Source organism: Epinephelus fuscoguttatus, linkage group LG22 (genome assembly GCF_011397635.1).
Source record: "Epinephelus fuscoguttatus linkage group LG22, E.fuscoguttatus.final_Chr_v1".
In the NCBI taxonomy this organism is placed as follows: domain Eukaryota; kingdom Metazoa; phylum Chordata; class Actinopteri; order Perciformes; family Serranidae; genus Epinephelus; species Epinephelus fuscoguttatus.
This window is the reverse complement of record NC_064773.1, coordinates 18,145,026-18,200,634: the sequence shown is the minus strand read 5'-3', so window position 1 is coordinate 18,200,634 and position 55,609 is coordinate 18,145,026. Positions and strand designations below refer to the sequence as shown.

At 41.4% G+C, this 55,609-nt stretch overlaps 2 long non-coding RNA genes across 2 annotated transcripts in view; one reads left to right on the top strand and one right to left on the bottom strand.

The window, feature by feature from the left end:
• The window catches only part of LOC125882584 (uncharacterized), a 4,577-nt gene extending 4,298 nt beyond the window's left edge, over positions 1–279 (bottom strand). The window contains exon 1 of the long non-coding RNA XR_007448348.1: positions 8–279. This is a non-coding gene — a long non-coding RNA (uncharacterized LOC125882584). The remainder of the gene's footprint in view (positions 1–7) is intronic.
• Positions 280–37,537: 37,258 nt separating this feature from the next.
• Positions 37,538–46,059, top strand: LOC125882586 (uncharacterized). Its single transcript, XR_007448349.1, has 3 exons — positions 37,538–37,662; positions 37,870–37,963; positions 45,997–46,059. It is a non-coding gene; the product is annotated as an uncharacterized LOC125882586 (long non-coding RNA).
• Positions 46,060–55,609: the final 9,550 nt, after the last annotated feature.

Genomic DNA, 55,609 nt, shown 5'->3' with positions numbered 1-55,609 from the left:
CACCCACCTGATCTCCTGCATGATGCAAGGCTCCGTCTGAAGCGCCAGCCTGGTGCGGGACTATCCAGTGCAGGTGATATGGAGATCAAATAGCCTGCCAGCCAGCCAAGGCGACCTGTGGCAGCCAGCGCCACCCCCAGCCGCCTGTTGAAAGGAGACACAATCCCGATAAATGTATTCCTGTCAACATTGCTGCGATGCCTTTTTAATACAGCCCCTGGAGGATTCAGGGCAAGAACAGCCTGAGTCAAACTCCATTTCACCGGGCTGAAAGAGAGATGTGACAAGAGCCCTGTGCAGGTCAGGGACAGTCTGGTAACAAGCAGCCGTGGAGGATGGATAAAGGCTGTTAAAGCTTTTTGTTTCTATTTCTTATTTTTCTTAACACGGCTGAGTAAACCCAAACCAGCCTGAGCGGAGTGGAGCGGCACCTTTCAAGCTCAAACTCCATCAGTTAAGAGAAGAATAAAGTGAGCCAGTGGTTTTTCAGGAACAAGCCAGCACAAGTGTGGAAAGAGCAATTTGGGCTGCAGTCACACTTCCAGCACAGTTGGGCAACTTCAGTGTGAGTCAGAGTGGAAAAGTTGGCTTTGTTGCATTCTGGGTCGGTTTGCAAATGTCACAGACACAGCTTGGAAGTTGTGTAAAATCCTCAGAGTCCAGCCTGCGGACATTGATCACAAGCAGTGGCGGTGACTCTTCAATCCTGCTGGGTAAAGATTAAAAAACAAAATTGTTGTTCTGCATGGGTCTTACAGGAGTAAATGCATTTGAATTCTCTTGTTTTATGGCCTTGTTTCCAGTGGTTGGTTGGTAATTCCCTCTTTGCAGACACTCATGGTTGAAACACTAATTACAACTCATTTAAAAAGAATACAAAACCACAGCTTTGCCTTGTGAGGCTAAGCAGCTTTAGCATGGTTTGAAATACAAGTTGGAGCCCTCTTACCTGTAACTGTAAATATTACAATATATCTCCCCAGGAAGAACCGTACCGTCCCCATTTTTGGTCCCCCCTCTGTTGGGGTACCTAGCACACAGATCTGGTACTAAAAGGTTGAGCTGTGAACACTGCAGTCTGTTGATTGGTCAATAGGGGACGGTCACTCTGCTCAGGGCTGAGTTGTGGCTGGTTTTGAGGCTCATGTAACCACTGTTCATACCGTGGAGAGTTGCAGAAATACAGTGAGTGCTGGATGGAGCAGTGAGTGACAACAACCCCGCCCACATTTAAGAGCATCCTAGTGGTGGAAACACAAGGGTCTAGGTACCATGTCTGAAGGGTTACTTTTGGTTCCAAAGGTACCATACTGAAAGTGTTTGGTGGAAACGGGACTTAAGTAGCTTGCTATCTAGCTACTTTAATACACTTTACTTTCACCTCTCAAAAATCAAACACAGTATCTACACTCTGGAGTGTTGATTTATTCTTTTTCTATTACTGTAGATTAAGAAGGAAAACAGCTGACAGCTTTGGGCAGTCAGGCACAGGCCTAAATGCTATATGGTAGTTATACATCTATCTCCCTCTTTGGCATGTTGATAGTGTCTTTGTTTATGTGTGTGTGGGTCTGTGTTTGAGCAGAAATGATGGTCTGCTGTAGTTTTGTGTGTGTGTGGGTCTGACTTGCTGCCAGTTTTGCTTTAGAATACTTTGTTGCTGACCCCTGACTGCAGAAGTTGTTATTGGTATGTGCCCCATGAGCTGCGGTGATGTATTTGGTTTGTCATCTACAGACTGCAGACGTTACACTGTAAGGATTTCAAGACTTGAGGTTACTGAGGCACGTACCTGCGCTGTACTGGGTTCCCTTTATGCCCTGGAGAAAACGGTGACCCTTCCAACTGTCGCTGTGTAATGCACACTCTGGCTTTTAGTTTTGTTGCTTGCAGCTGGGCAACTGTGTCGTGTGGCAGCAATGTGGTTAGACAGTCACAGCCCCTCCTGAACAAAACATTGGGTCTGTTGGTTCAAAAAGACAGATTTTCATACTCAGCCCGTTTAGTAAAGGTCAGTATTTTGACTTATAATTTGGATTTAGTATTTTGTAATTTCGATTTACCATGAGTATTTTTATTTTGAGAATGCCAGCTTGGTCATACTCCAAAGTTGTCGAATACCAGCACTTGGGCTGTGATTTCTGGCATCAGACACCAACGACAAAAAAGCTGTCCTTTAACGTCGGCATGATAAGCAGCCAGTCACTGTTATTGTGAAACAGCACCTGGTGGCGTCAGGGGGAAATGCAGCCAGATAACAACTTAAGGGTGTGAAAGTCTGAGTAGGGAAGGTGGGAGGGGTGTTGGATGGGTCCAACACCCACCAACTTTTACCTGGGAGGTGTTCGCTTCCCATGTCATTGTGAAGCCAAACCCTGTTCTTTTATCCTAAACCCAACCACGTGCGTATGTTGGCTAAACATAACCACCAACTATCAATATGTAACATGGTAGGTCAGAATGAGAATGTGTTGAACATGCTTTTACTGTATTTCTTTTTCTCTTGGGCTTCCACATTTAGTGGTATCTAGTTTAAATATTATCTGGTTTGAGATTTCTGCCAAAACCCTCATACAATACAAATGAGTTTGTTTCTGGTGCTCACAGCATTGAGAAAATACAGTGTAGTCTATAATATGAGTAATATGGAGTACCTAAAGCAACATGAGCTTTAGCATAATCTCAGAAACAACCTGCCTTGGATGGGAAAATGATTAAGTGTTTGTCCCCTTAGAGGACAAACCACAGAACTGTGGCAGTTTTCCACTGGACATTTTCTTCAGTCAAAGGCAAATGACAACTGTGATGTCTTTAAATAATCTTGAGAAACGAGGACACTCATTTTAAAAGGACACACTGGGCACAGCACAGCAAAACCTGAAATTTCTACTTTTTGGAGTATCAGTGTAGTTTTTTTATAGAATATAAATTGTCAAGTTCTCACCTGGACAAGTAAACTGTATTTAAATTGTTGCTGCTTTTTCCCACAGAAAAGCAGGAAATTCGATCCTCTAGATCTAAAATATCAAGCTGTTTTCATTCTCTCTTCATGTTAAAATGCCCAAGTTTATAGCAGAAATGTTTATATTTATATATAATTTATATGTTTATAACTCACCTGTTTACATTGTATTAAGGCTAAAGTTCTGCATCATTAAGGGCAGGGTTAGAGAGAGAGAGAGAGAGAGAGAGAGAGAGAGAGAGAGAGAGAGAGAAGGAGAGAAGGTGCTCGTGTATTATAGGAGGTCCCCGTGGCAGACTAGGCCTAAGTCAGCCTAACTAGGGGCTGGTACAAGGCAAGCCTGAGCCAGCCCTAACTATAAGCTTTATCAAAGAGGAAAGTCTTAAGTCTAGTCTTAAATGTGGAGACGGTGTCTACCTCCCGGACCGAAACAGGAACATGATTCCACAGGAGAGGAGCCTGATAGCTGAAGGGTCTGGCTCCTGATCTACTTTTGGAGACTTTAGGGACCACGAGTAACCCTGCATTCTCTTACAGGAAGCCAGTGCTAGAGAAGCTAAAACAGGAGAAATACGATCTTGTTTCTTAGTTCCTGTTAATACACATACCATGGAGCCGAATTCTGTAACGTTATTTTTGTTAAATGTTGCTGTTGTCCCTGGCTTCATATGAGTAGAGGAAAAGTTCGCTAGCCACTAGGCTAATTTATATAATGTAAAATGCCATAGACTTGTGCTAATAACGTTAGCATGTTGTATTTGTGGGGAAAATGTGTCCAGATAAAGACAAGTGTTTGTCTGTGAATGCTGCGAGTTATAGTGAAGCTGATTTGTGTACTTGTGTTTAAAACTGTTGCTATTCAGCCATGTTTAATGTGTGTTTAATGTGTGTTTTACAGCACTGCACAGAAACCCCACCATTGACTAGTGTTTTGGAGGTGTAACTGTAGAGTGACACAGACACAAACCACGGTAACTGTGTGCATTATTTTTACAGTCTATGAGTTCAGCATGAATCACATTGCCCCAGACCTGAACAGTATATCTTTATCCATACAATAAAACACTCTGGATTTAAATACATCTTTTTAAATACATAAAGGAGGTATGTTCAAGCTACAATAAGACCTTAAACTGTTCTTCAATTAAACCTCTTAGATCATGCTGACAGTGAACGCAGCCTTACTGCATGCTCCATGTTCTGAGCTGCTTCATCATCCCTTCATGCTTTAGTTTAAAAACACCTCCATCCTTCAGGAATCCTTCGAAGGTCCTTCACCTGGTGGCCGATAATCGAGTGTTCTTGGTGTCGTGCCCCGACATTACAGTAGCCCGGCTTTCATGATGGGCCATCCATCGATTTTATGTCAGGGAGGAGACAATGAGGAATTGATTATGAAAGCCCCTTAGACTTTTTTAAGTTCAGCTCATCGTATAAGTTGCTTCATAGGGCTTCAAGCTAGTTTATAGTGACCGCCCGGCTGTAGCATGTGAAGTTAAAGGTGCGCTAAGTTTTGTGAGGGTGCAAGCTGCTGACAGGTGGCTCACAACTTTTGGGTCAAGAGCAGGTCAGCGGTTTCCTTCTCTGCTTTCTGTTGTGATCTGGCAGCCCTCAACATTTATCGACATCTAAAAGGTTACATTTGAGCGCTGAATATTGAGCCCTGCAGACACTGTAAAAAAACAGGACAACAAAGTTGAAAGAAGAAAGGAAAGAAGCCTGCCGGCGGGCAAGACTTCCCTTCATGTTTACATGTCTGGGTGAGAATGTCACGCCTTTCTATTATAAATATAAATAAATATAATGCATGTGTGCCAAATATTGTGCACTATGACTTCAGTGATTGAGGAGACTCCTGACTGATTACAGCTAAATTAGAGCAGACTGAAAAACCTGCAGTAGTGTGTTATTGTACTGTTGAATAATAATTTAGTGTGTAAATGTATGAAAGTATGGTGATTGAATAGGTTTGGTGGACCCCTCATCATGAAAGAGATCCCAAGTTGGGGGACTGTAAAGGGTTGAGCCGAAAATGTCCCCTACACACACACATTCTCACTAACTAGCTAACTGGTGCTGCTTTCTGTGATATTACTGTAGCATATTTATTATGAATACAGTCCGTCTGATGCTCATGTTATGTTTTCTGCTGTTTCATCACTACAAATGTAGCTGTAGCCAGTATCTCACTATCACTATCCTCACTCATATCAGAACAGAAATACGGAGAGTTGTTGCATAGAGATGATACACCATCTGATCTAGTTGCATTGGTGTGAACCAGCAGACTTCAAGAACATTACAGAATCGTGCATTGCAAGTAGCTGCCTGTTTCATCTCATCTCTTTGCAAATCTTTGGTCTGCACTGGGCTTAAGTCCAAAAAATGCTACACTGGACTGAAAGCCCATTTCTTGGACATCTTGTCATCACAAAAACAGACATGTATTGCTCCAAAGTCCTGAACGAAAATACACCCCATGCAATTAGACAACCTATTTGCCAGAAAATAAGGTTGCATTATACATTTCTGTCAACCACAGATATGTGACATTTGTCAGTGACAAGGCTGGGTTTAAGAACAAGAACCACTTGGTTATGGCTAGAAAAAGATCACTTTTGGTCTGAAACGCCTATGTTTGGTGACACAGAATACACTGGAAAAGCATGGACGGTCCTATGGAGGTTTTTTTGGACTTCCCAATAAAGCCCAACACAAGCTTTACAATGACTATAGTTATACGACTATGCAAATGGCAAAGAAGTCACAAGTATCACATGACCCACAAGAAGCGATCCACAAATGCAAAAAAAAACAGTCTCACATGTAAAAATAGATCCACAAATGCGTAAATATGACTTCATGTGTACTTGCTGTGGTGAAACTCTTTACATCTGTAAAACCTGTTGTAACATTTTCATGTGAAATTAAAGTACGTGTTTACAGAGTAAATCTGTATTTTTGTGGATATGGCTTAACACAACACAAATGTAAAAAGTCATGTTTGAGGATCATAGTACACATTTGCAGGTTGTCTTGTGTGGTATACCAATAACACAGTCCGATAAAAACTTCCATATGGTTTAAAAACCACCTGTGTTTGATACTTCAAATGCAGCTACCAAACACCATCAAGGGTCTGTAAAAACAGGTAGGATCGGTGGCTCAAACGCTGCTGAGAAACTAATGGCAGGGAGTGTGTATTTTTGGAGAAATAGGACTTCTGAGCAATGGGTGTTTGTTTCTGGGATAACAGGCTGTTGGAGAAATGGGCTTTCAGTTCAGTGGGACATTTTTCAAATAACTAAGGTTTTGGAATTTTGGGCCGTCAGAACAATGGCATGACACTATAAAAATAATAATAATTTCACTGAGTATTGATGGAGAGTTTCGGTGTACCATGATGATTTCAGTTTGATAGATTCTGTGTCTTCTGCAGAGGCTTATTATTTTAAATTTTAGGCATAAACTGGCCCAGTGTAAAGATATTGGATTTTTTGTCTTACATACTTTTATTGGCCCTGATTTATTTCATTTAATTGAGCAACTTTTATCTGTTTTTAATGCTTTGTATTTTTCACATCAATTGGTTGTTTCCTCAATAGTCTTCTTGATTTGATTTCCATCTTTTATTTTATGTAATTAAAATTCCTTTAAGCCTCTGTCTGTCTGACGGTGCTGTGAGGGATTATTATGGTGACAGTCAGTTATAAAATATGAGCTGTTGTGCACAGTTTTTCTGAATATGTCTGTAAGAAAACACATTAGATGCACACATGAGATCCACATTAGATGCTCTGCGGAGTGTTTGCTGTGTCTGAGATCAAAGAGGGCTGGAGGTGCAGCTGCAGAGTCAGTGCAGATTACAGCCGACTGCCAGGGTTGGGTCACTGCCAGCGGGCTACTTTGCAGCGGCAGTTTGCTGTTGGAGGGTTTTTCTTTATTGTAAATCACTGACAGTCCGTATCAATAATCACACCCATCAGATTTCTGGGGAAAGAAACTTCATTGTAGCCCTTCAATTATTCCATGCGTACACACTTCACTGCACATCTGCACATGCTGCCACAGCAGAGAATTCCACTGTGAATTACAAGACCATTTAAAAGGGAAAAATCATCCATCACGTAGTGTTTGATTCAGAGTGTTGGGAGAGTCACTTGGCTTTGAACACTCCAAGAGCATATAGCTGTAACATTAGTTTTTTAAAACTCTATTTCCGTTATCCATTGTGCTTTTAGAATTAGTGCCACCAAAAGTGGCTAAAAAAAAAAGCGCATAAATTCACATTTTCTCTTGCCAAATTTCTGAAAATTTGGTAATAATTTGAGTTACATTTGTTTGGACACCCGACTCAAGTCCTCAGCTTTGTCAAGTGTGCTTTTAAACTCCAAAATCTCCACACCCACATGTTAAATGGGGAGCTGAATTTCTGCTCTTTTGGCAGAAGCTCACATCCTGATACCTCGAGCATCATCAAATGTACATTGAAGGTGGGCCCCGTTCATTCATACGAAAGTTGCTCAGTGACGCATGAAGCCAAAAAAGACGGCAGTTCTTATTCCCACTCGGCAAATGCGGCCACTCTGTCAGTGATTTCGGTGCCAGACACCGCCACAAAAAGGGACCTTTCGCAGCCTGAGTTCATAACGCCAGCCAGCAGTGTATCAAACCACTGTGACAGGTGTGCCATTTTATAATGCTGCCAGACTGCGTCAGTTTATAATACTGCCAGTAACAACATAATGGTATAAGGAGCTGGAAGGTCCCTCGTGGGCATGCGGAAGCGAAGGTGGATGAGTCCAATAAACCCTGGACTTTCACCCAGGAGGCCACTGATTGCTTTCTGTGTTAAAGTAGAGCCAAACCATGACTTTTTTTTCCTAATCAGATCCAGGTTGACATCATCTATTGCATTCAGTCATGCAGCACTGGCCTGGCTCTCAACGAAAACAGGGAAGACGGGGCTTTTCTCTCGTAGTGCTATATGTAGGGTGACCATATTTTGATTTCCAAAAAAGAGGACACTCGGCTGGCCATGACATAGCCTACTTAAATGATACTCGCAGTTTACTCAAAGATGCCTTATAATTTTAATATATTTAAAATGTATATGTATGGATAGAAAATTCAGTTATATTACAAAATAATATCTCTCAAAGACAGAAATTCAGATAGGCCCCAATAGGGGACACATACACACACTAGAGTGTGGCGATCCGAGCCCGACGGTACCCGACTGGTCGGGCGGGTTTGGTCAAAAATGTAGCTATAAATTGTATTCGGGCTCGGGTCGGATTCGGTCAGCTTTCAGTGAAAATGTAGTGTAAAAATAAATAAAATCCTATTGTCTGTCCTGTTTATTGCTTGGGCTCTGTTATTTACGTGACAACACCTGAACATTACACACAGACAAACACTGGCTGTTTGTTTCTACCTCTCCCCTCTCTGGAAGTCTCGGACCTCCAGCCACCCGCCTCTACCTTGATTAAATGCTGAAAATAAAACAAAAGAGGGAGACAGGTTTTTCCTATTTTATCTTATTTTGTTTTTTTTCCTCCCTCACCTCTCGCTAGAAGCTTCGGACCTCCCGCCTCCCGCTCCCGCTCCCGTCTCAAACACGGAGGTCTCCCTCTCCGCAGCTGAGCACCCACGGCGCACGCCCGGCCTGTTAAATAGCCTGTAACCACTGTGTGACACAAACTCAGTGCTTTGGTCATTAAATAATGTCGGGCTCGGTTCGGGTTCAGACAGAAATATGTGGCCCGTGCCACACTCTAACACACACTCACACAAACACACGGAAAACCAGACATTATCATCAGTTTATAAAAATCCCCCGGACGCCCCGGACGGGATGTGAAAAGTGGACATGTCCAGGCAAAAGAGGACGTTTGGTAAGCCTACCTATATGTCCCTTGCTGGCGGATGTATTTTCAAGATGGTGAAATGTTATGGAACCCCCCAAACGACTTATCCACCCAATGTACAAACAAATCTGAAATTCTTCTTTTACGAGAATAAGTCAGATTGTTTGTGGAGGTAATAATACACTAATGATGACATATTTATGAATGCAGACATCGATTTTTTAACACGTACCCACTGGTATTTAACACATACCCACTGGTATTTAACACGTACCCGCTGGTATTTAACACATACCCACTGGTATTTAACACGTACCCGCTGGTATTTAACACATACCCACTGGTATTTAACACGTACCCGCTGGTATTTAACACGTACCCACTGGTATTTAACACATACCCACTGGTATTTAACACATACCCACTGGTATTTAACACGTACCCGCTGGTATTTAACACATACCCACTGGTATTTAACACTTACCCGCTAGTATTTAACACTTACCCACTGGTATTTAACCCATTTTGGAACTTATTGTTAAAGTGGTTGAATTATATTTTTTGTAAAACCACCTCCACCTGCATGTTCACCTTTCATTTCACTTCAGACTCTTTCACACAATAACAAGCACACGCTCAGCCAGCTTTTGACTATTCATACCAGACTCTGAGTCATGGACAAACACTCGGCACTGCCTGTTCACACAAGAGCAGAGTCCACAACTGTCACTCCTAAACCATAGAATTATACAAGCCCCTGTACTGTGCACTCCCAGAGAAGAACTCTTTAAAAATGAGGCTTATTGTATCTGAATTACTCCTGCAATTTTCACATGACAGCTGGAACTGTGTTATTTTTATAGAATTTCTTACCTGGACTTTGTCACATTATGGAATGTGCTCAACAGTTACATTTAAGCACCTTTGTGATTGACAACGGCCAGAGTTAATCCTGAGATGGCACCAAGTCAGCCAAGTCACTGCTGAGTTTGACGAGAGCAATTCTACCAACTAACAACTAGAAATGTTGGTGCTTTATGTACTATATGCTATATATAAGGGTATCAGAGAGTTCGGATACCTAAAGTAGTCTATATTGTCTTTTAATTCCCCTGGTGCAGTTCCTGTTCAAACACAAGCCTGTTCAGAACGAGATGATTTCTTGACTTGTGGCTTTCTTTGAAACGGCTCAAACAAAAACCATCAGATTCGTCACTGCGCTTCCTTTGGTCCTGAGCAACACACCTGAACACCAGCTTTAAATTTATTTTGATCTGTCCACATATAAAACATGGAATTATGTTGCTGTTCTAACTCATTGTACCTTGAATTAACCAACAAAAGGCCCCCAAAGCACTTAAAAACTATGCAGCTCAACAGTATACTACTTACTTACTATTACTTCTACTTTAAAAGGGAAACACTGATGTTGAGATTTAAGTATAATGTGTTGTTAATGCTGCTCTTTTCCTTGTCACTTTAAGACAAAAGTTGAATGCAGGACTTTTTCTGTGCAGTACTTTTGTTGTGGCTGTTCAACCTGTGACCTAATTGCAAACACAACCAAGAAACCGAATGGTTTGAAGCAGTTTATTGTAGTTTGAAGACGTGGAGCTGAAGGCTTGAATGAAATGATGGTTGAAGTGGGCAGGGAATGGCAAAGCAGAGCAGGCAGATTAAAAGACGACAACTGGACTGGACGTGGAGGGTTATGGTTGAGGCTGATGTGGGGAACCTGAGATAAAGAACAGGGTGTGAATTGATGTCCAAAAAAGTGTCAAAAACTAGAGGTTGGGGCGTCGGTAGGTTAGTGGATAGTGCTGGCGCCTCGCTGCAGCAGTCGCGATTTCCCCTCCGGCTTGCGACCCTTTGCTACATGTCGTCCCCATAACTCTCTCTCTCTCTCTGCCTGTTTCACACTATCCTGTCCTATCCTATCCTGTAAAGGCAAAAAGCCCCAAAAATAATAATCTTAAAAAAAAAAAATAGAGGTTGGCCTTCATGTCTGAACCACAGAGGAGACTGAATGATCTGGCAGAGCCTGGATGTTTGAGCCAAGGCTTAGAGGCCGTTTACACGTACACGGTGATTTTGATAAACGGAGACATCTTCCTTCGTTTGTGCCCTTGAATTACCAACAAAAGGCCCTCTGAAAAGCACTTTCTAAAAACTCAGCCAGAGTAGATTTTGGAAAACTCGATTACTTCTACTTTGCATGTAAACTGAGATAAACGGAGATAAACGGAGTTATAGGCAGCCGACGTCACAGTATGCGCCAGAACTTGCGCCTGTGTCAAAAGTGCGACCTATGTTGCTATGGCGACAGTGGATACACGGAAGGCTTGAGTCTCTCGTTACACTGCCACCTACAGGTTTGGCATGCTCTTGTGTATATATACACGGGTAAGTGTAAACGAAGATCTTTTTGAAAACGGAGACGGTGAAATGTTCGTTTATGAAAATAGCCGGCAACGTGTAAATGGCCTCTTATACTGCAGTGGCTTGATTGTAGATGTGGTTCAGGAGGATTGGCAGGAGGAGGGAACCAGAGGGCCAGGCCCAGCACACCCACAAAGACAGACTGAAAACAAACATGAGACACTAGGAAGGGGAAACATGAAATAAAAGGCAAAGCTGAAATCCTAACAACTTCTTCTCCTACTACTAATACCAACATTTCCAGTTAGAGTGAACAGTAAAGCAAGAAGTTGTTTAACTGGGGCCCCCAGATCACAAAATCCACCAAAGTCGCGGCTGCTGGCGATCAGAAACACACACACTTCCAAATTAGTCACTTGCATTAACCCAACGCCTGTGATTATAAAGAGCATGGTCTCACTCCGAAGTTGTCGAAATCCGGCGCTTGGGCAGTGACTTGTTGCATCAGAAACCAACGAAAAAAAGGCGTCATTGGCATGACACTCGGCAAGTTGCTGTTATAGTTAAATGGTGCACGGCGGTGTCATGGGAAAACGTGTTGGGACAAGAACAAAAGTTAAGGCGGTGAAAGTCCAAGTGGGGCGGATGGGTCCAACAAACAACGAATTTCATCCGAAAGAGCAGTGTTCGCATCCTGTAAGATTCTAAAGCCAAATCCTGTTCTTTTTTCCTAAACCCTAACCCAACCACTTACATACAGACAGACTGACAGACAGACAGACAGGCAGGCAGACAGACAGACAGACAGACAGGCAGATTCCTTGCATCATAGTCAGATTTAACTCCCAAAAGACAGCAGAGCATTGTAATAATCTGAATCTGATAACTCAAGTTTGATTAAAGGTCACAGAGAACATCATAATTCACTCTGTACTTGTGCTTAATCAGAAATTATATTTTCATTTGCAGGTGGGTTTTTGAGAATTTAATAACCAAATAAGTCGAGGTGAAGACTCGGCTGCCCATGACCTTCAGTTGTTTTTATCTTTTATGGAGCTGGTGCAGCTTTGACAGCTTTGTTTTCTTTGTTTTGAAATTCTAAACCCACTTCTGAGGAACTCCCTTTCTCTCAAAAATCCTTAATTGCCTACAGCAACAGGGCTGTCACAAGTTATATTTGAGACTGCTAATGATTAGCTGGGTGTAATCACGGCCTCCTGGGACTCTTTATGTTGCAAACCAGGAATAATGCCATACAAGATTGCTTAATTAGGATAAGATTGAGTGTTCAAACTGTAAAGAAATATTTGTTTCACACCCTTACAGCTGGAAAATAATGTGTTATTATTATGTACAAATGTATGTCCATGTAGCTACTGACTTGTTCTATACATTTATTATTATATAGGGGAGAGTGGGGTGGCTTGAGCCTGTGGGGAAGCTGAGCCAGCCCTTGTTTCTAGGCAACCATAGACAAAACTGGTCATGTGGCCGTGAAAATTCAAAGTACACATCAAATAAAATTTCTCCAAACACGTTTCTTGTTATTTTAGGTAGTTATTATCACGCTAATGTATGTTCAAGTGTCCATTTCCCCCGATAAGTTGGTTTTAATTCGTTATTTGATTCTATAAACAGTCTGACCATCTCGAGCTTTTATTTTGGTACTTCCGGTGACCGGCAGTGTGAATTTGCATATTAGCTAAATATTTAGTTTCACCCAAAACATTTAGATTTAACATTTAGATTTAGATTTAGATTTAATATTTACATTTAACATTTATATTTATATTTATATTTAGCATTTAGATTTAACATTTAGATTTAGATTTAGATTTAATATTTAGATTTAGATTTAATATTTAGATTTAACATTTAGATTTAGATTTAGATTTAGCATTTAGATTTAGATTTAATATTTAGATTTAACATTTAACATTTAGGTGCCACATTTAATATTTAGATTTAACTATTTAATATATTTCTAAGTTAACAAATATTGCTGTAAATGTGGTAAAAGGTGACGTTAAAAAAAATCACAATACTTTTTTAAACATTGTTTGAAGCTAAATGTGGCAAAATGTTGATGTTATTTTCAGCGTGAGACACTTTACAAATGGCACCCCATATCATGGCGTGTCACTGTGAGCCACTTATCCAGATGTGGAAATCAACTTACCAGTCTGAAAATTCCTTCGACTCCAGCTAGCTAGCTACCATCCAGCCAGGTTGAGGATTTCAAATGTAAACATCAGTAAAGATCAAGGAAAGATGGAGAAGATCGCAACAGCTGACCTAGCATCTTGCTAGCCATTGTATAGGAGCTGGAAATAAAGTGGACGACCTCCGTGTCACATCACTTTCCAAAGGGATTACAGGAACTGTAATATCCTTTGATTTGCCGAAACTTGGCTAAATCCTTGATTGCGCCATTCAACCAGGTGCTTTCACACCTGCCCTGTTTGGTTCAGTTCAGTCAAACTTAAGTTCATTTGCCCCTTAAGTGCGGTTCGTTTGGGCAGGTGTGAACACAGCAGTCACACTCGGGTGTGCACCAAAACAACCGGACAGAGACCCTCTTGAAGAGGTGGTCTAGGTCCAGTTACAAACAAACTCTGGTGCCAGTCATTTGCGGTGAGAATGTGTTTCGACCTCAATTTGAACGAACTGCAGTCACATGATACATTGTTTGGGTTAAACATGAGCATTTTACAGTCCTGGAGGATTATTATTGTGCGCCTCCTCCTGTACTGCCTTAATACGCACATTCATCACATCCAATGCATCAAAACATTGTTTTCTAGTTGGAGCCGCGCCTCGTTTTCAAACTGTATGGTTTGACTAAAATGAACAATGACAGCAATATAGTCCACGATGACCAGCGCTAAAATCAACCTGCGTAGTTGTCCCTCCATTGTGACATTAGAAAGTGTCACATTTATCTTGCAAGTGTACTCTTCTTCAACGTTTGGTTTACTTCCTGGATTTTTTCTGCATGAAAATTCTGACCAATCAAGAGCTGCTTTCTCAAATGCTGCTGTGAGAACACGAACCAACTTCTATAATGTCAAACAAAATATATGTATATATTTTAGTTGGAGACATTACTGTCCTGCCCTCATTTTAAGGACACCACAAGTAAAAACTGGCTCTACTCCATGCGCTCTCTGCTTCCATGTCTGGAACCGTTCTTACATTTGTCATTCTGTTGCTCCTGTCAAAGCATTTTCCTATTACCAGGCTGTCTCTGCAGGTTAACACTGTGAGAATAAATATAATATAAACTCATTTTGTTTCAAGTCAAAGAAGAAATCAGCAAAGAAATCTTACTTTTATTCCACAGAAAAACCGCATTCCAACTTAAAGAAAATTGAACTTATTCTCTGGAGTTCAACCATCTGAGCTGTAATCAACATCCCTCCAAACCAAACATCCCACATCTCATTTCAGCAAATGATGTGCTGACAAATAATACACAGGGTACAAATGCATTTACATATAAATTAAACCCTAAACCCAGAGATGGCTGCGCAGAAATGCTGCGTTATGAGTCAATAATTTAGACTAATGACTGCAATAATGGCAGGGTTACTGTAAAACAATGTAAGTGGGATATCATTTGCCTATAGCATGTGTTCCCACCATCCTGACAGACACCAGCATCAGTCTTGTGTGTTTATTTTTATAACAGCTTACAGAACAATGTGCGACAGACAAGATGAGAGCTGACGTCGGAGCTCCTCTCATTCTTAAGCGTATTATTGATCCAACTTTTGAAAGCTTAATATGTAAAAGAAATAAAATAAAAAAGGCTTAATGTTACATCTTTATTTATATCTCATCAGGAAGTGTAAAACGTGGCCTTGTTGACTCATGTTCACACATCCCTAAAAGGCTTGGTTAACAGCTTTGAGGGTGTCTTTCGCTAATACGAGAACAGTTGTTTTTAATTACAGGGTTTTGTCTTAATGAGTTGACATTTATAAATCAGCCCGAATTATATTTAATACTTAAATATCAGGTTACGCATTGATAAGTGAGGTTTTAACACACTGGGAGGTAAAAGAATAATGAGTTGGTGATGATGGGTCTAAACATCACGAAAGGAGGAAGAAAAAAAGACTTTTAACAAAGACTTCATCAAAGTGACATCCAGTGTTGAGAGGGACAGCTCATCTCCAATTAAAAAATACATCTGCAGCTGTGTATTAATCTAGATTGTTTTGGTTTGTATTGCAGAGTGTTGGAGATATTGGCTGTAGAGATGTCTGCCTTCTCTTGAATATAATAGAACTAGATGGCACTTGGCTTGTGGTGCTCAAAGTGCAAAACACAATACATAGGAATAACTCAGCAGCAATGTCTCTTTCCAGAAATCATGACCCAGTTACTTAAGATAATCCACAGACCTTGTTGTGAGCAGTTTAATGTGGGAAAACTTTCAATTGAACTACAATCACCAACATGATTTTGGGGTGCTCTGTCCCTTTAAGAAATACTAATGACATAATGTATCCTAAAATATCTATCCCTTTGTCCCAGTATGTGAATACAGCTCTCACTAACACACCAACACAAGCTGATACAACATCAGCATTTTCTTTAGAGCTTAATTCAATGCCTTCAAGTGGCCAAAAAAAGATGAATTCATTTTCCATAACTGCTTATCCTGTTACAGGTCACGGGGGGCTGGAGCCTATCACAGCTGACAGAGGCACGATAAACCCTGGACAGTTAGCCAGACTATCACAGGGCTGACACATAGAGACAGACAACCATTCATGCTTACATTCACAGCTACGGACAATTTAGGGTGTTTTCACATTTAGTCCTTTTAAACAAACTGAACTCAGTTCTCTTAAAGTGAACCAAAAAGTGGACCAACTGAAAAGGACTCAGCTCTGATGGGGCCTCAGTCCTCTTTCTGTTCACACTATATATAATATATATTAACATAGTTTTCTTTTACTTTGCGTGGCACTGCAGTGTGGTTATGAAGCCCCTCGCTTTCAGATGAACTTAAAATTGGAGGAGAACCTGTCTGTGTGCTGTAGACTGTTGCTGTTAGATGTATTCTACATTCCACATCTGGAGACGTGCAGTATCTTCCACGGATCAAACCGCTCTTCATCCTGCGTCCTTGTAAGCGTTACAGGCAGACTAGGTTTAGTCTGTTTTTTTTAAGTGTCCCAGTGCAATGACATGTGATCTAGAGGGCTAAACACAATGGCAAAGAGCAAAATGACCCTGGAGTGGTTTGTGTTCACCAAGCACAGGTTAAGTGAACTGCAACGCAGACTTGCAAGTTCAGTTTGCTTTCGAGGGATCTGAGTTCTCATACGACCAAAAAATGTGTTTGAAGGATATATCCAGGATGTCAAACTGACTCGGCAGCAACAACAGGTTAAAAAGACAAAGATAGTTAGAAGCTAAAGCCGAACTATAGGCTACAGATCACAGTGTAAAAGTGAACCATGACGTCAACAACATGGCGACAATTAAGTGATGAGGTCGGTCTGTCACATGTGTAGCCACTTTTGTTAGAAGACATAACATTATGATCCACTATGCAGTAGTTGGAGGTTCTCATAGGAATGACTGGACTTCAGGTTGACTGGCATTTGTACACAGAGCAGTGGTGTAGTGGAGGGTATACTCAGGTATACGGGGTATACCCACTTCTTTTTCTATCCAGTTATAGTACACCCACCTATCAGCTAAAAAGCCATTGTAATATATAGGAGAATATACCCACTTCCTCATCAGTAACCTACCTATCTACCTAGTGGTACAACCAACTCATCACCTACCACTACAGTACTGACACAGAGCTATGTGGAAACGAGGCATTAAGGGGGTAAACCATGAGTTGTCTGTCAGTGGTGTGCATATTAACAGCTTGACATCACACAGAGCAGTGAGTGGCTGTCCTCACTGCTCTGACACCAGACCGTATTTGAAGCTCAGCCCAGTAAGTGAGAGGCGAAACTATGTTTTGTCAGCTAAACAGGAGGTAATTTAGTGGTGTGAGGTTCACAGTCCACTGGGTCACTGAAAAGCTTTTCTGCTGCTCCTCTAATGAAACTGTAAACTGATCCTTGGGGGATCTCCTGCCACGTCCATTGATTGCAATTTTACCTCCCCTGCAATTGTAGGCTACTGTAGATTGCCCCCACTGTGGGTATGCCTGACTATGATTAGGTTCACTGTGATGAGAGAGCACAAGGTGTGTTGGTGTCATGTCAGTGGTAGGCTGAGGTGCAAAACTGCAAAATCTGAATGCACCTCCACCGCTTCACCTCGGCCTTCACAGCTGTGCCTTCACTTCCTTTTCACTGCGAAAAGGTTAATGTGTTTTCCTAGAGCAGCCGCGCGCTGGGATATTTCTCAAACTTTTTACACAAAGTTGTCTGACGGCAGATCAGATCCTGATCTCCTCTGCGGACCATATGCTGCAACATATGTTTCACGGGCTTCTTGATAACGCCAATTCATTGTGTTTTGTTTTGAGGCTGTCATCTTATCAGCCAGCCCTTTATTCTCTGAGAAATTGTCGCTGACAAGTGTGTTGCATAGTTTGGAGCAAAGTTATTCCTGTTACTGGATCGAATATATTAAGAACAAGATGTTTTTTTCCTGGGAAACACAGCAGTGCCTTTTGCAAACACCTGTACCATACTGGGCCTGTATAAAATAATGGACATGGCCTACATGACGTCACCCATTGGTTTGTGGATGATCTAAGATTTTTGGAGGCAGAGGTGACGATATTTGGACAAAAGGATGGAGCTATGGAGGAGCAAAGGGTGGATCTAACCGAGCCCAGGTGGACACGTCATTAGATGCTGATGTTTGATTTAAATTAGGTTGTGACATCAGGTGATCAAAATTCAGGACATCTAATGCTAACATCAATTTGGCGTGGAATACTGACGACAGATTTAAGTTAGGTTGTTAAGTAACCAAAATTCAATGTCTTCCAAACGTCTCATGCCAATGTCATCTTACATGTTTCCGATGTCATATTGACGTCTGATGCAAGCTGGGAGAGCCTGAGGATACCTGCAGACAAAGGCAGTCACACCCTTAATTGTGCATAACTTTAAGCTTTCATAAATGTAAACAGGTAATATTAAAATTCAACCCCCATACCGTTGTCAAGAGCTGGAAAATTAGCTTTCGAGATCCAAACTGTTTTTTGTACCAGGCTGTAAACATGTTTATTTCTGTTATAAAACTGAAACATGTATGGCTGCAGACACATTCTATGTATAGCATACATAACCTACAAACTGCGCCCACCACTAGTACAAGAAAAACCCATCAACGTGACGGTTATCTGAACCGTCATTAGCTACAATACTACACTGTAGTTTATATATTTTAGACCACATGTAGCAATAATCAACTTTATTATTTGTAATACATGATGATTTGATTCACTTTATAAGTAACAAGATGTAACCCTTCCCCCCTTCTTGCCCTCTTTTGACGTAGTACTTTACAGCTAACGTTAGCTAACTGCTTACTTAGTATTAGCATATTAAGTAACAAGCTATAGCTTTCCCATTACCCTTATGCTAACCTTTACCGCCTCTCTTTTAATGTAATTTTTCATAGCTAGCTAAAAGCTAACTTAGCATTAGCATAAGTAACGAGATGTAAACTTTCCATTACCCTTATGCTAACCTTTACCGTCTCTCTTTTTACATAATTTTTCACAGCTAGCTAATTGCTATCTTAGCATTAGCATAAGTAATGAGATGTAGCCTTCACATTACCCTTATGTCACCTAATTTTTCATAGCTAGCTAATTGCTGACTTAGTATTAGCATAAGTAACAAGAAATAGCTTTCCCATAACCCATATGTTAACCTTAACTGTCTCTCTTTTTTTGCAAAGCTTCATAGCTACCTAATTGCTAACTTACAACCCTATAGTAGGCTGACCAAACGTCCTCTTTTGCCCGGACATGTCCACTTTTCACATCCCGTCCGGGGCGTCCAGGGTTTTTTATAAACTGATGATAATGTCCGGTTTTCCGTGTGTTTGTGTGTGTGTGTTGGAGTGCGGCACGGGCCACATATTTTTGTCCGAACCCGAACCGAGCCCGATGTTATTTAATGACCAAAGCACTGAGTTTGTGTCACACAGTTGTTACGGTTACAGGCTATTTAACAGGCCGGGGCGTGCTCAGTGGAGAGGGAGACCTCCGTGTTTGAGACGGGAGCAGGAGGCGGGAGGTCCGACGCTTCCAGCGAGAGGAGAGTGAGAAATAAAACAAAATAAGATAAAATAGGAAAAACCTGTCTCTCTCTTTTATTTTATTTTCAGCATTTAATCAAGGCGGAGGCGGGCGGCTGGAGGTCCGAGACTTCCAGCGAGGGGAGAGGTAGAAACAACAGCCAGTGTGTGTCTGTGTGTGTTATGTTAAGGTGTTGTCACGTAAATAACAGTGTACAAGCAATAAACAGGACAGACAATAGGATTTTATTTATTTTTACACTACATTTTCACTGCAAGCTGACCGAATCCGACCCGAGCCCGAATACAATTTATAGCTACATTTTTGACCAAACCCCTGCCCGACCCGTCGGGTACCGTCGGGCTCGGATCGCCACACTCTAGTGTGTGTATGTGTCCCCTACTGGGGCCTATCTGAATTTCTGTCTTTGAGAGATATTATTTTGTGATATAACTGAATTTTCTATCCATACATATACATTTTAAATATGTTAAAATTATAAGGCATCTTTGAGTAAACTGCGAGTATCATTTAAGTAGGCTATGTTGTGGCCAGCCGAGTGTCCTCTTTTTTGGAAATCAAAATATGGTCACACTACCCTATAGCAACCTTAACCGCCTCTTTTTTTAACTTTATTTTTCTTAGCTAGCTAATTTAACAACTTGGCATTAGAATAAGTAACAAGGTGCAAACTTTCTGTAACCCTTATGCTAACCTTAACCACCTCTCTTTTAACATAATTTTTCATAGCTAGCTAATCACTTAATTTCTTTGGGACTTCCAAAGTTAACAAGGCCGATCGTGGACGACGTGTGCGTATGGTGGGCGGGTCGTGTAGCTGCTCCAGCTGCAGTTAACATATTCGGTAAAGTTGGGCATTTTAACATAGGGGTCTGTGGGAACTGACTTGCTGGAATTAGCCTCAAGTGGCCATTAGAGGAACTGCAGTTTTCAGCCACAGAGGTTGCTGCTTGATCGTAAATTTAATTTATGAGGATAAAATTTGGTCAGACAAACACTAATATCACTTAAACTTGTACCAGCCTTGCATCAAACAGCAGACTGACACAACTAGGTGGTTGACATGATGAAGCATTCAGTAGCTGAAAAGGCAGATATTTCCCTCAGGTGACCATAAAAGCAACTTATTAATGACTGTTGCTCCGTGTCTGCTGGATGTGTGAATGCCTACTGAGGTGACAAACCATTTCCCACCTAGTCTTCTCACCAACAGCTGTCCTTTAATCCACTAACAGCTAACTCACCGTCAAACCACTCTCTTCAAAGTGCCATATGAGCATCTGTATCAGATGGATTTTTTTTTTTTTTTTTTGGAAGGAAGATGCTGCTTCAGGAAATCATTTGTTTCCTTTTTGCAATCCACCCCTCCGCAGGACCTTCACATGCCCAGCAAAGGCAATCGTTAAGAGCTTCTTTTTTCTGCTGCCATTAAGGTCTAATATATCAGTTGTGCAGTCAATTGTACTTGACAGGCAGCTTCTTGAACTTGAACTGGGTCATCTGGTGACAGATAACATGGCCTGTTTGTTCAATTTCCTCCTCTGCAATGGCATCGCTCTGAAGTGAGTTATTATAAATCACTGTGGATGCGTTCATCATGTATCTTGTCAGCGGCGGGGAGAGTGGTGCAGTGCTTTTGTCTCTGTGTGTGCGTGAGAGAGAGAGCGATAGTACAGTATGTGAAAAGGAAAAATGAGAGAGGACAAATAGGACAGGTAACAACTTGAGCATGTGTGCAATTTATTTCAGTTTGTGTGTGTTCGCAGTCAGTGTTCTCGAGTCCATTTATTCTGTGTATTTACATCTGAGGGGGTGTGAACGTGTGCATGTGAGGGTGTTTATTGTGCATCTGGTGAAACCACACAGCCTAGGTCACCCCAGGGGCCCTGGACAGGCTCCGGTGTATGAGCTTTAATGTGACACGGAGATAATGAAGATCTAACCCCCCCGCCCGCCCGGGAGAGAGGTTATCATCTGAAGTGGACAGCAGATACTGGGGGAGGATGGCAGATTACTTGGCAACACTGTCCTCATTCTTCAGCCACACTGCAGGGGACACCTTCTTCCCCTCTAATATTACAAGTAATATCACAGCGAGAGTGTGTGCTGCTCTGATCTAAAAGTAATAATCACTGGCATTTTTACGTGAATGGATTTGTTTGCTGCTCTGTATGACACAGTGAGTGTATTGTAACAGTGAGTTTACGCCTGAATTAGCATTTGTTTTGGTGATTCAAACACCAGTGGACAGCTGAGACATATTGCCTTTCACGCCTTAAGCAAAATTTACACTTCTGTGTCTAATCAACGCTGTATCTATGGCACAGACTCTGCGTCAAAGCATAGCCTGACGTGCACCCAACCTGAAATGTGACTACATGTTGCAGCTATGCAGACCTTGTGTATTATTGTAAGCTGAAACCATTTCCCTCAGTGGAAACAAAGCTTTTATTTACTTTAATTTCACAGATAAGAAACAATAAATTGTGAAGACAATAAAGCCTCCACAAAATAGCATTTTAAGTCTGTGTGTGATTTATCCTGGCTTCATATGAGCAGAGGAAACCGCCATTTGCTAGGCTAATTTATACAGTGTAAAATTCCATAGATTTGTGCTAATAACGTTAGCATGTTATATTTGTTTGGAAACGTGTTTAGCATAAGACAGTTGCTCTGTCAGTCAACCTTGTGAGTTGTAATGGAGCCAAATTTGTAACGTTACCTTTGTTAAATTTTTGCTGTTGTCCCTTCATATGAGTAGAGGAAAAGTCTGCTAGCCACTGGGCTAATGTATACAGTGTAAAATGCCATAGGCTTGTGCTAATAACGTTAGCATGTTGTATTTGTTTGGAAAACATGTTTAGTATAAGACAGTTGTTTTGCTGGTGAACCTTGTGAGTTGTAATGGATCTGAATTTTGTAACGTTACCTTTGTTAAATGTTGCTGTTGTCCCTTCATATGAGTAGAGGAAAAGTCTGCTAGCCACTGGGCTAATTTATACATTGTAAAATACCGTAGACTTGTGCTAAAAACATTAGCATGTTTTATTTGTGGAGAAAATGTGTGTTTTGGGTGTGTTTTTAAGAAACAAATAAATTTTGGGGCATATTTGATAATAATTACTGCCTACAACTGGTTGTAAAAGTGGCATAGTATAGAGTGTTGGCATGCTGTCACTGAAACAACCTTCACGTCCTATATTGATGACATAGTCCTTGGCACACATCAGGACGCATTTACACTACAAAACATATGTGGTTAAACAGATTGCAAACCAACTTAGCCAGTGTAAGAGTGATCAGATCACAGTGCGTTTTGGTGGTCGTTTACACTCGTATTTTTATGAGTTACTTTTTGCTGATTCTTTAGAAAAAGAAGAAACAAGTGGGAACTGATTACTGAACTTACTGGTTAAGCTTAAATTTTATGTGCCTTTTCTATGAGTTTTGAATGTAAAATCTCAATTAGTAGTCTCTGATAATTACAGCAGATAAATGTAGTGCAGTTTAAAGTACAGTATCTCTCAGTGCTGTTACAATGTTGGAATGAAACTGGACAACCAAAGTAAAGTACCTATGCTTCAGATTTGTACTGAAGTACAGTACAGTACAGTACAGTACAGTACTAAGTCAATGTATGTAGTTGCATTCCACCACTGTTAAAAACCATAACATTATTAATGGCTGTAATTAATTGATTTGAATCAATCAGGTTGCACCTGTTTTTGTCAAGTCCAAATGTCTGCTTACTTCATGCTGAAAATGGTGTATGTTTTTTTAAGAAGTTACTTTAATGTGTTAAAGAAACACTTGAGTAATACTGTACATTTACAGCAGGAAGTGAGGCTGTTGGAAGGCCGGCATTTGGCCTTTAGAGCGGTGAGTACCGAATACTTACATGAATATCCGTGACTTTTCTTCTTCTTGGTATTTAGGGATTCGTTTGTCAGGCTGGCTGTCAGCTGCTGCCAAGGACACAAGTCAGATGCAAACTGCCCACAGTGTTTGATGCAATTGAAATGGTCACACTGGAGAGCTTCCTTCAAGGCTAACAGTGGATGAAAGATGTGGCACAGAGCTTTGGGGAAAAGAGAAAATCAGTAAGGAAAAATGCTCCACTGTGCTGCTCTCAAGACACACAGTATCCTTTTGGCGTTATTTAGAGGGGCAGTGTGTAGGATTTAGTGGCATCCAGCAGTGAGGACTGCAGATTGTAACAAGCAGTAACTTCTCCCATGTGACAAGTGTGAACTCCTAGTTAGGATTTGTTCATTGTTAATTGGGCCTCACAGCAAGAGGTGGGGGGGATTGAAACCCAGGGTGGGGGAGGCTTTGTGGAGTTTGCATGTCTTCCTGTGTCCAAAGACATGCAGGTTAACTGGTGACTCTAAATTGCCCGTAGGTGCGAATGTGAGCATGAATGGTTGTCTGTCTCTATGTGTCAGCCCTGTGATAGTCTGGTGACCTGTCCAGGGTGTACTTGGCCTCTCGCCCAATGTCAGCTGGGATAGGCTCCAGCCCCCTGCGACCCATTACAGGATAAGTGGTTCCAGGAAATGAATGAATGAATGTTCAAGAAGGTTTTATAATGAGTGGCATTATCTCTAGAGGTCTGTCCCTCTCCAAAACAAATGGACCAACTGATTTAAAACGAGAAAAAAATCACTAAATAAGTTCTGCGTTATAAATCTGTGTTTCTCCGATGCTGTTCTGCATGTAGCAGACGGGCTAGAGGCCCAGCTACTGTGCTCTAAGGTCCAGACATTCATGAAGTTTTTACTGGGGGCCCAAATATCTGCAGAGGTCTCTTCCTCCCAAAACAAATAGACCCACTGATTTAAAACACTGAATAAATAAGTTTCATGTTTCATGTTTTTCCAACCCTACTTGTTGCGGAAAAGCTGCTAACTACGGTATCTAAAGCCAGTGTTTAGTTTTTCTATTCTGGGCTACTGTAGAAACATGGTGGTGCAACTGTAACCCATCTGGCCTGACACTTGAGCCTGGTCTCATTCCGAAGTCGTCGAAATCCAGTGCTTGGGCAGTGACTTGGAGCGTCAGACACCAAAGAGAAAAGCCATCCTTTAACGTTGGTATGATACGTGGCCAGTTGCTGTTTTAATTTTACAGCACCCGGTGGTGTCAGGGGGAAACAGGGCGGGATGTGGACGAAAGTTTTAGGTGAAGCAGACAGGAGGGGTGGTGGATGCGTCCAACAAACACTGACTTTCACTTGAGAGAGCGGTGTTTGCGACCCCTAAGAGTCTGAAGCCAAACCCTGTTCTTTTTTCCTAAACCTAAGCATGTGTTTGTTGTTGAAGGAAAATATGTAGTGCTTTTATTTTGAAAGAGACAGCATGTAAATGTTAAATTTCCTGTGAAAACAGAAGTGTATTTTGAAAGAAGACAACACATGTAACAGGCAGAACTTGACATGGTGTCCCAGAGTGTCGACAACCAACGCACCCAGAGTACCTTTCACATCGTATGTGGACAAGGAGAGTCCATGACCAAACGTCGATATGTGACGAGATTGGAGTGAGAATGTGTTGGACACTTCAGTTTGCTACAAGCTCTGCATTGCGTTTGTGGATGATGTGGAAGGTGGCAAGGACAACTTCTGCCTTGCTCACCAGGGGTATTTATTCTCTGTGCATAACACATTAAAATCAGTACAGCAACTTCTCATGACCAGATTTCCACCAACACACCTCTCCTCATAGGGGTCCAGAAAACAAGTGCGGAGGATAGCACGAATCTACAGGGAATGACGTCACCAAAATGTCGGAGGTCACACAACAAAAACCAAAATAAAAAAAGTATGAACACACAAAAAGCAACAACAAAATATGGATTTGGTGAAATATGAACCAATTACAATTCACATTGGTTACACAACATGGCAGACTCCGTGGACCAGGACCCACTCGCTGTGTCGATATAAACACTCATTCTATGGTAACAAAAACACAACAATTCGGGTCCTACACACTGGACCTAAAGTACCAGCAGAGGTGTTAACTTCTTGTTTCATCACAGTACAATATTACTGATTCTTTAGATTCTGATTCTTTTTTGATTTAATTCAGTGGCCTGCGATCAATATGTGACAATATCATATGCAAATTTAATACAGAAGAAGCTGCCAGCCTGTAGTTTTTATCTTTTGGCCATGAATTTAAAAAGCAACACATAAGTAATTATAATTAACTGAACCTCAAACTGTGAAATCATTTCCATGCACTTCATTTACTCTATATAATACTGTGCTAAGAATGAAAAAAATGAAGCCGACAGGAAGTCATGAACTACAGCTCAGTGTTTGTATCAGACGATGAAAAGAATGGCACGGCGCAACCTGAGCAGCACATGAAAAGCCTCGGCTCACACTGAGTTCAAACTGCGAGTTTAAACCTTTAATTAGGCCTGCACACCTGATTCTCATTTATTAATCAGCCAAACGAGCCTCCAGAGGCTGATCAGTCAACACAAGTTGAAACATACAAAACACAAAGCAGTTAAAATGAAATACAACAGAGGTCACAATAGAAACAAAAATACATACATGTCAGCCTGTCTGCTTTGGACTGTTTTATTAGAATGAAACTCATTCAGATGATTTCTACAACCTAGTTATCACTAATCAGCTTTGCTCTGACTTATGGAGGAGTAATAAGGAACAGGAACTGGCGCATTTTATGTTATGTGGCATTTAATCATGTGTAAGCCAAAAAGATTTAAAACCTGAGTCAGCCTTGCTACACAGAGTATTCTCAAAGAATCCTCGAGACTGAATGTGGCTTTTCATTAACCAATAACAATGCAAGGACATCCTCAGTGTTCCTGTGTTGTTTTGTTGACTTAATGATCAGAACAGAATGAAACATGCACTCCATCAAAGCTGTTCGCTTTTCTTCGAAAACATTTTCTGAGGCCAACAAGAACTTATTTTTTTCATGGAGGAGAAAAAAACACTCGACAGATTGTGTGAGAGGCCGACTGAAACATCTCACTTCAAAAGACAAAACCAAACCAAGAGCTACACGAACCAAATGATGGAAAAACATACGAACACAAACCCGGGCCACTCGGGGAATCAAAGCGACCCTGGTTTCTTCTCAGATTCCTCAGCTACCTGTACATCGCACTATAAGTGAGACGCCAATTTGTCTTGACATGTTAAGTTGTGACTCGATCAGATTACAAGACGCAGCAGCATTAATGGAAGAGCTGAGCACCACTGAGGGGCACACCAGATTTAGTTACCAGCAGGAGCCTGTGACCTTGCCTGTGTCCATCATGCGGGGACTTATTGACAACATCATTGCCAGATTTCAGTCAAACATCAGTTGAGAATTTACTGAGAAACTAATCTTACTTTCCATGTGCTTTTGTCTTCTGTCACAAGGGACTTGTCTCAAAAGAAAACTCGGAAATGTCAAGTTTAGACCTTAAATGAAGCAATATTGGTCGCGTACAAACATCCATTAGGGTTGTTTCTATATAAACTATGTAAAAAAAAAAGTTAATTTGAACTAATATTTGGCAAAAATCAAGTGAAATGTACTTCGACTCAATTGATTTCAAACCTGTTTTTAAAGGTGACATTCAGTTGTTATTTTCTGACTGCAATTTGCCATTTAATGTCAGCTAACTTTATGTTTGGCCTCACTTCACCGCTAAATCATACAGCCACAGCTCTGCATGTCCGCTGCAGCTTTCCATCGCTATTGCATGGCAGCTTGCTGCAGGTGACACTTTGTCACTTCTTGGTCCTGTTTTTGGCATAATCGCACCCTGAACAGAAAAACAAGTCACGCTCCCTCTGTGTGTGAAATAATCAGAGCTTCTCTGTTCTTTGTTGTGGTAGCTGGTTTAGCCATGCGTGCATATTAGTCAGTGTGAGTCCTATTGGCTTGTTTCCCCGCCGCGTAGCCCACGGTGGTGGAATGGTGTCTTCCCAGAAGTGTAAAGTGGGATTTATACTTGTGTGTCAGCTCCATGCAGATCCTGTGCTATCGCCTACGCACGTGACCTATGCCATTGTGAGCATTTATACTTGTGTGGTGGTGTGTCTGTCTGTGTCACTCTGCAGTTACACCTCCAAACCACTAGTTGGCGTAGGGTTTCTGTGAAGTGCTGTAAAGTTTAGTTGATTCAAAACACACATTAAACACACATTAAACATGGCTTAATAGCAACACTTTCAAACACAAGTACACAAATCAGCTTCATTATAACCCAAAACATTTACAAATAAAGTATTTGTCTTTTGCTGGACACATTTTCCCCACAAATACAACATGCTAATGTTTTTAGCACAAGCCTATGGCATTTTACATTGTATAAATTAGCCTAGCAGCTAGCAGAATTTTCCTCTTCTCATATGAAACCAGGGACAACAGCAACATTTAACAGAGGGAACGGCACAAAATTTGGCTCCATTACAACTCACAAGGTTCACCGACAAAACAACTGTCTTATACTACACACTTTTTCCAAACAAATACAACATGCTAATGTTTTAACACAAGCCTATGGCATTTTACATTGCAAAAATTAGCCTAGCAGCTAGCAGACTTTTCCTCTGCTCATATAAAGCCAGGATAAATCACACACAAGACTTAAAATGCTATTTTTGTGGAGACTTTATTGTCTTCACAATTTATTGTTTCTTATCTGTGAAATTAAAGTAAATCAAAGTTTTGTTTCCACTGAGGGAAATGGTTTCAGCTTACAGAAAGAGACAGGAGGTCTGCGTCACTGCAACGTGTAGTTACATTTCTGGGGAGGTGCCGGCCAAGGCTCCGAATTATGGATATGCTCTGAATGTTGCAGCTTTAAGATTGTTTACTTTTTAGAAAAATAAAAACCTTGTTTTGTGTCTTCTGGTTCAAATGCAGTGACATTTAACACATTCCTGCTCTTACTTTTAGATTTTCTCTCCTGGATAAATAGATGCCATAAGAAATTACATTTAACATGTTTTTGACTTCTTTTCCTGTCTGCTGTTGGAACCCACCTGGATAATATATGCACTTAGTGTGTTATTGCCAGCTGTCTCTTTACACCAGGCGTTCAGCCACCCTGTGATGGTGCTGCCCTCAGTGCCCTGCTCCAGTTGTGAGGAAATCTGTCGCCTGAAGCTCGTCAAGGGCATTACTGCTGCCTGCCAACCAGCTCCACATTCCTCTTCATACAAGCGATAAAGAGTTTCACAGAGATTACAAATACAACTTCACCAGCAACATGTAACTTTGCTTAAATAAAGAGCTGCCACTCTGTGAGAAACTCAATTTCTAGTTTTTAAATAGCACAAAAACAACACGAGGGCAGGATGAAATATTTTCAGTGATGAGGTAAAATTTTATTACAAACACTCGGAACAAAACTAATTACAATGATTACATGAATATGTCACCTTGTTTATCTGATTGCTTTGCAGGCCCTTCAGTGAAATCAATTTTCATGGTTTAAATTGAATCCCTTAATTAAGAGAGGTTCTTTCCGTGTTTCAGCTCCCGTTGCATTGCATTGATTGATGTCTGCTTTAGCGATCACCGCAGGGAAACGGCAGCGAGGCGGCTAATACTGCATGAAAAATGTAGACTGGAGCAGACAAAGCGAAACTCGAAATGAAGTTCCGCCAGGGGTTATGTTATTAAATGATGTCTCTGTTGTACGAGGGTGTGTGCGCACCTGTGTGTGATTGTGTTTGTGCAAACTGCGAGCCCATGCTGCGTGACATGTTCACTTATAATGATCTTGGTGTGGCGTCTGGTACTTCAACTGTACAAAACCATTCCGTCAACACCAGAAACACCGCAGCAACTTAGAGATGCAAGACCATTGTGACAGTACTGTATATAAAATGGACAGTTGGAGGGCACTTGATCTGGATCTGACTGATGATGAGAGGCTGTTCCCAAATAGTTTGTAGGTGACAAGGAAACTGAGATCCATGTAGGTACAGGAGACCTTCAGAGAGGGGGTAAGTCATGTCTCCAGCTGGTCCATGAGCTTTGCCTGGGTGATGGTCGGTTTAAGGCTTATTTCAGCATGAATCAGGATTGTAGTGGTTATTACTGGTCCTGTATAATGACTATGGTGGCTGAGCAAAAATGTGTCTGACTTGACACTTCTGAAAAATCCAGTGTCCACAGAAAAATGTTCTAAAAATGAATCAGTATTTATTATAAACAAAAAGTTAATACAGTGCTCAGAAGGTATAAATTTAACTCCAAATAAGGATTCTAAAGACAAACTACAGATTCTATAAAATTAAAGCAGGAATGTCTCTGCAGCAGGCCTTTAGGATGTTAGGTCACACCCTCCAGGCAGCCTCCCTTCGCTTTATCGCCTGGGCCAGATTACAGCTGGTAAAACTTTAGAAAGTAGTTGAGACTTGCTTGCAGCTTGCTTAGGGGAATGTTGAAAGTGAGCTAACACAAACCTTGCACACTACCACTGGTAATCGCCACCAGAAGGCCCGCCTCTCAATTCATCTGATTGGACGACAGGAAAAAAACGGCAATGACATCGGGGCTTTTCTGATCTGAGTTGAAGTTTCTTTAAGTCAAGGCGTTCAAGGAGCTTCTGCAAAAACATGAGGGACTTAAAGTGGAAAAACAGTCAAGTGCAGCAGCATGGTGGTGGTTAGCAGTGATTAGCATTGTCGCCTCACAGCAACAGGGTCCCTGGTTCGAACCTGGAGTGTGGGGTTCGAACTCAGAGGTAAGGGAGCCTAGTTCTCCCCATATCTCCGGGTACTCCGGTTTCCTCCAACAATCACAAGACATGCAGGTTACTCGGTGACTCTAAATTGCCCATAGGTGTTAATGTGAGCATGAATGGTTGCTTGTCCAGGGTGTACCCCGCCTCTCACCCAATGTCAGCTGGGATAGGCTCCAGCCCCCCTGTGACCCCAACAGGATAAGTGATTACAGAAAATGAATGAATGAATCGGCAACGCAAAAGCAGCGAGCAAAACACTTCATTCTCAATGAAAACAACTTTTAAAAAAGCCGCACCAGGTTGTTAAAACGCACTCTGTCTGGTCACATGTGAACGTGATAAACATTGCCTCATGCACACTGAAGTTAACATGAAACTTAAGTCCATCCTCACAAAGCTGCTATGTGTTTGTCTTTCCTGTGATGTTGTTAGTCTAATAAAGGCATTACTAAGTATCCAAAAGGACTGTGAGGTATCTGTGAGGATTATTGGAGTGTGTAAGCAAGATATCACACAATTACCTGTCTCTGTTCTCGAAAAGTTATTCTGCTGTGTTGCCTTCACTCGCATGAAAAAAACATGAAAAAGGAATATATTAAATGTGATTTGTTTGTGGGATAAAGTAATCCATCAGATCAGAAGTGTGGACGCGTGTTAAGTTTGTCCAGATACAAATCTTGCCTGAACAGCAACGTAACAGCATGAATCAGCTCTGGAAGATGATTTATTACACAGCTGCACAACAACAGTTATGTGTTGGAAACAAAGCAGTTGCTCCTAAATTATTCATGAGATATAATAAGAGGATAGTTGCCATACGGGGTGAGGATCGGACTCGGGGAAAGATGGAGCTGAGACGAGGGAACTCTGGTGTGCAAAGTGAGCATCTTTCAGTGAGATGGAAATAGGCAGTTAGAGAGCGGGGAAAGTACGATTACCGTGTTGCACACAGAGCTAAAGCCTTTCAGAACAGAGAAAGATTCTCTGAGACCTCTGCTTTGGCTTGCTTCAGGGAACCTGTTTGTAGTGTAATGTTATTCTGGCCCGTGGACACATCGAGTTCTGCCACAACAAAAGGAGACTCATTCGAGGGAAGGAAAGAGATGGCTTTCAAACAGCATATATTAAATGTCTTCTTTTGCTGCTCTCACCTTCTGTGTTGCCTGTCCTTTGAGTTTTTCTCACGTCCGCGGGCTACAGCACTAACAAGGCTCCCTGCTACGGTCTCTGGTCACACTGTATTTACCTCACTGTCACTGCAGCTACGCGGACAGCACTGAGTGTAAATACACTGCTTACAATAGCAGTACATTCTAACTTACTGCCTAAACTTTAAGCTACTTTTTCAGAGATGTACAGAAGATAGTTTGGATAATCTGGAAAGAAATAAGGCACCAAACAAAGCTGTTTGGACAGTTGCGTCAAGAGGAAAATGGATCAAACATCGCAGAAACTCACAGGAATTCCTTGTCAACAATCCAGTCTGAACCAGCAGTCTATTGTGCCAGTTCGGTAAACATGTAAAACATCAAACATGTTGTTCCTGTCTGGGCTAGTCAGCACCACAAATATTGTAGTGTTCCCAAGGTGGTACTGTAGTTCGTCTTGGGCCAGTTGGTGCCATTTTTTATGTTTGCTAATGGACCATTTTATCAGCTGGAGGCAAAACACAACTCCACCACAGGGCTGTAGGCTACATAGGAGTCTAAAAATGTGGTCTTGTTGTGTTATTGGGAGCCAGAATGGGAGGTGTCATGGCTCAAAACTTAAATTGTATCACATACCAGCCGCCACTGCACGTCAACAAAAACAAAGACAGCTATGGTTAAATGTGATAAGACAAAAGGACTGGACGGAGGCGATCATCAAAAATGCTCACATGTGCAGCACACAGTTCATATCAGGTTAGGGAAAACGTATTTCCTGTTGTAGGGATGAATAACGTTATGTGAATTAAGGGTTATCATGTCCACCTCATCAGAAACTGGGGAGGTATTAAGAGGAATATTGGATTTCTCCATAACACTATCTTCTTAGCACATTAGCTAACGTTAGCTTTGATAGCAAAACAAACAGATGAAACTGTTCAAGTGTCGTCCTCCTTTGTTAGATTGGCATAGTAACCAACCACAAAGTATCCTGTGACATCATCCATTCACTGAGTGAGAACATACGGGTTGGCCAGTCTGGTCCTGTTGGTCACAAGTGTTGGTCAGCACTCGTGGTCCCGGAGAGCGTGTGACCTGACATGATGTGTTTATAAATTCAGTCTGATGCTCTCCACTAAAATGAGATCCCTGTTGGTCGAAGAAACTGAGTGTTATATTTCAACATGAATTAAGAAGGGTTAAGTTAATAACGCATTCACTCCACTTGGTGCCCTACTGCTCCATCTCCCCAGACAGAGTGCTGAGAGTGCGCTCTGCTATTTAGAGAGTGCAGTGCTCTAGATAACAGAACGGTACACTGGGACAGTGCTCCAAATTTCCGACTATTTCTGAATGCACCACTCGCATCCTCTTCCTCCGTTGTCTAAAACAAGCCAGCAGAACTTGCGAGCTAGCGCTAGCTAGAATTGTTTTTCCTCCAGCTAAGGTGCGCCCACCAAAACCATCACACTGTTTACAAACAGTAAAAGGCTCTATGCAGCAGCAGTAAGATCAGACCCATAGGAAAGCTGCTCATTCTTTCTTCCTATTTTTCCTAGTGGTCACTCGTGGTATTGCAGTCAGAGTTCCCAAACATTTTCAGAGACAAGATTTCAAAACTTTTACATGTCTTTTCAAGGACCCATTATAAAAACATTTTTTTTGCTTGCCCTATTCACCCAGCTTTTTCCAAAGGATTCAAACTCCATTCAAACATAATTTTAGCTAGCTGGTATACATGACGTATGTTTACTACAACATATGTTACAGTATTTACGATAAATTAAGTTCTAGTAAACAAAATGTCATACATCGACACATATTAGATCTACGTTATGTCACCAGCTCAAGAAAATAACTTTGCAGTTATGTTACATTACGTAGACAGTTATCCATAGAACCGCCCTTACCCCTTGTAACCAGCTCGCTTGGACTCCGCTGGACATCCCTCGGGTTAATTTACATTGATAATTCGGGGTGGCGTGTCAAAGAATTTCTCTTTTGTCTTCAGAATGTCTTGCCTCCAGCGTCTCCCTCGTGACCTGCCGGAAACCAGAAACTGAACCAGGTGAGCAATTCCACTGGCCTAAAATGGCGCCACCTTGGGTTGTGGTATCCAGTTCCGATTATACATCCATGTGTGAGATCCAGCTGTTGGTCAAACTCTGATTTCTTGTGTCTTAGTGTTTTTTTCTGATTTATACATATTGCATTGCCCCCTAAAAGTCCCAGTAAAGTGGGAGACTCTCGAGGGATTGGACTAATATCCACACAGGACATCAGTACACCATTTCCCTGTTTCCTTTTTAGCTTGTCCACTTGTATTATAAGAAGATAATCAGTGAAGCAGCACATAAAAAAAACTGTCCTTGAAAAATTAATCAAAATTCCCTGCAGCAAAGTGAAAATGTGGCTAAATTAATTGAACAACCTGCTTCTTTTATTTATTCTTTAAACCCTGTTTTCACAGAGGTAATCTTTTGCTCACATTTTATGAGAAGAAATGAGCAATGCACACATCACCATAGCTACTGTATGTTCCCCTTAAAATTAGCAACGGCACACTTAATATCAGCTTTATTAACTGTACTATTTACATTTCAGTATGCTGATATGGTCTTGAAAATCACTTCACATGTTATACTTTTAAACTTCAATAAGATGTACCTATATGATGCAGCTGACACAGCCTTAGTGTCAAACAATTTTTAAATGTCGTGTAAGCACTGTATTTACACCCTGACTTGCGCTCCAACATGTATCCAGCTGGTGCAGCAGCCTGCAGGTAAATATAAAGTTTGGAGTTTTCCCTCCTGCACTAAGCTCCACAGTTGGCCTCTCTGAACTAAGCTGAGTGTCTGCAGGGAGGCCGTGTTACCATCAGGCAAGCTAATGGCCGAGGAGGAGCGCATCAGATCCATAAAAGGCAAAGAGGTTCAAGGAAAGAGTTGGTCCTCTTCCCAGGGAGTAAACTTGAGGAGGGGAAGTCATCAATGCTACCTGACCTCGCGAAGGAGTCCTGGGCTCGCTCTGACATTAGGAGCCGCGCCGCAACAGGAGCTGGAAGATTCAGTGCAGCTGCAGGGGGAGCGCTCTATCTGCGAGGCAATTTGGGGAACACGCTGAAAGTGATTCATTTTTATGCTCTATTGTTCTTTATATAATGAGCAGAGAGGTGTTCATTACAGCAGAAACGGCTCCTACTTCTGCCAATTAGGGGAAGATGATTAGCAAAGAGATATGCTGAAATTGCAAATCCAATTCTCTTTGAGACAGGAAGTGAACTGATAATACTGCCTCACTGTACGGGTCCGTGTATTGATAGTACTGCCCTCTTCTCGAAATGACTCCCGTGCCGACATTTGTCCTTGATGTCATTTTTCCCAGAGGTGAAGTTAAACACTTTCCCTAAAGCTTTAGCTTTGCTGCTCTGTCTCCAATCTGGGCTGCCACCTGTCCTGAACACCTCGCTCAGTTTAGTATCCTTACAAATTACGCTCATATCGTACATCTCCACACATCATGATTTCTGTGCCAATATTCAGTATCATTACAGGAGGTGATGTGCCCTTTATGTAGCGAGGTGGGAAGAAGCTAAAGGCCTGTACTATGGAGCAGGATTTTTAGCTGCATTTTAACTTATGCAAAGCCTATTTGAGTCCACAGTCACAGTGTTGGTATTTTACACTTTCATCACTGTAGCTCAAAATAACATGAGACACCTGTGTCGTGAGAACTAGGGGGAAAAAGATAATATCTTAATACAAAAATAATCCACACACTGTTAATTGGCTCCTATTAGTATAAATGCATCATTTCAGTCAGACAGACCTCATCATTCAGTAACTAGGCTACTTTTCCACCCTTTACTGCAGTAGCAGAAACAGTCTGACATAATGTTACAGTCTTTTATGTGACATATTTGGAGTAGTTTTGTCCTCATTCGACTAAATAGTAAAAAATACTCTGTGCTTATGTCACATGTAGTCTAGTGATACCTACACGTAATGTAAGGCTTGGCCTCCGGTGCTTTGGATAGTGTTTTCAGTGTTTCTAGATTTTCTGTTATAAAATTACAGAGTATAGTTTACATCCCACACCAGTGACATTTTACTATCTCGCAATCACAGACACTTGCCGTACCGTTTCATCTGATATCATATGAAGCAGCCTACTTCATTCATGGTTCTGATGATGTCGCTTGTAATAAACACCCCCACCTTTTTCACATGAACACACCGTGGCTGGAAAACCCAGAGTAGACTGAACTAGGTGCAACCAGCTTTGTAGTTCCAGTTAAGGTACTTTGTAGTTAGGGCACTTTGTAGGGTACTAACCAATGCTAGGGTAAGTCAAACCAGATGACTTTGTGCTCCACTGTCTTGCAGGTTCCCTTGAATTGCAGCTACACCTGAATCATGGGTCACTTTTACTGCTGCCGTGGTCCTGCCTGATGCCGACTACTGCTGCTATCATAAGTCATACTTCTACTATTATTATTATACACATATGACTATTATTGTCACATACATATACTATCATATACTAATATATACTTACAACATGTATGCTACCAAAATACTATCTATTATCATTACTGTTTGCCCTGCATCTCTCTCTGTCTCTCTTCATGTATCATTTTGTCATATGAATTACTTTAAATGTATTATGTTGATTTGTTCTGTACACACCAGTGGCGGCTGCTGATCTTTAAAGGAGGGGAAACTCATTTTCGGCCTATATCATAAAATATGTCTGTTTATTTATACGTAAATTCTACCCTCTGGGGCTGTTGCGCGAGGCTAGTGTGACCGCCTGTGAGTGCTTTGGGACAGTTTAGGGGCTCACAGCAGCACTTGCTGCTCATTGGGGACAGTAACTACAGAGCGACAGAAGTCAGAGTCTCCAAACACGAGTACAGTCTCCAATAACACCAGAAAAAGATGCTAGATTTGTTGCTAGTCGTTTTTAACAAAGAAAAAGTCATTGAGAGGATTGGAAAAGTCTCCAGATCAACTCGGAACAACGGAATGAAACTTGAAAAATGCTCCGGTGGTGGTTTATATTTCAAGATCGCTGATTTGCTCATTTCGCTGTCAATCAAAAAGGGATTCAGCCTCAGACAGATCATCCAATCATCATGCAGAGACCCAGCGTCCAGGCCAGCCCACTGCCGCATAGACCCCCAGAGATGCTGAGCGTCCGATGGGCGGGACAAAACCGAGCATTTATCCAATGACTGTCTAGTTTGACTGCAGTGGAACAACCCACTCTATGCTTCCCCATTGAAGTCTTTGGACGCTGAGCTTCCACTGTTTAATGCACTGTGACGCTACGGGAATGAATGAGAAGAAAGTCGCGTCAGTGACCTGTGATAAGTAGCTGATTCTGAACAAAAGTTGAACGCGTTCTAGCGCATATTTAGTCAATGAAATGTAAACACAACAATACATATTTGACCACTTATTTTTTGACATTTTAGGGGAAGCTGAGCTTCCCTTGCAGTCTTAGAGCAATCGCCACTGGTACACACGACATCTATTGCACGTCTGTCCGTCCTAGAAGAGGGATCCCTCCTCAGTTGCTCTTCCTGAGGTTTCTACCATTTTTTTTTTTCCTTGTTAAAGTTTTTTTTGGGGAGTTTTTCCTTATCCGCTGTGAGGGTCCTAAGGACAGAGGGATGTCGTGTGCTGTAAAGCCCTCTGAGGCACACTGTGATTTGTGATACTGGGCTTTATAAATAAAATTGAAATGAAATTGAATTGAATCCTGAGTAAGTTGAAGTGGCTTTGTAGTACAGGCATCTGAGCTTGTAGAAAGTGTAATCATCATCTTCCCCAAACCTTAAGTAAGTATTTTAGTTGTCTAACCTTAGTCATATACTCTGTAAACAGTTAGGACGATTCTACAAGCCTATGACTGACGGGGGACCTCAAAAATATCAGAACATTATTATTATTATTATTGTTATTTAAAAAAAAAACGATTACCTTTAATGTCAACATTAACAGCAAGTGTTATTCAGAGCGTGCTAACTAATACTAACACTTTCTTTTTCTTTTCTTATTGCTGGTACATCCAGAGAGCTTTGGTATTCCTCCCCCCTCTATTTTCATGAAATGGTTCAGTCTTGCTGTTAAACCTGGCGCAGGCGGTAATTGCTAGCTAACAGAGAGAAGTAATGGTGGAGCTAAACTATATGTGTTAGCTTCTAAATTAAAACTCTGGGTACCAAAAACAAAAAGAAACACAGAAAGAGAAAAGAAGAGTTACAGTATACCACCCAATTCTTCACAGAGAAAGGTGGGTCACTGTGTTTGGTAGAAATTAAACTGTTTAATCCATAGTTAGCTAAGCTAGGCTACAATAGCTTCCCTAGCAGTTAAGTTAATATCTTCACAGAAGATTGTGAGTTTTTACATTCTGCTCCTCTTTATTTTATCATTACAGTCCAACTTTAATTAAGATATTCATACTAAATAAGTCGTCTCTGTTCCTGTCTGGTACCAGGTCGAAATACAGATGCAGCTTCATCCTCAGCAGCCCTGTGTCCACATACCTCCCACTATCAATGACCCAGCCCTGCGCCCAACTGAGGAAGGAGGTGAGCAGTATCCTGTCATATTTTGGTTATAATGTTATTACCAGTTGTTAAAGTAGTAGAAATATCACTGTCTAAAAAAAATCCATTACGAGTAAAAGTCCTGGATTCAAAATGGCACTGAAGTAAAAGTTCAGAGGTAATATCTGCAAAATGTGCTGCATACTCTGTGTGCATGTAAGAGTGTTTTAATGATGTCATTAGTCAATGTAGAGCCAATTTTAGATACTTTGTAGTACTGGGTGTTACATGGTATAGTATTGCATCATATCACATAGGGATTGGAATCGCCAAAAGCCCCACGATGTGATATTATCACGATACAAAACTCATCATACAATATTATTGCGATTTAAACCTGTTGTGATATGCCAAGTATTGTGATGTATTGTGACTTACTACCTATTTTCAACTGTAAATTAAGTCCCTAAAGGAAAACTTTGGCAACATCATCAGTTTTATCAAATAAAATAAAGAAGCTAGTCTGTTCATCTAACTTCAGTCATTATTATAGCAGAAAAATGTATCTAGTGGACTGTAAAAGCAACTGATTGTATTATTCTAGTAGGATACCAAAAGTTTAATTTGTATTTATGATATTAATAATTTATATGTATGTGTAAAATATCGATACTTGGTGTCCGTGTGATGATACGCTATTGCCACACAAAAATATTGTGATACTATGCTGCATTGATATTTTCCCCCACCCCTAATATCACAAAAGCAGAACATGTTTAATTAAAAAAAATTACAAAGTTTGTATTAAGTGACATAAATGTAATGGAGTAAAAAGTACAATATAGCAAAGGTAGAGTTATGTAAAGCTTTGAATGGGTTGATTTGGTTCTGGACAGTGGTGTGATGGTAGTCGATGAGGTGTGTACTACTAGGTAGATGGGTAGGTTACTGAGGAGGAAGTGGGTATGCTGGCCGATTTATTCCAGTGGCTTTTTGGCTGATACGTGGGTATACTGTGAATGGACAGAAAAAGAGGTGGGTATACCCCAGATACTTGCTTATATCCTCCACTGCATCACTGGTTGCACAGGATTCATGTGGCCTGTGGTGGTGGGGCTTAAAGTGATATCTTCTCATGGGGCCCAACATCTCTGGCTGTGCCACAACATACAGTATATTTGCCATATCCAGAGTCTTTCCCAAATGCAACCCTACTGTAGTTGCCATTTAAAGATACTGTACAAAGAAAGACATTTTAAAACATTAGCATTGCTCAATATCAGTGTTCTTGTCTGGCTATAGAGACAGAGCAAATGCGCCACACTCTGAAAACCGTGCCCACCAGAGGGGAAAACAATCGGTGTCACACTGTGCAACCAAGGGATGAAATGCTACGAAATGCCTGTAGCTAGCTCCTGTGACATGTTGACCTATGTTATAAAGAATTCTTCCCGCCTTAAACACATGAACAAGCCTCCTGGCTGCAGAAATATGTCATTAATGCAGAGAGCTGCACCTCGCTGCTGCTTGGTGTGTCTTTGGCATGACTTATGTAACAGCCTCAGCTTTGTGAAAGTTACATCCCTGGTGTAATATCCATTTTGTTTTCTTAAAGGCTCAGTTTTTTGGTTGTTTATAAAAAGTTAGCTCTGGGTTCTTTGCCTTGTTAGTGCACCCAACCACACAGCAGCTTTTATGCATTTTTCTGTTGTCTACCAGCAGATGGAAGTGAGGAGAAGGCACCCTCACGCAGTGCTAAGTCAACAGAGAGCGATGAATTGTTTTCCCCTCTGGTGTGGGCGGCATTGATTTGCACTCTGTCTCTGTAAGTCACCCCACAGTAAGTTAGAGCTGCAAAATGATTAAAAAGCCAAAGGAAATCAAAAACGGAGCGCTTGAGAAAATGTGTCATATTGAAGCTCAAATCTCAAGTTAGAAAAGTTGTGCTCTTCTCATTGGTTTCAAATGGGCAGGACTTGATTTTATTTGTTGCTAGGCGACTGTCAATCAAATCTGACCAAACCACAGCCACACAGTGAAGCAGGCCTGCTGAGTTTAAGGGTATTAAACTCTTAATAAATAATATCTATTTAACAGAGATTTTTGCAAAGCTTTAACTTTAATGGTTGCATATTTAATCGTGAATATTTAAGGTCATAGAGAAACACTTAAGATTTGAAACCATGTTTTCAGGCACTTTAAGACGTGCAATACTTGCTGCAGTTGATATGAAAAAAGATAGCTACCTTTCACAACAACAGCAAAAAAAAAAACCTTTCACAATAGCAGGCGTGTGATGAATTACAACCTCAGAGGTCTATTAGTTTCTGGTGCAGTTTCACTTCACTGTTTTCGTCCACAGTCTGACTTGGTGCCCAGACAGGTGACCTTTTTACCTCACGTCATGGCATGAAAGATGCAACCTGCTGCTGTATGAATTCTGTGTAACCTTGCCCCGTAGACAGGACATGCCTAAGTATAGCCGCCTGCAGTGCGATAGGTCAGGAGTCGGCCCGCACGTCAGGAAAAACTGCCCCTGCGATTAAAGCATCCTCGTGTCCTGCTCAAACCTGTGTTTGCATTTCAAGAGGAAAAAGCCTCCTGAATTCATGCAAAGAGTGTGCGGTCAGGAATCACTATATGATGATGTGATGTGACGTTAAGTGAAGCCGGATGGGTTTTAGCAAGCTGAGAGGTGGAAAGAAGCGTTATGGAAAAGGGGGCTGGAGACGTGCTGGCACCTGAGCCTTAAGTGAACTTTCCTGTGCATTCAAACTTCCCGTAGTGACACTCCTGCAGGATACACTGTAATTATAGGATCAGGATTCAGCTCAGATCTGTGCATGCTTCACTAATCAATGTTTGGACATCTATTCTCCCAGTTAATATTTCTAATAATTACATAAAGGACACAACCTGAACCAAGCTTCCTCTAGTTGTCGGGATCACAGTGTCTCTTTTGTGGTTACGTAAAACAGTTGAGTTATAAATTATAGCAGAAACAGACATTGCAAGGTGCTTTTGCTGCTGGTGAGATAGAGATATGGAGCGACAGAGAAACTGCTGTGACTTGCAGCATATTAGTTTGGATGTCAGCACTTTGATTGTAATTAAATACCAAAAACCAGTGCCCTACTTTTGCCCAACTTTGGCAGCAGAGCACATAATCTCCACACCGCCTGGTTGAAGGATGTGATTAATGACATCAGCGTGAAGACAAAACTCTGTGTCATCTATTGTTTTTGTTTGTTTTCCCCCTCCCTCTTCCCCTGTGTGTGAGGCGGGTGGTATGTTTTTTTTTAACGCCCTCCGTCTCAGCTGTGATTTATCTCCCAGTTGTGTGTCTTTGGCACGATGGTCTAAAATTAATTTCAGGGATGGGATTATTTTTAAAAGAGCTGGAAATACGTGAGTAACACAAACCGGAAAAAGGGGATTGCAGTGATACTTGGTTCTTTATTTTTTCATGTGTTTTCCAACACAATTAGTCTTTTTCCTCCCGCCTGGCTGCTGTTATCATTCAGAAATTATACTTAAAGAGACACTTTGCCAATTTTCAACCACAGCCAAATCATAACAATGTGGGTAGTGTGTGAAAATGAAGTGTGGTAAAATTCTCTCCAGCTTACCAGCACCCAGATGTCTGTGCTCATCTCCCAGCAAAAACGCTTTAGGGCTGTTGCTTGAGGCTCAAACTGCAGACTGGCATTTTTGTACGCCCGCCACCACGGACACAAAGAGTATAGAAGTGGATCGGCAGAGAGACCCGCCCCTCCCTTCTGTCTCAAAGTCAGGTCAAACAAAATGTTGATCAAATATAGATTAAAGTTCTGCTACTGTTTTGCCTATTTCTCACCTAAAATGTCTTCAGAAACATATTTTAGTGTACTGTTTGGCTGTAATACAAGAATTTCTCATTTTGTTTCCTGTATTGTAAAAACCGATGCTGGAGGTGCAGAGATCAAATGGTAAAACTAAGCAGTGCTGATCAAATATGAACCAAGATTCTGTTACTGCGTCACCTATTTCTTGCCCTTAAGGTTTTCAGAAACATATTTTAATGCACTGTTTGGCTGTAGTATGAAAATCTGTCAACAGGAAGTGGCCCCATACTTGTTGTTTTATTATTAAGAGCCTCAGATTAAATGGTAAAACTCGGCAGCAGAGCTCAGATTCCCTGCCCAAGCCTGATTGGGCACGACCCGACCCACTGGGGTTTTAGCCAGGCTGAGTTGTAATTTGTCATTATTTTCACCCTGGACTTGAATTGGGTCGAGTTCTTGCAAATTTACCAGTGTTTTCCGGCTGTTGTTATTTTATGAAACTGGCAGTTCTCGTGCTAAATGGCAGGAGTTTTCATTGGACTGAATCAAGAGGGAAAGAGAGAAAAAGGGGGAACTTTGACTGAGAAACAGGAAGTTTGCAGTGCTTGCTTTTGCCTTCGCAGCAGTGGGAGGGATGTGTGTAACATGCAGCGAGGAAAGGTGACCATCATCTGTGTGCTGCATTGGCTGCAGATGCACAGAGGGGAATGATGCGCGAGACGGCAGACTACTCAAACAACAGGAAGAGAAGAAGATGTGGTGCGAGGACACATGTCAACCCTTAGCTTGTGATAAATGTGATAAATGATACATGTATGTATATTTTACATAAGAAATTAGGGTTTTCAAGGGTGCCCACTTGCTCACCTGGTGGAGTGAGTGCCCCATGCATGGGCTTGGATTCCAGCCTGCGTCCCCTTGCTGCATGGCGTCCTGTCTCTCTTTCCCCCTACTGAGCTAACAGCTGTCCTATCAATTAAAGGCAAAAAAGCCTTAAAAATATCTTTAAAAACAGGAGGGTTTTCAATCAGGCTTGGGCCAGAAACTGTGCTGGTTCATGTAGGGTCTGGCGTGATTTTTGGGCTTGATCAGAGCTCTGCTGAACAGTGTTGATCAAATATAAATCAACATTCTTCAGAAACATATTGTAGCTTCCTGTTTAACTGTAGTTCAAGATTGTTTGTCACCTGCCAGCTGCCATATTGTTTCCTTTGAAAAAACATCGAAGCTCACGTTACATCTCCCATCAGCGGAAGTGTTAGTTGGTCCAGTGTGGTGCAATGAATTCTGGTAGTTGTAGGTTTTATGCAAATATCACAGCCCTTTTCCTCTGCTTCCTCTGATCGTGTAGCACCATTTCAGATGCATTTGCATATTTCTCCTGCATAGACAACCCAGTTTTATGAAAAGACGAGTGAAATACTTCCTTAATCTCATCAGGCTAAATAAAGGTTGAGTAAAGCGAAATCTGCGATGCAGTGTCAGTGCGTTTGACAATGAATTTCCACCACCAAATTTGCAGACATTGTTCTGTTTCGTGATGTTCTGATGTCAGCAGATACGGCGGCTTTATGCTTAACGGTGTGTTTGTGGCATCCTTGTTATTTATGCTGTTTGCTCTCTACAGTTGCTGGTGTGTGTCCTGCCAGCTTCTACCTGTCCTACTTTACCGTCTCCTTCAAAATTGTGACTGTATTACTATGTTGTCAGAGAGACCTCTTGTGTCCCTGATTAGTTTGACATTTTTAAATGCAATTATTACAAATAACAATTAATTAAAATCACAGTACATTACAAGTAACTCAAAACTGTACCTAATTGTACTTGTTACTCTGCACCATTGTCTTAAATGAATAAAGTTGGGTGCAGAGGAGCTCTTTGTAAAGTCCTGAAGTAAACCATGACGAACATTTCATCTGACAACAAAGAAAAGCAACTTTGTTTGTTTCTGCATAATTACCTGAGATCAAACTCATTTGTAATCTTAATTTCTCACAACAGAAAACAAACAGTGACTTTAAGAGAAGCATGTACCGTCTGCTTGTTCGTTATTAAAGTCTGTGATTTCCTTGTGAAGCAGAAAAACAGCACACTGAGGACAAAACAAGGACACACTGCCAAGGAAAGGCATTTTTTGGGAGCCATAAATTTTGGCGTTTCACTCATATAGTAGAGGCTGCCAGTCTTCTTGCCGATGGCCTTGTTTGTTTGTGGTTTTGTGTTGGTGTCTCTATTATTATTTATTGATGCAGAATTGCATCAGAAACCACGGACAGCCGGCTCCTTCCTAAATTGATAAGCCCAACCAGCTTGATAAATATTGTAATCAGTGATTGGGAAACCTGCTCCAGACAGCAACACTGACGGTGATTGATTCCAAAGAGTTGATTTGCTTGTTTTTGAGCTTTTACGCCCGAGGCTTATTTCATAGTCAGGCTGACAGTTGTGCAGCACAGAGTCTGCCCATAAACCAAAAAATATCCCCCTCAGCACTGACAAGAGTCCACAACTTTGGCCTCCCACTCACTGTCAATAAAGCCGGAGAGCCTGTGTGTGTGATGACGGCACATTTCGGAGCCTCTTCATCTTAACTCAACTGTCCAAAATCACATGAGAATCCTCCTTCAGGGTGGCTTTGAAAACCAGTGCTGTTGCTGCAACAGAGACATTTTCAGACCTCTATCAAATTTAGCATTTAGCATTGTATAATTTTCTCTCCCTAAATGATAGAGATTAGGAAACGCGAAGGCGGTCTGTAAAGTTGAAGACAAAAGACACCGAGCTGTCCTTTCTATCTCACACAAAAGCGAAATCACCTCAATAAAACTTGCTCTCTCCTCCTTTGAAGCCAGCCTCTATAAATAACTTCCCAGTGGTATTACATGGTGGGACTGCAGAGAAAACCGAGCTAAGAGTGCCCTCTACGTGCAGGCTGGAGCTCTGTGCCTGCAAATGTGGCACACAGTCATGCTGAAATGCTCAAGATATGCACTGAATATACAGACACAGATATTGAGCTGTAGCTGCCTCTGCACAGGATGATCGGTAAAACATTTTCCCCATTACCTTCCCCTTAAGCAGTGGGATCTTTTTTTTCCCCATATGGACTCAATATTAAGAGCGTCTAAGGTGAAAGTCAGACGGAAAGCTTCACGCTCCCGGTGCCCTCTCTAAGTGCAGTGTCATCAGAAGTTAAGTGGGAAGGCAGGCCAGATCAAAGCAGCAAAGCAGATCTTCACTGTCTGACTTCATCTCTGCTAAAGCCCGAGAAACCTTGTCACAACCTCAGATGCTCAAAAAAACGATTTTCCTTCCGGACTCATTATTCCCTCCAGCGCCGGATGATGCTACACACAGCAGTCACGCTTGTGTAACCCAAATCAAAGCGCTCCGTTTGAAGACTTGTTTGGTTAATAAGTCCATTACAGAGCTATAAAAACTGCAATTAGTTGGAAAATCTAGAGTCAGTGTCGAAAATCCCAGCTGATTTTCTCCAGTCAGATTATGCAAAGGCAGGGTTTGTCACCTGCAGTTACTGATACACTGAATACATTAACAGTCACAACACGTTATGTGGCTACATCAACATACACTCAGGCATGTACTATATGTACATGAACATATGTGGACTTAGAAGGTTGCATGTTTATAAGAATACTTCACCCCACCAGTGATCATTTGTATATCAGGTAGTCTCCTCATGTTACGTTGAATTCATGAGGAACACTTTGTTTTTCTTACATGCCTCTACGGCGAACGTAAATATCCAAAAACAGAGAAAATCCTTTATGAATTTAAGTCATTAGCGTTTACAAACTCACACGCAGCCTGTGCAGTATAATCCAAATCTCATTTATCCAGTGGTATGCTCACTACTTCCCAAAAAGACAGCTCGTTCTGACGCAGAACTGAACTGAAAGTTACCAACTTATCCATGCACTCTTCAATGCCAGACTCCAGCTTCTGTAAAGCTCTGTTAAGTTTTTATAACCATTCTCAGTGTTGTAACAATATTTAGTCTTGATCTGTGTCTCAGAATATGCTTTATGTCCTTAAATTTGAGGTAATTGGGCCTGAAAAGTCCTTGTAAATCCTTGAATTTGACATTTAATATTGTTTGGGAACCCTTGACTCAATATATAAAACTGTACAATTTGTGTGAGTTTGTAAATGAATGTTTTTACATAGTTTTACTGTTATTAAACAAGGTCCCCTATGACTTCAATTCATCAAAAAATGTCTCCATTTTAGGATTCTTCATTCACCATGGAGGCATGCAAGAAAAATTTACACGTGCAAGTTTTCTTCATGAATTCAAGGTAATGCTGGGTGAGTAACTAATGTATTCCTCTAAGTTTAGATAAAACCAGTTTTAAGTTATATTTTTGTACAGTATAGTATTTTAAATATTGGTGCTTTACACAAAACAGATATGACAGAAGTGAAGCAACCACAAAAGACCAAAAGAATTTTTAATGACACAGTTAAGCAGAAGAAGATCAAATGTTTTCAAAGCCATAAAAAAAAGGAATCATCTTGTCAAGGCCATTTCTAAAATTGTCAATTCATGTGTCGTGACTGACTTTTCTCAGCCTGATAAATCTCTGGCAAAGCGTGCAAAAAAAAGTGTCCCTAGCTGACACAAAGTAGCAGTCATGTATAAAAAAGCAACAACACTGTGAATAGGAAATACCTCGTTAGGCTAAATAAGTGAATAGAAACACAGCTTCTTTGCTAACATTTCTTGGCTTGAGATCAGAAAATGTGTAGCTGTCTATCGTTAAAAACATCATAGTATAGCAGGGTTTTTTTCTCTGTAACATTAAACATTCATTGCTAAATAAGATACAATAAAAGTTGAAGTTAAAACAACATACATTACCATTTCATAAGAGCTTAACATTCATGCACTTAGATTTGACTTACAGTAGAGAATAGCACTCAGAAAAACAAAAAATACAGAAGTCTCTTGTGTATAAAATCACTTAAAATGTTGTTATTTTGTTAATATGTTCCTTAAGTGTCAGACATTTTTGCTTCTATATCCCCACGTATTGTCAAAAATATGTTATTTGACCCTTCGATCTGCTCTACTGTCCACATTTTGCTGTCAGATGTGGAAAGTTTTACACAACCTCAAGCGACGCTGATCAATTTTTATATATCAGTGGATCAAATTGACTGTGTTTACTGTGACAGGTTATAAAAAAATAAACGATTATCACCTAATCCTGAAGTGCCCCTTGAGCTTTACAAAGCGTTTTAGTGTCTTTCAGCTCATGGTTTTGGTTGCCTGGCCTTTATTTATTTTTACTGCTGTCATCAGCATCATTTGTTGCAGCAGGCAGCTGTATTCATTGAGAAACACTAATAAACCCACTTTCTGCTGCCTGTGAAGTACCAAACAGCAGACAGACAAAATTAGAGACTGGCTGGTGAGCACAGTGAAGCATTTAGCAGCTTAGGAACTGCTTAATTTATTTCCCTCGAAGTTGGTGGAGACCAAAAGAGTGGTAAATAAAGAGTTAATGTTGCACCTAAGGTCTCCAACAATCAGAAACATGACAGGCTAATGTGTCTCTTGGAGTCAGCAGTCAACCAGTGACGATAAAAAACAGTCAGTAAGGGTGCATCTGCCCTGTTTTGTTCGGTTAAATCTAACTCAAGTTCGTTTGCCCCCTAAGTTCAGTTTGTTTGGGCAGGTGTGAACACAACAATCACAACCGAGACCTTCTTGAAGAGGTGGCCTTGGTCCGGTTACAAACAAACTCCGGTGTGGTTCGTCTGTGGTGAGAACATGTTCCAACCTCGATTTGAACCAACTGCAGTCACAAGACACATTGTTTGGGTTAAACATGAGCATGTTACAGTCCTGGAGGATTATTAATGTGCACCTCCTCCTGTACTGCCTTAATATGCACATTCAGCACATCCAACGCATCAAAACACTGTTTTCTAGTTGGAGCCGCGCCTCGTTTTCAAACTGTATGGTTTGACTAAAATGAACAATGACAGCAATATAGTCCACGATGAGCAGCGCTAAAATCAACCTGCGTAGTTGTCCCTCCATTGTGACATTAGAAAGTGTCACATTTATCTTGCAAGTGCACTCTTCTTCAACATTTTATTTACTTCCTGGATTTTTCCCTGCATAGAAATTCTGACCAATCAAGAGCAGCTTTTTCACAGGCATTTGATCTGGTCCGCTTGTAAATGCTGCTGTGAGAACACAAACCATCTCTAGGTGATTATGCAACTTTGAAACAAAATTAGTCCCTGATTCGGACCAAAGCAAGACAACTCTAGGTCTGAAAGCACCCTAAAACTGGTTTTCAACAATGAGAGGTTTTTTAAGCATACAGTCATAAATGTGCACACAAAATATCAGGCTGATTGGTCCAGTAGTTTGTGAGATTAGCTGCTGACAGAAGGATACACACACTCACACATGCATGCATGCATACGCTCACACTTACTGCTTGAAGGGAAAATAATGCAGGTTTAATAAATTTGTCTTCAAAAAAAGTGTTTGTATCTTTAATTTTGATGCCAAAACAGACACATTTTAGAAGAAATATCTGCTACAGCTCATATTTTTCAAAATTTCAACATTTTGCTGGGCTGGTGTTGTAATGTGAAAAATTTCTAGTAAAAATCAGACAATCATTCCTTCAAGATCAGGATTATGTCTTTTTAAAGTGTCTTCCTGACACTGAGCTGCAGCGAGATCCAGTCAGTAAGTGGCAGAACACTCGCAGGAGAATGAACAGCCAGTTCTTCACTCCACAACCTGGCGCTGGAGCAGACAGATGTGCTGATATGCCATCTATAGCCGCAGGCCTTTTCTGACTTCTAAAGGCTTCCGCTGTCAAAGTGGGGCGCCTGGGAGTGCATGACACAAAAGTTAAATGAAGGTTAAATGGAAGCACTTCAAAGTGGGAGATCTCTACAGAAAAATAACGCAGTAAAGGTTAATGTGTGTCTTGTTGAGACACCAGAGCAGCTTGTAGCTTTTGGGCATGACGGTTTGAGGTCCAGTTCGGGTCAGAACGCCTTGGGGCCACCGTTTATTGGTTTCATTCACAGAGTCGATGTGTGCAGTGCGATAACAGGGTTTTAAACTGATGCTTGGGGAGCAGTTTTCTTCCAGGTCAGATTTTCCTCTGTTATAGCTTCAGTACATATTCTGTAATACTAGAGGCAGACAATATTGGCTTTGTACCTGTTGGATATGAGCCAGTTGGAGTCGTGATTGCTGATACAAAGAAACTTGCTGGAAATGCTGCAGAATGCTTCATATTCTCAATTTTTTCTTTCTTTTTAGCCGTTTCCAACTGCTGCTGGCTGTAGCCTCATATTCAACTGACAGACAAGAGAATGGTACCAATCTTCTCCATCCAACTCTTGGAAAGAAAGCAAGCTGACATGTTAAAGGTAAAACTGCTAAAACTACAATCTGTTGCAGGTCAATGACGTGCACCGATGTGCTGTTGGAACAATAATTAGATGTGACAGACGTAAAAAACAACAAAAAAAAGCAACAAAAAACCAAAACCAAATCAAAGGCTAGAAATGTTTGAAAAGTGTCCAAGCACATCTAAAGGCAAAATTGTTTACAGCTGTCCATAGCTGAATGGCTTTTAAAGGTTTTGAATGATAACTGTGATATCTTCGTGCAGCCTTTGAAAACATCGATCACAGTATACTTTTACATAGACTAGAAAACTGGCTTGGTTTTCCTGAAACAGTTTTAAAATGGCTGACATTTTAATTGAAGGGTAGGGATTATTTTTCGCTAATGGCAACCACAGTTAAAAATGTATGCCCCTGACCTGTGGTGTCCCTCAAGGGTCAATTCTCGGCCTGCTTCTGTTTAACCTGTACTTGCTTTCTGTTGACTACATTCATCAACACAACAACCTAGTTGCTGATGACACCCAAATTTACTTTTTTAGCTCTCTCATCCAGTGGCTGTGGTCCTACAGAGGCATTATGCAAATGCATTGTGCAAATAAGCGATTGGATGCCTTAAAATTTCTTGCAGTTAAACCATAGACTGGATAAAGATTATGGACATAGCCACCATGACATCACCCGTTGGTTTGTGGATTCTTGTTTTGAAGCCTCAGGTTTTGCATTTTGGCAGCCACTGTCTTGCATTTTTTTGAGCCAGAAGTGACCAGGTTGAAGCTAACACTGACACTAACGCTAGCTGCTAGCCTGGTTAGCATGCTGCATTTACAGCTATAGACTAGTTAACTGTGATAATGCAAATTTAATGCTAGTTTTTGCTGCCGAAAGACACGCTTAAAAACATTCAAATAAAATATACTTACAAAAAGGAACATCCCAGACCCCCAGAGGGTCTTCTAGTACGACCAAACTCTGAACAAGGCTTTTTTTAGGAGACTAAAGCTTTACAATTAATTCTCATGAACTGAAAAGACACTAAAATAGTGGTAGATACAGCTACAACATTGTCGCCATGGTAGTAACTTGTCAATGGATGGCACTCACCTTTAGCTCAATGGTCAGCCCTTAATTATGAGTAACTTTAAGCCTTAATAGCATTTAAACAGGTGAGCTGTATAAAATTTCTTCCCCATACAGTTGTCATGAACGGGGAAATTAGCTGTAGCAACCAAAACCATTTTTGCTCCAGGCTATAAACATGTTTATTTCTGCTGTAAATTTGAGCATTTTAACATGGGGGTCTTTGGGGAATGATTTACTCTTGGAGCCAGCCTCAAGTGGCTTTTCGAGGAAGTGCAGTTTTTGTGCAGCTTATTTTTCAGCCCTGGTGGTTGCAGATTGAGGCCTCGTTTATACGACAATGATTTCAACTGAAAACGGTAAACTTTAGTTGCGTTTTGGCCGATCGTGTACACAACAGCGGTGTTTTGGGTGCCTGAAAACGCAACGATTTGAAAACGGGTTCCAGAGTGCAACTTTTCGGAAACGGCAGCGTCTCCGTTGTCATGTAAACTTGCAATATGCAGTTCCTCTGAAAACGGAGACTTTTCGCACATGCGCATTACAGTTCCAGTCACTAGGCAAGCCGACCGTCACGACAACAATGCCGAGCTCTGTTTGTGCTGCTCACCCTGTTGATTTGAAGTGAAGTGTAGATCTGTTACTGTAGCAACTCCACCTCGTCATCCATCCAGACAAAGTTATCTGTGCACGCTTTCACCATTGTGTCTTCTTTGTTTTGGTTTGTAATCACCGTGTTGTAGAGGAAGGCGCTTCAGCGCAGGCACATGGCGTCATGTCGTGGTGTTGCTTTGCAAATTTACACTGCCACCCATTGGCCTGGCATGCATACTACAGTGTTTCCAGTAGATTTTGTGGCTCCGTGTGAACGGGGATCGTTTCAATAACGTCGTCATATAAACGCATGAGTTTTTTAAAACACAAAGGACAGACTTTTCTGTTTTTAGAGAAACCATTGTCGTCTTAACATGGCCTGAATCAAACAAAGAAAAAACAGAGGTCATTTATTGGCAACAAAGATTAGAGCCTGAGGGTTGCTGCTCGCCTCAAAAACAAGGCACTAAACACAAGAGGTTGAGAACCTCAATGTTTTAATTGACTCCAACTTAACTTTTAGCAGTCATGTAAAAACAAAATCAGTATTTTATCATCTTAAAACAGTTAAAGTCAGGGACTCTATGACAAAACAAGATTTGGAAAAGCCAATTTATACTTTTATCTCCAGCAAACTGGTTATTGCAATAGACATATGACAGGACTTCCTAAAAATATCAGGCACCTGCAACATATTTAATATAAAGGGGTTCTGACCAAAACCAAAAGCACAGTCCACGTCACCCTAGTTCTTAAATCGCTACACCAGTCAGCCACAGAATTGATTTTAAAGTCTTATTACTTATTTATAAATCTCTACATGGAGTTGGCCCTAAATACATGACTGACAAGCTCAAGCAATATAACCCTGCGAGCCCTCTTAGATCACTGGGGAGCGGACTACTAGTGGTGCCCAGGGCAAAATCTAAGCAAGTAGAAGTGGCTTTTAGACGTTATGCAGCACAGCGATGGAGCCAAATTCCTGATGGTCTTAGAAATGCCTCAACCACTGCTGTGTGAGAATTTTCTAGGTTTTGGGATTCTTTATATACCCGAGGCATGCAAAAGAAACACAGCTGTCTTCACTAATTTAACGTAACATAGGGTGATTAAGCGATATACAAAGGTCACTTGGGGGCAGAAGTATTCTTAAGCTGCTAGTCTGGGGATGTCAGTGGAGAATGTTTTTGACCAGTTATGCATGACAGTCTACAGGTTGATTTTTTTTACTCCTCAGTTTACTGCTCTGTGCACCACCCAGGTCTGGTGAGAGCTCACGTAAGCAAATGATACTGTTTATTCAGCGATCAGGCCTACGACTTGTAATGCTGTCCCAGTCCAACATGCTGTTTGGCCCACTCTTGTTCTGTCCCCACAGGTCGCCCTGGTGAGTAAGGAGCTCAATTTTAAGCCACAACCCTCCCTCTAACATTATGTCAGCAAGGCTAGAAGTGCTAGCGTACATAACAGTGCTAAAGGGGTTTTGCAGCTCAAAATGAAACCACCAACTCACCCTGGCTACCTGAAGGGACATCGAAGGGTGGTCACATTGTACCGCACCAACACTGTATCATCACTGGGATGGCATTACTAGCTGAACACCCAACCCAGGTGGTGTGCACTGTAGTCCAAAGCAGAGGGGCTAAGGTTTGCTAGCTAGTGGAGACTGGAGGGTGGGCTGTGAGCAGTTGTTCAGGACGCAGATTTGAAAATCCTAGGATGGTGAAGGAATGGTCTGCCTTACTCTGCCTCTGACTGGCTTTTCTGACATTCTTGCCCTTAACCTTAACCAATGCCACTCCCCTTGCCCAAAGCTAAGCAATCCAACCAACAAAGGCAGCACACACTAGTCAATCACAGGGAGAGTAGGGCGGGTCATTCCTTCACCATCCTAGGATTCGCAAATTTACGGGATGGAGTGAGTGCTAAAACCTGGAAATTAGTTCGCATTTCAGCACTCCTGGTTCCCTTGTCTCAAAGTCAACTTTGAAGCCTTTATGTGCCTTTAAAAATATGGTTGCTAACAAGTGGCTAAATGAGACGACATCACACACCGAACTGTGCCCAACACGGCTGTACAGTCTTGTTATGGTGGTGACGCTGAAGTCATGCGACTGTGGTGTAGTATGTTTATAGTCTAACATTAGCTGTTTACTTCTGGTGATTGGATTTACACTTCAAAAATCATAAAAGTGGTGTTCATTTGTGAAGATTATCTGGCTGAACGAAATGTGTAAGAATCATAAACCTCTCTTTGCCTCTCTTTGAGTTTATTTTCAGCAGTCATCCAAAATCCAATGGAAAAATCCCACTGGCTTCTGATTGAGGAAACACTGATGATGTTAACTTCGATATTGGCCTATAAATAAATGTCATCCCTGCAGCACTCAATAGCCCCGTTTCATATTTATACCGCCCGTGTAAAAGAAAAAGAGTGAGTAAAAGAAATCAGAGGAAGAATAGCTACTGGAAGCAGGTAGATGTAAAGCAATCAGCAGCTAAACGCCCTATCAAAAGAATAGTAACATGCGTCCCTTCAGTATTTAACTTATTATCACAACATTGTTAGTGAAGTGCGGTTGGCCTGTATGCCAATGCGACAGCTAATTGCCAACCGCCAGGACTCAAAGGCAGCCGACCCGAAACTCCGCAGCATTACAGGGAATAGAGTTTGACACTGTTTTGAAGGTCAACTTCTTCTGCATTCAAACCCCAACAGATCCCCAAGCCCCCTCCACCCCCCTGGGGTGCCCGGTCCTGCTGAAACGCCTATCACAGGAAACTGGAGAGGCTTATTGTTCTCTCCTCTCCTGTTGACCCTTACCGCCCCATTAAAATCTAGCCTGAAACTCTGCCTGAGGGTCTCCAGCCATCATCGGCACATGCAGCCTCGCCAAAGCATCGCATACTAATGAGAGAAAAGAGGAGGGGGGTTCAGAGCAGTGGTGGGCTCCGGGTTTGCATCTTTAAAGTGTGGGCTGGGATTGGTTACCGGGCAGAATTAATGAGAGGCTTGTGCTTGGTTATTAGTGGGTTGGAAGCAGGAAGAGAGCAGGAGGAGTTGCACTTTGAGCGTAATGAGAGCCGCTGGTCCCGGCCAGGTGATCTCGTGTGTAGACTGTTAATGGGAATACACACACACAGATATTTTTGTGCTGACATGCTAAAAGATTATTACCACTATCATGGAGGTTCTGTTTTCAGCTGGTGGTTTGGTGGTTTCTCTGTCAGCAGGATTTCAGTGTGACGAGAAGCTCAAGCCTTCCATGTATCCATTGTCACCATAGCAACATAGGTCGCACTTTTGACACAGGCACAAGTTATGGCGCATACTGTGACGTCTGCTGCCTATAACTCCGTTTATCTCCGTTTATCTCAGTTTACATGCAAACGCGCAACCAGACTTTTCCAAATCTCCACTCTGGCCAGAGTTTTTAGAAAGACTCGTTTTCAGAGGAGAAATCTCCGTTTGCGTGTAAACGAAGGGCACAAACGAAGGAAGATGTCTCCGTTTATCAAAATCACTGTGTACGTGTAAACGGCCTGTAAGTGTAGAATTTGAAGTTTGGTTTGGTTTGGTTGTTGCTCTGAAATGCATTGTCAGCTGTGAGACCTTATATACACAGGTGCGTGTGTGCTTTTCCAAACGATGTCCAATTAGTCCAATTTACCACAGGTGGACTCCAATCAAGGTGCAGAAACATCTCAGGGATGATCAAGAGAAATGGGATGCACCTGAGCTAAATTTCAACTGTAGTAGCAAAGGGTATGAATGCCTATGTCAATGTGATCTTTCAGTTTTTTTCTTGTTTTGGCTTTGCATTTATTCACTATTAGCATATAAAGTGTGGCTGCCCAGCAAGCATTAAGACATGGAATAACCGTTGTTTGAGCGTCTAATCAAGAGGAACCATTGTGTGTCAAAAAGAGTTCAAAAAGGAAAGTTGTGCTGGCATCCGTGCCGTTACCTGGCCGTCAGCTGGATGTTTTTCCTAAGTGTCCTAGCAACTTCACATGTGATCAGGGACAGCTTGGATAAAGACTTTTGACAAACATCACAGACAAGACAGGGGTATAATTTATGTAGATATACATAAATAGCATAATGGTCTTTCTTATATTTAAAAAATGGGCATCGAGTAATACTAGTCTTTGGACCGTCTGATCACAACCATTTCACAACCAAAAAATAAATTGTCTTTAAAATGTTGTATTAAAAAACAAACAAAGATACATGCATTTGCTTTTTTCATAGCAATAACAGGATCAGTGTTTCCTGGTTTGTTAGCGAGGGTCTGATTGGACCATTATTCGACATGGAATAAAAGTCACCATCTGGCCGTCTGCGTCATAACCGCATAGCAGTTTTTGACATTTGACCGTGACCATTTTTAGCCAGGGACATGCCAATATGCACATTTGAGAAGGTTAAATGACATATTGAAACTTGACATAAAGGGTAATTGCGCTCAAGTACATAAGTAGGAGTTACTCATCTAAGCAGACGTATGGTCTTTAATCAAAGTACTGAATTTCCTTTATCGTAGGACAACTAGAGAGTGACAGGAAAAGAGGGGAGAGGGGAGAGAAGAAGACACACAGCAAAGGGCTGTGGGTCGGGTCTGAACCCGGGTCGCTGCGAAGAACTCAGCCTTTGGGGTGCATGCTCCACCCAGCTAGAGGTCATCCCAAAAAATCCATAGCTGATTTTGTTTGTCATTTAAATTTCCACTTATTTGTAATCTCGCCATTATTAGGCTGTTTTAATAAACCAGCT